We start from the raw sequence: 72,089 nt of genomic DNA on the forward strand, positions 1-72,089 counted from the left end.
GTGTGCTCGATTTCAAGCGGCACTAAAGGAGTCGCATAGCTTAGCTGTGAAGCGAATTCTTCGATATTTGGCTCACACCCCAACTCTAGGATTATGGTATCCAAAGGGCTCAGAGTTTGATCTGGTTGGATTCTCGGATGCTGATTATGCTGGTGACAAAGTTGATCGCAAGTCTACATCAGGCACATGTCACTTTCTGGGACGATCACTTGTATGTTGGTCTTCAAAGAAGCAGAACTGTGTATGTCTCTCCACTGCTGAATCTGAATACATTGCGGCTGGATCTTGCTGCGCTCAGCTTCTGTGGATGAAGTAAACACTCAAGGACTATGGCATTCATCTGAAGCAAGTGCCACTTTACGGCAACAACAAAAGCGCCATCAAGATCGCCAACAACCCAGTTCAGCACTCGAAGACAAAGCACATTGAAATTCGTCATCACTTTCTCAGAGATCATGTTGTGAAGGAAGATATTGATATCATACACGTCAACACTGAAGAGCAATTGGCAGATATCTTCACCAAGAACTTGGATGAGAAGAGATTTTGCAAGTTACAGTGTGAGCTAAATATCCTGGAATCCTCAAATGTCCTGTGATCAGGCACACATCCTAACCCTAATGCATATTGATGACTTAGATGTGCAACACACAAAGTAAAGTATATCTTCAATCAATGAAGACATACATTCTAAGTGTGAATACATTAATATGGAGTTTGACTTCGGAGCGCCACGATAATTGTGCGCCGTGTCTGAGTCTAATACTTCCTATACGGTGGGTAATGCCACCACCAAATGTTCCATTTTGAAGTGTTTCACACATGGTGTTACCTTGAAAGGTCTTCACATTTGGTTTGGCTTCGATCTCAACATATCTTCATGATTATCTTCACTATGTTGATTATATAGATATATATATATATATATATATATATATTAGTGTTCTGTCCTCTACAGCATTCACTTATAGCTATGTCTTCATTGTTGAATCTTTTGAACTAAGTGAATGTGATCGGACCCTAACCTCTCTATGCTTTCTATTTCAAACTCTATCTCTCCAAATCATATGCATTCTATGAAACTGTCGAATGTCTTCTTTGCGTCCTTGTCAGCAGAAGATACAGAGACAACCATTAAGTCCGTTTTCAATGCTCATTCCTCCACATGAAACCCGGAGAAGTAGGAACGACCACCCGACAATCAAGGCGTGCGTGGGACGTGGAACAAACCCCAAAATTCCGCATAATGGCCACGTGTTCCTCAGATGCGAATCGCCAGGGGCACCTGTGTAATAGCGCAGTGCCACCCCTGTACCTATAAATACACACTCACAGCGGTCATTATCTCTTCTTCCACCCTCGCACAAACCCTAGCGCCACCGCTAGCCCTCGACGACGCCGGTGACGAAGCGCTTCGCTGCCGCAACCTCTCCGACGCCGTCTTCACGCCGACCGCGGACATCGTCCTCTCCGCCGTCGCCGTAGGTGTCCTCCGTCGCCAAGTTAGGGCACGGAAGATCGAACTGCTCGGCCTCATCTTCCACTCCGTCTAGCAGTTCTTAGTGTGGTAAATAAAACTTCCTTTTTTACAGCACCGTTGATCCTATGGATTTGTCACTTTCTACCACAAGCAGTTTCTGTTCACACAAGTTAGATCTCTCTCATACTGCATCTCATAACATGCCTAGTATATTCACTTGTGCTTCACAAAGTAGTTAGATTCCTCACTTGTACTGATCTGTGGATTCGTACAAATCTGGAACCAACTTCTTATCTATGAGTGAATGTCTTCGCACGATGAGGTCAATGTCTTCTAAACTGATTTATCTTCAAAATCTTCTGAGAATGCATATGACCTCTTCCCCTTCCCTCGCACCTTAATGTTGTCACAGGTACATGTCAGTGGGAGAATCTTTTGGTTCTCATAGTCTGCATTCATTTGCAGAATTCTTACAGCATCACATAAATTCTCCCGAAGCCAGTTCCTGTTGGCCCAGCAAGAGAAAACCTTTGAAGCCTTTGAACGTGTTGAAGCCTTTCAAGTTAAAGTTTATGGCTTCAGAGAAAGCAGCAAGGAAGGGTGGCAGAAAGCGTCGTGGTGAAACATCCAGAGATCTGCCAGATGAACTCTCAGAAATGTACAAGACAGATCCTGAAGAGGATTACAATCAGCGCAAGACCCGAATCCAATGGATTCAAAGATATTGGGCAGAACAATGGTTCAAATACAGATTTGTAACCCAGGAGTATGCTGAGAAAAACGCCATCAAGAGACCGTGGGGAGACATCCTATACAAGAATCTTCTACCCAGGTCCAGAGATGAAGCCATTGAACAAGGCTTCTATCCCTGCATGGTCCGTGGGCCACAGCCAGCTGATGCAAACCCATCGTCACTACTATGGTGTCGTGACGACAATTTGTTCAAGCGCAAATTCCAGTTTGCCCAGAACTCAGCGAAGCAGAACAAGAAGACTTTTGGGTTAGACTTCAACCCTGGTCCCTCAGCACCAAGGGCAGATGGCACACGAGATGCAGAACCCAATGTCATCGGTCCTTTCTACAACCTTGAAGGCCTCCTCACCCGCATCTTAGTTCAAGGGACTGCAGTGAATGAGCCTGCAGCTGACGCTGAATCTGAAGAAGTGCCTGCAGCGCCAAAGACAAAGAAGCTGAAGAAGCCTAAAGCTTCAAAGCCTGCCCCCTCACCAAAAATCTCATGGGCGAAGCCACTGGCAACTGCACCTCCTGAAGACAGTGTGCAGTCTGAAGACTTATCACGCGTCTCCAAGCCCCAGAAGGCTAAGATGCCTCTGCCACACACAGGCCAAGAGCTAATAGTTGCTGCCATTCTGCGCAATGACGACATTGATCTGTCAAGTGATGAAGATCTTGCAGATGACGCTCTTGAGAAACTTATCAAGAGCAAAGAAGAAGCAGAAATCTTCAATGATCTGCCTCTCTTTGATGTGACCATCATCCACAACTTCATTGACGAGTGGTTTGACACGCCAAACATCAGCTTTGAAGATCTGCAGCTACCAATTGGCCTCAGTGTCGCCTTCCAAAGCGCCATTGCTTCAGAACTCGCTATTGCCCAGCGCATTGTTGAACTGAAGCAAAAGATTGACTATGAAAAGGCTCAGTTCAAGAAGCATATGGCCAAGCTCGGCATGCAGGAAGTGAAGAACTTCAAGAGTATGATGCACGAGCTCAAGAAAGCCTTTGTAAAGAAACATGCAGAAGCTCAGGGTTCGCGTGAGCGCATGAAGACTCTGACTGACAGATGTGTGCAAGCCTACAATGAGGCTGAGAAGCGCAAGGCCCTTGGGCGTCCTGGCATCGACCCTAGGATGGCCGCAAAGAAGAAGAAGAAGCCTGCTACGGCTGAACCTGACGCACCAAGGCAGGAAGCAGTTCCTATTGTCTTCCCAACTAGAGTGACTGGCTCAAAGCCAAAAAGCCGGTCAACCGCTTCAGAGCTTAAGAAGACAAGGACTGCCGAGGCTGAAGCCAGGAAGAGGAAACATTCTGAAGCCTCTCCAACTGCCCCCCCCCCCCCCAAGAAGAAGAGGAAGACTAAGAAAGATCGGGCTGCTCCCACAGAGCCCTTGATAGTTGAACCCATTTCTATGGTCCATCCTGAAGTTGAACGCCATGAACACCAACTGACTATCCATGAGCCTGCTTCCATAGAGGCTCATGAAGCTGAAGACTTTCCAGCAGCTGATCCCATCGCTGCTGAAGACATTGGTCAACATGACAATGTAGAAGATGGTGCAATCCTTCCTCAGAACAGCGAACTCATCAGCATTGGTCGTCCACTGACGCCAATTGCACAGGATGCTTCATGGGTAGATCACCCACAAGAGGAAGAAGACTATGAGGCCCAGCCCACTCCAACTCCACAGGCGTCGCCCGCGTTGCGCAGGCTTCGCAAAGGTCCAAGGCCTCAAGTCTCTGCTGAAGACAATCCGGCTGCATCAGCCGCGAAAGAAGAAGTCCCCCAAGTTCCCACTCCCCTGTCCCACCAAGAGGCAGTTCTCCAGGAGAACGTGCTTGTGACCGACCCTCCAGCTCGTCAAGTGGAGGATGAAAATCTTGAGGCTGCCACAACCACCAATGAAGCTAATGTGGAGCCCTCCCCAACAAAAGCTTCAGAAGACAGCGAAGCCACTGATCCTACAACTTTTGTTCCTGAGTCTGCTGCCGGTCCCCAGTTCGACTATCATGTTGAGCACAGGCCTCAGGTACAGAAGCCAATCCCAAGATTGCCAAGGTTCCCAGGTCCTGCATCAGCACCTGGCTCCTTCAACATCAATGGCTTCAGGGCAGACAACACGTTCTTCGATAGCTCCAGGAACCCCTACTCAAGGGAAAGGATATCATCTGATCGGTTCTGGAGCTATCCTCAGCGAAGCTATTACTCATGCATTCTTTACAACCAAGGTCGCATCTTCCCACACAAGCACCTTGACATTGAAGCCATAGCTGGTCTGCCCTGTCTGGAAGAAGCTTTGGATTGCTTCAAGGAAGTTGGACTGCTGTCGTTCGTTACTGACCAAGAGCATTGGAATGAATAGCTGCTGCTCCAATTCTATGCCACACTTCACATCCGCGGGTACAACAGAGATCCGAAGACTTGGGTCCTGGAGTGGATGACCGGAAACGTTCATCACGAAGCCAATGCATTTGACATCATTGAGCTCACTGGTTTGCCCACTCCTGGCGATCTCTACGAGCATGGCTGTCAGCTGCATAGTGAAGCTATTGAGAGCATCTTTAAGAGGCCGGAACCTGATATGAGTCAGATGCTCAGCATGATGAAGCCATTGCCCCAAGATGTTTCTTATCCAACAGAGTTCTTTGTTGAAGACCTTGAGTATCTGCCAAGAACCATCTATCACATCATCAGGCGAACTCTTTGGCCCATCAAAGGGCACTCTCCAAATGCCAAGCTTGAGGGTGCAATGAAGACTTTGGTCTTCTATATTCTTCATGGCAAATGCTTCAATGCACAGGACTTATTCATCCGCCAACTTGCTGCATCAGGCTCTGATCTCTTTGGCTTGAAATTCTATGCCCCATGGGTAATGCGGCTAATTAAACTTCACTCCGATATCTCATATCAGCCATCTGCTCGCAATCATAGGATTTTTTTGCCTGATGTGGATATCTCTACTGAAGCCATCTATCCTGAGCCTGCAAAGGAACCTCTAAGTCTTCAGAATGCAGAGCATCAGAGTTTCTCATAGAACACTGAAGGAGTTGAAGCAGTCACTCGGGTGTATCCTTTGGCTGGCACTACACGTGCACCACACCCTGCGTCTACTGAAGCCACTGATAGTACAACTGCTCCAAGACCTAAGAAGCGCACTCGTGTTCTCAACGACCGAGAGCTTCTTGTGGCTCTGCATCAGAAACAGGATAGGCATCATGACTGGCTGAAGCGTCAGATGAAAAGCCTCTTGGTGGATGTTAATCGCATTCGCAATCTTGCCACCAAGAATGCTTTCGTTGCCCATGAAACTTGTCGCCGCACATGGAAAGGGCTCACGATGATGTGTTCTGAAGTTGATCTTCAAGAGGATGGCTTCACTGAGCGATTCAAATTTGACTCCACACCTCCTCGAAGGGCTGTGCTGCAAGGAACTCCATCCCTTGAAGACTCTGAGTTCTCTTCCTCTGCTGCAACAGTGACTGCCAAGGTTATCAAGGATGAAGACGATGCTACTTCACCGCCACCTCCTTCAGCACGTGTCAACTCTGCTCCAAGCTCTTCAGCACCGCCAAACACCACCAACGACCCTGCTGCTTCACCTACTCCTCATGGGAACGAGTAGATGCTCTATGTCTTCAAACCTTTTTGGTCCTCGACGACAAAAGGGGGAGAAGCATATGAGGTTGATAGTCTTCAAGCGGGACCATATGGGCGGGTGCTTTATATTTTGCTTCGTTCTTACAACTCTCGTTTTGCTACATTTGGTTCTTTGAGTTGTAACACTTAAACTCGATGGTCGTCTGCCACTTATCTGCCACTTTGCTTTGCGATGATAAATTCCGCATGTGCGATGATAAATTCCGCACTTAGATCATTCTACAGACATCCATTTTCCATTATGCATTGTCATTATCTTCATATACTTTCACATGCATAGTGGATTGTCATCATAAGTTGAAGTGGATCTCCACAAGTACAACCTGCCATGTGCATTTGCATTCCAAAAGCAAATTACTTATATGCACATCTTCAGGGGGGAGCCCTTGCAACTTACGAAGACAATTCCTTATCCTTTACAACTTCACAGATTATATTCCCCGTTGAAAACTTCAACTAGTTTGTCATCAATCACCAAAAAGGGGGATATTGTAAGTGCATCTAGTGCCACCCCTAGTTGGTTTTGGAGTATTGACGACAAACCTAGTTAAGGGACTAATGTGTTTATGAGAATTGTAGGATAACACAGGTAGAAGTCCCTCATTGATTCGGTTTTCCTACCAGAGGTGACCCCTAAAAATGTATGAAGACATTGAAGTCAAAGGTGGTATATGAAGATATTCACATTGAAGACTATGACAAGAGAAGACACCACATGAAGCCTATGGAGCTCGAAGACTTAGATCTTTCATAGTTCTTTTTATTTTGTGTTGAGTCATAGGAACCACCGTACTGTTAAGTGGGGTCCAAGAGAACCAGTCAAAATGACTGAAGTGATGCCTAACCAAAAACCTATATCTTCGAGTGAAGACTTTGAGAGCGAATCTTGTCCAGAGTCGGACAAGTCAGCTTTGCTTGCAGCCCAAGTAAAGTTGTCGTGTGAGTTTGACATCTGACCGTTGGAACACGTGTCAGTTCCTTAGTGACCCAGGGTCATTTCGGACAAATCAGGTCGGGTTGCCAAGTGGCTATAAATAGCCCACCCCCCCCCCCACAACCATAAACGGTCGGCTGCTCGGATTGAGAATACGGCTTTTGTCGTTTGAGAGCAACCCACCTCGAAGCCTTTGAGAGAGAATTCCCTGCGAGGATAAAGCCCTAACCACCCAGAGCCAAAGAGAATTGGGCATCACTTAAGTCTTCTTGTCTGTGTGATCTGAAGACTTATTACACTTGAGGACTGTGCATCCTCCAGCCGATTAGGCGTCGCGTTCTGAGCATCCAAGAGACATTGTGGATTGCCGGTGAACAAAGTCTGTGAAGGTTTAGGAGTCTACCTTGAAGACTTACCAGAGTGATTGGGCGAGGTCTGTGTGACCTTAGCTCAAGGGGAATACGGTGAGGACTGGGTGTCCTGAGCTGCATGTTCAGGACTGGGTGTCCGGGACTGTGTGTCCTAAGGTTTAAATACCTAGCCGCCCTAACCAGACGTACAGTTGTCACAGCAACTGGAACTGGTCCAACAAATCGTTGTCTTCAATGAGTCACTGGTTTCATCTTCCCTTTCCTTTACTTACTGTTACTCCTTGTGAAGTCATTGTATGCATGCACTATCTTTTGTCTTCACTGAGTGACTGCGTGTTCTGTCAGGCTTCATAATATCTTCCTACCTGATCCTTACTACATTGCTGCTATTAGTCATTGAGCTTTCACTCTATTGAATACTTGACTATGGCTTGCCTAGTGTAGTCTACCTTCCGCTGCATGGTAATAGGTTTATTTCTACCGTTTGTCTTCATAACTTCCACGTTTTGAAGACTTTCATAAAAATCGCCTATTCACCCCCCCCCCCCCCCCGTCTAGTCGATATAACGCACTTTCAGCGACGGTGCGATTCATGGAGGCAAGGACAAATTGGATATGGATGATGGGGTTCTGACATGTGCTCCATGAACTCTTGGGCGTAGAGTTGGTTTCATCATTTTTTTTTCATTTTTCATTTTTCAACACTTGTCTACTTTTTTCGCGCATAATGTACATTTTTTATTTCATACGTTTAACATTTTAAAATACATGGTTAACATTATTTTATATAGGTTGTACAGTCTATGTTTTTACTTACACATTATACATTGGTTTGTATATATAAGGAATATTTCTTTATACATGTTTAACATTTTAAAATAAATAATTACATTTTTTGAAATAAATGTTTGGTGTCTACTTTTTTACAACACATGTCTACATTTTGTAATACACATTGTACATACTTTTCTACATGTTTAACATGTTCATAATATATGATTAACATCATTTCATATATATGTTTTGATGTCTAGTTTTTTCTACATATTGTACATCTTTTGCATACATATAAAATATAGATTATACAGGTTATTTTTCTAAAACAATACATGGTTAAAATTTCATGAAATATATATTTTGATGTCCCTTTTTTCATACATATTGTGCAATTTTTATATACATCTGAAACATTTTTATGTATGTTTAACAATATTTAAATACATGATTAACATTTTCTTCAAATACATGTTTTGATCACTATTTTTCATACACACTATACATTTTTATTATACATCAAAAATATTTTTTATACATGTTTAACATTTTTCAAATACATGATTTAATTTTTTTAAATGCGATGAATACTTTACAAACCTAAATAGGAAAAAGGAAGATGAGAAAAAAACATAAGAGAAAAAATAGAAACAGAAATTACAAACAAAAGAATAAAAATATGTGGGACGCCATCCTTTCAAATGGGCCGGCCCACGAAACTGCTGCCTACAGCGAGGCGAGCTACCGTCGGCCTCAATAATAGGTGAACTTCAGCTTCTCCAACAAAGACATTAGCTTAGCCTGATGGTTGTGCATGCGTGATTGTCTCTAGGAGATCGCGGTTCGAGTTTGTCTTTGCACGATTTTGTTTGACTTTTTTCTAAAACAGACGATGACGAAAATAAGTGGAGAAATGCTTCTTCCTTTAATATTAAGTAAAGACTGGTATATCTGTCTATTAACCATGTTCTTATATCAAACTATTGTTTTTGTGTATCTCTCATCAATCACTTATGATGAGACAGTCAGGCCAGTGGACTACTGTGAGAAAAGATCCTCGTTTAAAGATTCCAGCGTCAGCCTCCCCACATGATTCAAGAAGTATTAGTGTTACTAAATAATTATTCACGAATATTAGTGTTACTAAATAATTATTACGGTTTTTTGAATTTTGGTCAAATCTAGTCAAACTATGGTCAAACTACTTTTATTCAAGAAATATTAGTGTTACTACATAATTATTCAAGAATATTAGTGTTACTAAATAATTATTTCAAATTTTTCAATTTTGGTCAAATCTGGTCGAACTATGGTCAAACTACTTATTTAAGAAATATTAGTGTTACTAAATAATTATTGTTTTTTAGAATAATAGTTTCAAACTCAAATAGTGAAACGTGTGACTTCATGCTGAAGTTAAACTCCTGGGGGTTAATAGGATTGACATCTTACTATTGTCAAGAAAACAACAAGTGCAAACTTGGAAACGAGGGGCAATAGAACCCGAAAGTTAAGCGTGCTCAGGCTGGAGTAGTGAGAGGATGGGTGACCGGCTAGGAAGTTAGATGATTTGGAATGATGAGGGGTGATTAGAGATTAGAGGTTAAACAGAGTAGTGATGAGGGGTGATTAGAGATTAAATTGGAAAATAATTCAGAAATTTGAAAATAAAAAAATCAAAAAAGAATTTACGGAAAAATGCATTTAGTCCCGGTTGGTGTTACCAACCGGGACTAAAGGTGGACCTCGAGACAGTGGCCACGTGGATGGACTAAAGAGGGGGGCTTTAGTAACGACCCTTTAGTCCCGGTTCCAGAAACGGGACTAAAGGCCCTCTAGAACCGGGACAAATGACCCTTTTTCTACTAGTGAATGAGGATAATCCTCAGATCACGGATCCAATCCGCATCATTGCTAATAACATCTTTCAACATAGTTTTTCTCTAGGAACATATCAAAAAATAAATGGGGAAATACATCGCGAGCTATTGATCTACAACATAATTTACAAATACTGTGCGAACTAAGTTCATGATAAATTTAAGTTCAATTAATCATATTACTTAAGAACTCTCACTTAGATAGACATCCCTCGAGTCATCTAAATGATCATGTGATCCATATCTACTAAACCATATCCTATCATCACGTGAGATGGAGTAGTTTTCAATGGTGAACATCACTATGTTGATCATATCTACTATATGATTCACGCTGGACCTTTCGGTCTGAGTGTTCCGAGGCCATATCTTCATATGCTAGGCTCGTCAAGTTTAACCCGAGTATTCTGCATGTGCAAAACTAGCTTGCACCTGTTGTATGTGAACGTAGAGCTTATCACACCCGATCATCACGTGGTGTCTCAGCACGAAGAACTGTCGCAACGGTGCATACTCAGGGAGAACACTTATACCTTGAAATTTTAGTAAGGGATCATCTCATAATGCTACTGTCGTACTAAGCAAAATAAGATGCATAAAAGATAAACATCACATGCAATCAAAATAGGTGACATGATATGGCCATCATCATCTTGTGCCTTTGATCTCCATCTCCAAAGTACCGTCATGATCTCCGTCATCACCGGCATGACACCATGATCTCCATCGTCACCGGCATGAGATCATGATCTCCATCATCTTGATATTTATCAACGTGTTGTCACATGGTTGTCTCACCAACTATTGCTTTTGCAACTATTGCTATCGCACGGCGATAAAGTAAAGCAATTATATGGCGCTTGCATCTTATGCAATAAAGAGACAACCATCAGGCTTCTGCCAGTTGCTGATAACTTTAGAAAAACATGATCATCTCATACAACAATTTATATCTCATCACGTCTTGACCATATCACATCACAACATGCCCTGCAAAAACAAGTTAGACGTCCTCTACTCTGTTGTTGCAAGTTTTACGTGGCTGCTATGGGCTTCTAGCAAGAACCGTTCTTAATTACCTACACATTAAAACCACAACATAGTATAGTGATTGATTTTTGATCTTCAGAAAGAACCCTGTTCATTGAAACCAATCCAACTAAAGTTGGAGAAATAGACACCCACTAGCCACCTGTGTGTGAAGCACATCGGTAGAACCAGTCTCGCGTAAGCGTATACGTAATGTCGGTCTGAGCCGCTTCATCCAACAATACCGTCGAATCAAGAATCAACTAGTGACGGCAAGCAATATGTATATACCCACGCCCACAACTCCTTTGTGTTCTACTCGTGCAAATAACATCTACGCATAGACCTGGCTCGGATGCCACTGTTGGGGAACGCAGTATTTCAAAAACTTGCCTACGATCACGCAAGATCTATCTAGGAGATGCATAGCAACGAGAGGGGGAGAGTATGTCTACGTACCCTCGTAGACCGAAAGCGGAAGCGTTATGAAACGCGGTTGATGTAGTCGAACGTCTTCGCAATCCAACCGATCAAGTACCGAATGCACGGCACCTCCACGATCTGCACATGTTCAGCTCGGTGACATCCCTCATACTCTTGATCCAGTTGAGGCCGAGGGAGAGTTTCGTCAGCACGATGGCATGATGACGGTGATGATGAAGAAACTGACACAGGGCTTCGCCTAAGCACTACAACAATATAACCGAGGTGGAATTCTGTGGAGGGGAGCACCGCACATGGCTAAACAATCAACTTGTGTGTCTATGGGGTGCCCCCTCCCCACGTATATAAAGGAGGGAGGGAGGAAGAGGCCGGCCTAGGAGGAGACGTGCGCCAAGGGGGCCAATCCTACTCCAAGTAGGTTTGCCCCCCCCCCCCCCCGTTCCTATTCCTACTAGGAGAAGGAGGAAAGAGGAGGAGGGGAGAAGGAAAGAGGGGGCAGGCCCCCCAAACCCTAAACCATTTCGGTTTGGACCAAGGGGGGGCGCCCCACACCTTGCTTGCTGCCCTCTTTCTCCACTAGGGCCCAATTAGGCCCATAGACTCCCTGGGGGGTTCCGGTAAACTCCCGGTACTCCGAAAAATACCCGATACACTTCGGAACCCTTCCAGTGTCCTAATATAACCTTCCAATATATCAATCTTTATGTCTCGGTCATTTCGAGACTCCTCGTCATGTCCGTGATCACATGCGGAACTCCGAACTACCTTTGGTACATCAAAACACATAAACTCATAATATCGATCGTCATCGAATGTTAAGCGTGCGGACCCTACGGGTTCGAGAACTATGTAGATATGACCGAGACTCATCTCTGGTCAATAACCAATAGTGGAATCTGGATGCTCATATTGGTTCCTACATATTCTATGAAGATCTTTATCGGTCAAACCGCATAACAACATACATTGTTCCCTTTGTCATCGGTATGTTACTTGCCCGAGATTTGATCGTCGGTATATCAGTACCTAGTTCAATCTCGTTACCAGCAAGTCTCTTTACTCGTTCTGTAATGCAACATCCCTTAACTAACTCATTAGTCACATTGCTTGCAAGGCTTATAGTGATGTGCATTACCGAGAGGGCCCAGAGATACCTCTTCGATACACGGAGTGACAAATCCTAATCTCGATCTATGCCAACTCAACGAACACCATCAGAGACACCTGTAGAGCATCTTTATAGTCACCCAGTTACGTTGTGACATTTGATAGCACACTAAGTGTTCCTCTGGTATTCGGGAGTTGCATAATCTCATAGTCATAGGAACATGTATAAGTTATGGAGAAGGCAATAGCAATAAACTAAACAATCAAAGTGCTAAGCTAATGGATGGGTCAAGTCAATCACATCATTCTCTAATGATGCGATCCCATTTATCAAATGACAACTCTTTGTCCATGTCTAGGAAACTTAACCATCTTTGATCAACGAGCTAGTCAGGTAGAGGCATACTAGTGACACTTTGTTTGTCTATGTATTCACACATGTACTAAGTTCCCTGTTAATACAATTCTAGCATGAATAATAAACATTTATCATGAATTAAGGAAATATAAGTAACAACTTTATTATTGCCTCTAGGGCATATTTCCTTCACCACAAGCTTGAGCGATACCTTATCCTTCGCGAGGCCAAAAATTATATATATAATTACGATCACGATGAACCAGATGCATAGGATAAAACTTCTGATGAAATTCCAATTTCAATCGGTTGTAGTTCCATGATCTAATATCATCACATAACCTAAACCATGTCAATGCATTTCCCTTCAAAGATAAAGGGAAGACCTTCTTCTTGATAACATCCTGGGGTATACCTGCAAGCTTAAATAATCCACAAACTTCATCCACATAGATTAGGTGCATATTGGGATGTAATGTTCCATCTCCTATAAAAGGATTAGCTAGCAGTTTCTCTATCATACCCGAAGGAATTTCAAAGTAAACATTTTTAGTAGGTTCAGTAGGTTGAGGAGAAACTCTTTGCTCTACTTTTCGGGGTGAACATACCCCGAATAAGCCCCTCAAAGGATTATTTTCCATAGTAACAAGTGACAGTAAATTTCAACACACTATATAAATTTTTCCTTACCAAATTCCACCTACCAGAGGTGCTTCACTCCCCGGCAACGGCACCAGAAAAGAGTCTTGATGACCCACAAGTATAGGGGATCTATTGTAGTCCTTTTGGTAAGTAAGAGTATCGAACCCAACGAGGAGCAGAAGGAAATGACAAGTAGTTTTCAGTAAGGTATTCTCTGCAAGCACTGAAATTGTTGGTAACAGATAGTTTTGTGATAAGGTACTTCGTAACGGGTAATAAGAAACAAAAGTAAACAAGGTGCAGAAAGGTGGCCCAATCCTTTTTGTAGCAAAGGACAAGCCTGGACAAACTCCTATATAAAGGAAAGCGGTCCCGAGGACACATGGGACTTATCATCAAGCTAGTTTTCATCATGCTCATATGGTTCGCGTTCGTTACTTTGATAATTTGATATGTGGATGGACCGGCGCTTGGGTACTGCCCTTCCTTGGACACGCATCCCACTTATGATTAACCCCCCCCCCCCCAGCAAGCATCTGCAACTACGAAAGAAGAATTAAGGTAAACCTAACCATAGCATGAAACATATGGATCCAAATCAGCCCCTTACGAAGCAAGGAATAAACTAGGGTTTAAGCTTCTGTCACTCTAGAAACCCATCATCTACTTATTACTTCCCAATGCCTTCTCCTAGGCCCAAACAATCGTGAAGTGTCATGTAGTCGATGTTCACATAACACCACTAGAGGAAAGACAACATACATCTCATCAAAATATCAAACGAATACCAAATTCACATGACTACTTATAACAAGACTTCTCCCATGTCCTCGGGAACAAACGTAACTACTCACAAATCATATTCATGTTAATAATCATAGGGGTATTAATGTGCATAAAGGATCTGAACATATAATCTTCCACCGAATAAACCAACTAGCATCAACTACAAGGAGTAATCAACACTACTAGCAACCCACGGGTACCAATCTGAGGTTTTGAGACAAAGATCGGATACAAGAGATGAACTAGGGTTTGAGAGGAGATGGTGCTGGTGAAGATGTTGATGTAGATTGACCCCCTCCCGGTGAGAGGATCGATGGTGATGACGATGGTGACGATTTCCCCCTCCCAGAGGGATGTTTCCCCGGCAGAACAGCTCCGCCAGAGCCCTAGATTGGTTCCGCCAAGGTTCCGCCTCAAGATGGCGGCGCTTTGTCCCGAAAGCTTCCTTCTGATTTTTTTCTAGGGCAAAAGAAACCTTATACCAGAAGATGGGCATCGGGGGGCTTCCAGGTGGCCCATGAGGCAGGGGGCGTGCCCTCCACCCTCGTGGACAGTGGGTGGCCCCCCCTCTGGTGCTTCCTTTGCCCAATATTTTTTATATATTCCAAAACTGACTTTCGTGGAGTTTCAGGACTTTGGGAGTTGTGTAGAATAGGTCTCTAATATTTGCTCCTTTTCCAGCCCAGAATTCCAGCTACCGGCATTCTCCCTCTTCATGTAAACCTTGTAAAATAAGAGAGAAAAGGCATAAGTATTGTAACATAATGTGTAATAACAGCCCATAATTCAATAAATATCGATATAAAAGCATGATGCAAAATGGACGTATCATGGACGGATGTCTGGCGCACCCTCGCCAAGGCCAAGGAGATGTACAAGACGTACGCGCCCGCCTCGGGGGTGGGGGATGAGCGCCTTGATGGCAAGAAAAGAGCCAAGACGGCGAAGGACGCCACACTGGCTGCCAAGCGGCTACAATCATCAATCGAGCAGTAAATCGCTGATGCCAAGAACCACGCCGCCAAGAGAGAGGAGAAATTCGAGGCGTTGTGGTCGTGGTTGATGACGAACAGCGCCATCAAGCTCGACCTACTCCGGACCAACGTCACTGCGAAGAAGAGGAACACCGACCTAGCGTTCTTGATGGGGGCAGACATGTCGACGATGGATGAGCAGGTCAAGGCATGGTACCTGGCAGAGCGCGGCCTCATCTTGAACCAGATGCCTTCGACGACCGTGCCTACGCCAACGCCGACTGATACATCTCCAATGTATCTATAAGTTTTTATTGTTCCATGCTATTATATTATCTGTTTTGGATGTTTAATGGGCTTTAATATACTCTTTAATATTATTTTTGGGACTAACCTATTAACCGGAGGCCCAGTGCTAGTTTCTGTTTTTTGCCTATTTTAGAGTTCCGCGGAAAATGAATACCAAACGGAGTCCCAACGGACTGAAACCTTCGCGATAATCTTTGTTGGACCGAAAGCAATCCAGAAGACTTGGAGTCGAATTCTGGAACTCCATGAGGCGGCCACGAGGCAGGAGGGCGCGCCCAGGGGGTAGCCGCGCCCCCCACCCTCGTGGGCCCCTTGTAACTCCACCTACGTACTTCTTTCTCCTATATATACTCTTATACCCTAGAAACATCGCAGAGAGCCACGAAACCACTTTTCCACCACCGCAACCTTCTGTACCCATGAGATCCCATCTTGGGGCCTTTCCCGGCGATCTACCGGAGGGGGAATCGATCACGGAGGGCTTCTACATCAACACCATGGCCTCTCCGATGAAGCGTGAGTAGTTTACCACAGACCTTCGGGTCCATATTTATTAGCTAGATGGCTTCTTCTCTCTCTTTGATTCTCAATACAAAGTTATGCTCGATGTTCTTAGAGATCTATTCAATGTAATACTCTTTTGCGGTGTGTTTGCCGAGATCCGATGAATTGTGGGTTTATGAATATTATTTGGTTCTTCTCTGAATTCTTATATGCATGATTTGATATCCTTTCAAGTCTCTTTGAATTATCGATTTAGTTTGGCCTACTAGATTGATCTTTCTTGCAATGGGAGAAGTGCTTATCTTTGGGTTCAATCTTGCGGTGTCCTTTCCCAGTGACATCAGGGATAGCAAGGCATGTATTGTATTGTTGCGATCGAGGATAAAAAGATGGGGTTTATATCATATTGCTTGAATTTATCCCTCTACATCATGTCATCTTACTTAATGTGTTACTATGTTCTTATGAACTTAATACTCTAGATGCATGCTGGATAGCGGTCGATGTGTGGAGTAATAGTAGTAGATACAGAATCGTTTCGATCTACTTGACACGGACGTGATGCCTATATTCATGATCATTGCCTCAGATATCTTCATAACTATGTGCTCTTCTATCAATTGCTTGGCAGTAATTTGTTCACCCACCGTAATACATGCTATCTTGAGAGAAGCCACTAGTGAAACCTATGGCCCCCGAGTCTCTTTCTTATTATATTGCATCTCTTTTATTTACATCGCATCTCGTTTGCTATTTTGCAATCTTTACTTTCCAATCTAAAAAACAAAAATACCAAAAATATTTACTTTACTATCTTTATTAGATCTCACTTTTGCGAGTGACCATGAAGGGATTGACAACCCCTTTATCGCGTTGGTTGCAAGGTTCTTGATTGTTTGTGTAGGTACTAGGTGACTTGTGTGTTGTCTCCTACTAGATTGATACCTTCGTTCTCAAAACTGAGGGAAATACTTACGCTACTTTGTTGCATCACCATTTCCTCTTCAAGGAAAAACCAACGCATGCTCAAGAGGTAGCAAGAAGGATTTCTGGCGCCGTTGCCGGGGAGATCTACACCAAGTCAAGACATACCAAGTACCCACCATAAACTCTTCTACCTCGCATTACATTATTTGCCATTCACCTCTTGTTTTCCTCTCCCACACTTCTAAAATGATTTTCAAAAATATTCGCCTTTTCTTCGCCTCTCTTTCGTTCGTCTTTTTCATTTGCCCTTATGTCTTACTTGGATTGTTTGCTCGTTTGCTTGGTATAATTGTGTGTTTATTGCAATTCAGAACCAAAACTTATGGATCCTCATCCACTTGCTAATCTTTTTAAGAGATCCAATTATGTCGAACCAATTGCTAGTGAGTTTAGTGCACTAGATTATCTTTATGAAGTTTTGCTTGAAATCCGTGAATCTGAAAATTGTGATGAAGTGCTTTATGAAGTGATTCACAATAGATCTTTGAATTAAAAGCATGATTGCAATGATGTTATTATAAATTCTATTAATATCAATTGTGCTAACAATATGCAAAACCCTAAGCTTGGGGATGCTAATTTTGCTATGTATACTACTTGTTGCAATGATCATGATTGGGGTGACTCTTCTTATAATCTTAAAAGTTTATTTAAGCCCCATGATGAATATGAGATTGATAATAATGTTTGCAATAATATTGAAAGTGGGTTTGGAAGAGTGTCAACTTTAGATCCCACATATTTGGATAATGTTCAGTGTTATGAAGTTTTTGATAAAAGTGGGTCCGCAGAGGTCATGACTTTATTTTATGATAATCCCACTATTTTGGAAGAGTGTCAACTTTGCATGCATGTGGATCATGAAGAGAAAAAATTTATGTGATAGCTATATTGTTGAATTTGATCATGATCCTACATGTAATTATTATGAGAGAGGATAATATGGTTGTAGAAATTTTCGTGTCACTAAATTACCTCTCGTTATGTTGAGATTGCTATTGTTTCTTTCTCCTTCCTTGCATATGCTAGTTTTTGCTTGTCTTGACAATAGCTTATATAATGCCTATGCATAGGAAGTATGTTAGACTTATATGTGATTTTCATATGCTTCATGGTGCTCCATTCATGTTTCAATTGATATCTTTCATGTGAGCATCATTAAAATTATAGATGCCTAGCTAGGGGCGTTAAACAATAGCGCTTGTTGGGAAGCAACCCAATTTTATTTTTTTATTTTTGCTTCCTGTTTTTGTGTGTTAACACAATTATGCTACTGTTATGATTGTGTTTTTTTATGTTTTAATTAGTGTTTGTGCCAACTAAAGCCTTTAGGATCTTCTTGGGTGATAGTTGTTTGATCTTCCTGTAAAAAACAGAAACTTTTACGCTCATGAAATTAATTTTCATTTTCTACCATAGAGCGATAAAATACCTACTCCACTTGTAGTAGATCAATATACAAATTGCTCAGGCCGTCCTAATTTTTCAGAATTTTTGGAGTTAGAGAAGTATTCGAAAGTTACAGATTGTTCTGTTTTTGACAGATTCTATTTTTCGTGTGTTGTTTTCTTATTTTGCTGAATCTATGAGTAGTATCGAGGGGTATGAACCATAGAGAAGTTGGAATACAATAGGTTTAACACCAATATAAATAAATAATGAGTTCATTACAGTACCTTAAAGTGGTGGTTTATTTTCTTATACTAACGGAGCTCAAGAGATTTTCTGTTGAAGTTTTGTGTTGTGAAGTTTTCAAGTTTTGGGGTAAAGATTTGATGGATTTTGGAATAAGGAGTGTCAAGAGTCTAAGCTTGGGGATGCCCAAGGAACCCCAAGGTAAAATTCAAGGACAACCAAAAGCCTAAGCTTGGGGATGCCCCGAAAGGCATCCCCTATTTCGTCTTCGTCTATCGGTAACTTTACTTGAGGCTATATTTTTATTCACCACATGATATGTGTTTTGCTTGGAGCGTCTTGTATTATTTGAGTCTTGGCATTTTATTTTAACACAATCACCCTTGCTGTACACACCTTTGGGGAGAGACACGCATGAATCAGAATTTATTAGAATACTCTATGTGCTTCACTTATATCTTTTGAGCTAGATAATTTTGCTCTAGTGCTTCACTTATATCTTTTTAGAGCATGGTGGTGGTTTTATTTTATGGAAATTATTGATATCTCATGCTTTACTTATATTATCTTGAGAGTCTTTTATAATAGCATGGTAATTTGCTTTGGCTATAAAATTAGTCCTAATATGATGGGCATCCAAGATGGGTATAATAAAAACTTTCATATAAAGTGCATTGAATACTATGAGAAGTTGGATTCCTTATGATTGTTTTGAGATATGAAGATGGTGATATTAGAGTCATGCTAGTTGAGTAGTTGTGAAATTGAGAGATACTTGTGTTAAAGTTTGTGATTCCCGTAGCATTCACATATGGTGAACCGTTATGTGATGAAGTCGGAGCATGATTTATTTTTTGATTGTCTTCCTTATGAGTGGCGGTCAAGGACGAGCGATGGACTTTTCCTACCAATCTATCCCCCTAGGAGCATGCGCATAGTAATTCATTTCGATAACTAATAGATTTTTCCAATAAGTATGTGAGTTCTTTATGACTAATGTTGAGTCCATGGATTATACGCACTCTCACCCTTCCATCGTTGCTAGCCTCTCTAGTACCGCGCAACTTTCACCGGTACCGTAAACCCACCATTTACCTTCCTCAAAACAGCCACCATACCTACCTATTATGGCATTTCCATAGCCATTCCGAGATATATTGCCATGCAACTTTCCACCGTTCCGTTTATTCTGGCACGCTTCATCATTGTCATATTGCTTTGCATGATCATGTAGTTGACATCGTATTCGTGGAAAATCCACCTTCATAATTCTTTCATACATGTCACTCTTGATTCATTGCACATCCCGGTACACCACCGGAGGCATTCACCTAGAGTCATATTTTGATCTAAGTATCGAGTTGTAATTCTTGAGTTCTAAGTAAATAAAACTATGATGGTCATCATTATTAGAGCATTGTCACATGTGAGGAAAGGATGATGGAGACTATGATTCCCCCACAAGTCGGGATGAGACTCCGGACAAAGAAAAAAAGTGGCCATAAAAAGGCCCAAATAAAAAAATGAGAGAAACAAAGAGAAGAGGCAATGCTACTATCCTTTTTCCACACTTGTGCTTCAAAGTAGCACCATGATCTTCATCATAGAGAGTCTCCTATGTTGTCACTTTCATATACTAGTGGGAATCTTTCATTATAGAACTTGGCTTGTATATTCCAAAGATGGGCTTCCTCAAAATAACCTAGGTCTTCGTGAGCAAGCGATTTGGATGCACACCCACTTAATTTCTTTTTGAACTTCCAGACACTTATAGCTCTAGTGCATCCGTTGCATGGAAATCCCTACTCACTCACATTGATATCTATTGATGGGCATCTCCATAGCCATCGATATGCCTAGTTGATGTGAGACTATCTTCTCCTTTTTGTCTTCTCCACAAGCACCATTCTATTCCACTTATAGTACTATCTCCATGGCTCACGCTCATGTATTGCGTGAAGATTGAAAAAGTTTGAGAACATTAAAAGTATGATACAATTGCTTGGCTTGTCATCGGGGTTGTACATGATTTAAATATTTTGTGTGATGAAGATAGAGCATAGCCAGACTATATGATTTTGTCGGGATAGCTTTCTTTGGCCATGTTATTTTGAGAAAACATGATTGCTTTATTAGTATGCTTGAAGTATTATTATTTTTATGTCAATATTAAACTTTTTTTTTGAATCTTTCGGATCTGAACATTCATACCACAATAAAGAAAATTACATTGATAATTATGATAGGTAGCATTCCACATAAAAAAAATTGTTTTTATCATTTACCTACTCAAGGACGAGCAGGAATTAAGCTTGGGGATGCTTGATACGTCTCCAACGTATCTATAATTTTTTATTGTTTCATGCTATTATATTATCTGTTTTGGATGTTTAATGGGCTTTAATATGTTCTTTTATATTATTTTTGGAACTAACCTATTAACCAGAGGCCCAGTGCCTGTTTCTATTTTTTTGCCTATTTTAGAGTTTCGCAGAAAAGGAATACCAAACTGAGTCCAAATGTAATGAAACTTTCACGATAATTTTTCTTGGACCAAAAGCAATCCAAAAGACTTGGAGTCGAAGTCTGGAACTCCACGAGGCGGCCACGAGGCAGGAGGGCGCGCCCAGGGCGTAGGTGCGCCCCCATCCTCGTGGGCCCCTCGTAGCTCCACCGACGTACTTATTTCGCCTATATGTACTCTTATACCCTAGAAACATCGCAGAGAGCCACGAAACCACTTTTCCATCGCCGCAACCTTCTGTACCCGTGAGATCCTATCTTGCGGCCTTTTCCGGCGATCTGCCGGAGGGGGAATCGTTCACGGAGGGATTCTGCATCAACACCATAGCCTCTCCGATGAAGCGTGAGTAGTTTACCACAGACCTTCGGGTCCATAGTTATTAGATAGATGGCTTCTTCTCTCTCTTTGATTCTCAATACAAAGTTCTCCTCGATGTCCTTGGAGATCTATTCGATGTAATACTCTTTTGCCGTGTGTTTGCCGAGATCCGATGAATTGTGGGTTTATGAACAAGATTATCTATGAATATTATTTGGTTCTTCTCTGAATTCTTATATGCATGATTTGATATCTCTGCAAGTCTCTTCGAATTATCGATTTAGTTTGGCCTACTAGATTGATCTTTCTTGCAATGGGAGAAGTGCTTAGCTTTGGGTTCAATCTTACGGTGTCCTTTTCCATTAACAGTAAGGGTAGTAAGGCACGTATTCTATTGTTGCCATCGAGGATAAAAGATGGGGTTTACATCATATTGCTTGAGTTTATCTCTCTACATCATGTCATCTTGCTTAATGTGGTATTATGTTCTTATGAACTTAATACTCTAGATGCATGCTGGATAGCAGTCGATGTGTGGAGTAATAATAGTAGATGCAGAATCGTTTCGATCTACTTGACACAGACGTGATGCCTATATTCATGATCATTGCCTTAGATATCTTCATAACTATGCGCTCTTCTATCAATTGCTCGACAGTAATTTGTTCATCCACCGTAATACATGCTATCTTGAGAGAAGCCACTAGTGAAACCTATGTCCCCCGGGTCTCTTTCTTATTATATTGCATCTCTTTTATTTACATCGCATCTCGTTTACTATTTTACAATCTTTACTTACCAATCTATGCAACAAAAATACCAAAAATATTTACTTTACTATCTTTATTAGATCTCACTTTTGCGAGTGACAGTGAAGGGATTGGCAACCCCTTTATCGCGTTGGTTGCAAGGTTCTTGATTGTTTGTGCAGGTACTAGGTGACTTGTGTGTTGTCTCCTACTGGATTGATACCTTGGTTCTCAAAACTGGGAGAAATACTTACACTACTTTGTTGCATCACCCTTTCCTCTTCAAAAGAAAACCAACACATGCTCAAGAGGTAGCACCGACCCCAACGCAGCCGCCCAGCCCGAGTGATGATGCCATGACGACGCCCAGCACAGAAGCCACGCCGACGCCGAACAGCCCGAGCACAGAAGTCGCGCCGATGCCGAACACACCTACGCCGGCCAGCCCCATGCCGGAGGAGCCCGTCGTTTGATGCATTCCTTTGTCTATGTGTCCTTCCTTTTGAACGCGGAACTTTCGAGTATGTTTGATCGCCGAACTTTGTGGCAGATCGCCGTTGACTGCCGAACTTGTGGCGTTTTTTTGGCAGCGGGAAAAGACTGTTTTGAATTTATGTGCGTCTTGGGGCCGAAACCTGGGGGCGCAGCTGGGAACTGTATCGCCCCTAGAGCGAAAAAAACCGCCGGCGCATGGGCCCAACCGCAATCGCCGGGTGCGCTGGGGGGCCGAACGAGTGGAGATGCTCTTAGCACGACGACTTTTTAATTGTCTACTACAACAAGTTGTGTCCGACTCCGGCGATGGAGGGGCGATGACAGCGGCGCGCCTTCGACTCGTTGTGCTTGTAATCATCGCTAAGTGGTCTACGAATCTGGATGTAATTTTTATTTTTTCTGATGTTCGTTGTACTACCATGATTGAAGATGAATAGATCGAAAGTTTACGAGAAAAAAATTATTTCCCAAACCAACACACACAAAGGTCCAGCAAGTGGTACAAAGCAACGGGATGCTGCGGGAGATTCGCTCAGTTGCCAATCGGACGCGCGCGAGGCAGAGCGTGCTAATACTTGTATACTTGTCATTTGTCAGGGGTTTGTTAGGCGGGCGTGTTTGGTATGTTGTGTTTGCCAAAGCGCCGGTGATAGATGTATCTGCTCTATATAAGGCGCGCGTCCCTGCTATCGAGACGTGCGCTTCCCAACCATCTTCACATAGCGAGCCGCCGTTTGCCCAAGCACATCGCCGGTGATGGACTCTGCGCCTACGCTGTCGGTGCACGTCCTTGTGTTCCCTTGGCCACGGCAGGGACTCATCAACCCCATGCTCCACCTCGCCACGGCCCTCCTTGACGCCGGCGTCCACGTCACCTTCCTCCACACCGAGCACAACCTCTCCAGGATTGCCAGGGCGCCTCCGCCGCGCCTACGTTTGCTGTCTATCCCCGATGGCCTCCCCGACGACCACCCACGCCACTACATGGAGCTGATGGAGTCCATGTGCACGACCGGCAGCGCCGCGTACCGTGCCCTGCTCTTGTCATCGCTTCTGTCCGCCGACGATGTGCCGCCGGTGACATGCGTTGTCGCCGATGGCACCATGCCGTTCGCCACCGACATCGCCGACGAACTCGGCATCCCGGCGCTTGCCTTCTGCACATTCAGCGCGTGCAGCTCCCTGGCGTTCATGTCCATGCCTAAGGTCTTCGAGCTCGGCGAGAACCCCTTCCCTGCGGACGACCCAGTGTGTGGCGTTTTGGGGATGGAGGGCATTCTCCGGCGACGAGATCTTCCTCGTGGTCCTGGACTCTGTTCCACTGAGCAAGCAGGCGGCGGAGATCCCATGATACTCAAGATTGGCGAGGGCGTCGCTCATAGCTGCAAGGCACGTGCGCTGATAATCAACACCTCCGCGTCCATGGAGCGGCCAGCGCTCGCCCACATCGCGTCGCGCACACGCGACGTCTTCGCGGTAGGTCCACTCCATGCCAGCTCGAGGTCCGCGGCAAGCGCGAGCCTGTGGCGGGAGGACGACGGGTGCATGGCGTGGTTAGACGGCCACGGCGACCGGTCCGTCGTATACGTGAGCCTGGGGAGCATCGCCGTGATCTCGTACGAGCAGTTCACCGAGTTCCTCTCCGGCCTCGCAGCCACCGGGTACGCCTTCCTCTTGGTGCTTCGGCCGGGCATGGTCCAGATGGCTAGCTCAGCGCTACTTCGAGAAGCCGTCGCGGTGGCGCAAGCCGGCAAGGCCAATATAGTGGAGTGGGCTCCTCAGCTGGACGTGCTGCGGCACAGAGCGGTGGGCTGCTTCCTGACACACGCCGGTTGGAACTCCACGCTGGAATGCGCCGTCGAGGGCGTGCCGATGGTGTGCTGGCCCTTCTTCCTCGACCAACAGATGAACAGCCGTCTCGTGGGCGCCGTGTGGAGGACGGGGCTGGACATGAAGGACGTGTGCGACAGGGCTGTCGTCGAGAAGATGGTGAGGGAGGCCATGGTGTCCGGCGAGATCAAGGCAGCGGCCCAAGCCATGGCGGAGCAGTTGAGCCTGGACATCGCCGACGGGGGCTCATCGTCATCCGAGTTAGGGCGGCTCGTCCGCTTCATCAGAGAGCTCAGCATCAAGTCTGGTCCAGAGCCAAGAATTACTTAAGTGAAAATTAGTATGGCTGTTTCCAAGGGGGTGAAATGTGTCAAAAATTTCAAAATGGGGATAACAAGTGACCAAACTTGTACTTTGGGGGTAATCCATGTCAAAAGTGTCATCCTTGAGGGTAAAAAAATGGAATAAACTCTCAGCTTTTTGGTAAAAAAAATATTTCTTTACTATTTTTGTTTGCTCTGTCAAAAAAAAAAGCGGCAAGCTTTTTGGTAAACACTTAACCGTTCGTAATTTGGAAGTGCGCTATGTAATTATGTTGTCTTTATTGTTTTTGTTTATACCATTTCTTGGATATTATCATCATTGCCCAACCTTTTTCCATACAAGTGTTGTTAAAATATGGATTGTTCTAGTGGAAACGGCTAGAAAATCTATGTCTCTTGCGAAGGAAAAATGTGTCCAAGATGAGAACCAATCATGCACTATAAAGCGATACCTTGCATAGTAGGTCTATTTGTTGCGAAAATTTATTATGAGTTATATACTACTATATGATACTATTATCTAGACCACTCGAATATTATGCGACGTATTGCGCTGCCTTCTTTATGCTCGAGATTGCACAGTGAAAGCCTTGTTTGTTTGTTGTCATTAATGAGACCCAATCGTTTTCGTCCTCTACGGTCTCCCTCGCTATAGTCTTTTTTCCTAGACTGTCTTACTGTTGCACATGGCTGGCCAACATGTTTACGTCTCATTAGTGACTTGGCGGGCTAGTCGTATCTTGGAAGAGCAAGTATAATAAGATGACATAAGCGGGCTGTAAGGATCTAAATACTATATCTTTGCTAACTTAGAAAAGAGAGAAAAGAAGAGAGAAGAGAAGCGGGTTGTAGACTTACAGCCGGCTGTAGCACGTGTTTCAAGAACTTATGTGAGAATGTATGGTGGGCCATATGATAAAAAAATAATATTTTCTTGTAGCCCACTATTATACGTGTTGGTTATTATATTGGCTATAGATGACATGGCAAGATGTTATAGCCAGCAACATGCTATATTATTAACCATGCTCGAAGCCACCTTCTCCCTTATTTATTTTGCCTTTTTTCACCTCCCCGTGTACTCGTCCCCTTCCTCCAGTCCCCTTCCCGTTAAAAAAAGCTTGAACTATCTGTCTTTCAATTTATTTAAACAGCTACTGAGCTACACACATTATTTCTAAAGTGGCTACTTTGTGTAGGACATCGGGATACCGATTGCCAGTTCCCAATGTTTCAAACAGGATTAGGGAAGCATGTTGCTGTGAGCTGGAGCTCAGTTCAGAAGGCAAGGGCAGTATTGGAGGAAAGAAAAAATTAAAACAACTGGTACATAAACATACGGGCTTATTGTTTATTTGTCCAAAGTTAGTGCAGAAGATCAGCATTTTTCTTTGTATTCTTTGAGATTCAGGACGTGGAGATACCAGTGATTGTGCCACAACTCTTCCGACTGAAACGCCAACGTATGTTTTGATGAGCAGCAGTTTGACCGTGAGCCGTAGAGGTGTTACTCCGAAGGAAGATAGTGCAATGCAAGGTACTTGATTTTCTCAAGTTGACTATAAAAGAGAGAAGTCCACATTTTAATCCTGAACTAACCAATCAGTTTGATTTACAACCCTCATGTTTAAAACCGGTCGAATTGCACCCTCAACTTGTCACATAGTTCAAAATACAACCCTTGACTCGGTTTTGGTCAGGTCAACCGGTTTTGACTGAGTCAAATATGACTAAGCACGCCAGCTCACAAAAAAAAGGAAGAGCTTCCTTAAGAGGGCATCTGCAGTTCTGGAGCCAATGAATATTGCAAAGGAATTGGAAGGTAAATTGCTCTCTAAACACACATCACGGTTTAGTAACAAGTGTGCTTAAGAATGCTTAAGCACCTTCTCTAGCTATCTATCTTGACTTGTCCAAATTCTTTCTTGCTATATCACAAAAACTTGAACAAGTCTCTTTCGGACCCTCCGGGTGAGGAACCCTTGGAGCCACCGATCCGACTAGCACTAACCTCCAAAACCTTCTAAGTGATTTTTGGACAGACCAATTCATAACCATCCGGTCTCATGGAAACCACTTGGACTGATCTGATTTTCTATCTTGGAGATACCGACTTGAAATTCCCGGCGTCACCGAGTTGTAGTGCTCATAACAGTTACTCATCTCGGTGCCACCGATGTGGTTCGCTCGGTCTCACCGACAGCTCACGGGTATATATGTATCGCGTGGACCGTACGTTGAAATTCCTCAACTGTCACGACTCCCCGCAACCCGTTGCGCCATCGCACGTGGTCCCTGGATCATCTACTGGTCTCCATTGCGCCCTCGCCGCCGTAAAGGATCTCCACCGAGGATTTGATCACGTAGTGCTTCAAACCTCTAATTATATGCACTAGAGTACTTGCGCCCGCAAATTTCCCACGGATTGAAATTTCTATTTCAAGCAAAATTTTGTAGAAGTAGATTTGAGCGGAAAAAATCAGGGTTAGGTTTGCGCAGAGATCATCTCGGACAGACCGAACAGAGAGAATCAGACTCACCGATTTGGCCTCATACCATTGCACACTGTACGTCTCGGTGCCACTGAGTGGTACACATCGGTGGATCCAAGTCTAAGGTTTTTGTAGAACCCTAGCTTGTCGAAGAGACCGAAACACACCTCGGTCTGACAGAGTCTGTGTGGCCAACTCTCTGTTATAGCTTCGGTGCTACCGAAATTATCCACTCGGACTCTCCGAAATCATCTATGTGAAACCTAAAACTGAAATTTTTACTCAAAATTTTGCAAAAATGTTGTGTTTTTGTGATGCTCATTCATTCCACTCTACCCCATCTACTTCAGAGGTGCAGGTTTCAGTATGTCAGCCTCCAGTGACAGCTAGAACAGGTCAAAGGAGCAGGCTGATCTCAATGCAGGCTCTATCCTGAAGGGAGTTACTATGAAGGAGTCAAGAGTTCTCCAAAGCTGCCACCAGGTCCAAGAAGAAGGAAAATTCAGATGATGATTATGAGGACTTTGTTGCTGAAGAAGCAACATCAAAGCCCAAGAAAGTTGTGCTTGCCAAAGAGTATGGTACTGGTACTATCACCAGGGATTTTGAAAGTTGGAGTTTTTGAATCTTTTCATGGGGACTTAAAACACTTGGGTACCCTTGGCTTTCATCCAAGTGCCTCATCTCCCTCTCTAAGCATCATTTTCTCTCTGGTTCACCTCATAATAATATTTGAAATATTTTTCTTTAATGAAAAATATTCATTTCCTTCCCTTAAACCCTAGCTAGATCAATGTCATCCAAAGAAACCTCAATTTTTCGTGCCCACAAAAATATGAGAAAAATCACAAATATTCTTTGAACCCTAGGGCAACTTCCTGAGCAAAAATATTGCACCACTTTTTGGAATATTTTTTCTACAGAAAATATTTTCCTGTTCCGGACAGAAATGGTGGTTTCTACAGCAACTACCATTTTACTTACTCAAATGAGGCTGATTTTTCTTATGCGTCATCACCTTAGTAGATGATTTCTAGCCTCCAAAACCCAGCCCCAAACTCCCAGCCGTTTGACCTCACTGATCAGAAACTTACTTGGCTTGTAAAATCTTTTCTACTGCGTCTGGATCCAAACCAAAGTGTGGTAAACTTTAAAACTACCACGAACAACAAGCCAGACATGAACTTTGGACGTAGGCCGGCCTGAGGGCAAAGTTCACGTGGTGACCACGTGTGTACACGATGCCAGCCAGCGTGTCGACGCGCTCTGGTTGCCGTCGAGCGCTCTGTTTCGCGCGTGCTCGCTTCCCCGAGTGCCAAAGCATGCCAAACCTCGCCACCATCTTCGTCCAAACCCCCTTAACTCTCCCTTGGCACTCGCCGACGCCAGAGCTCGCCGCAGCGAGCACGGGCACGGTCCGGCCAACATAACAGTGCGGTGTGCACCGTGCTCGTCGCCTTCTCCTCGATCATGTACTCGTCCCCGTTCGCCCATAGTCCCCGCGTGAGCTATGTCGCCTTCTCCCCCTCTCACTGACGCTGCTCATCGTCGGGCGCCATGTCCAGGTGTCGACAGCAGAGCCCGATCCCCCCCTCGTTGCTCGCCTATAAATGGAGCCACCCCCAGCCTCCTCGAGCACCGTCCTCCACTCCCACACACCCCGCAACACCGTAGGAAACCGTAGCCCGGCCGGGCAGGCCACGGGCCGCCGTCCCCGAGATCGAGCTCACCGGCGATCCTCTCGGGTCGCCACGGTAGCTCTAGCCCCTCCCAGGCCTGGGCAATCCTTCCAGGGCCTCCGCCACTCTCCGGTGGTGCTGTTCCGCCTGGTTGAAGCCCCTGGAGTCACCGCTGTTCACCATCGTCTTCATATCCGGTGACCTCCGCTCTTTGCCTCCACTTGCGAGGTCGATTCCGACGCCGTCCGACCACCCCTAGCTACGCTACGGGTATGGGCAGGTTCGCCTCCATCCCCTCTCTCTATCCCTCCCTCTCGTTTTGGCCAAGGAGCCCTCATCGCCGGCGTGAGCTCTGGCGAAGCCGTACCCTCCTCTGTTCCCTTCTCCCTCTTCCCCCACCTGACTAGTGGGGCCCGCTAGTCAGCCACTCAGTACGCGCGCAAAGCGGTACGAGTGGTGGCGCCCCGAGGCTTTACGCCTTTGACCTCACCCCCTGTCTGTTTTATTTAAATTCAAATTTCATTTATATCCAGAGAGATTCAAACAGCTATAACTCTTCAACCATACGTCCAACTGAATTGATTCTTTTTGCATTGTGTTCTTTGCAAAGAAATCTAGCAGCTCACCAAAAATGGGATTTTTCCCTGCTGTCTAGATTTTCTAGTGATTTTCATAAGGGTTCTTGATACTTTCTTTTTGTGTTTAAATGTATTTTCAGAGAGTGAAGCTTGTCTTGAGGAACACCAGAGGGCTTGTGAGCCTCATCTGCACTAAGGCAAGCCACAGCAACATTTTCATGATGCCACTTCAATATTTGCGATATTTTTCTACTTGAATGAATGATTTAATCCATGCATTTAAATCATTATCATTAGGTTATTTATATTATGTTAGTGTTTGTTTAATTTTACATGCTTATGTTATCAGAAAGTTTGTAGCTACTAAGTGGTTATAGGAACTAGAATTAATCTTTGCTGTGATAGAAATAATATGGTTATGGATATAAGTAATTTATTAGAACTATTTTCTTGTATGAGAAAAATGGTAAAATTTGTTAGAAAAGATTTTGTTTAATGTGAGTTTAATCCTAACTAGAGATGTATGAGGTGTTGTTGATGTTTATGCTTAGTGTGGATTTAGTTGACTCAGTCATTTCCGTTAATATGTGGTGCATATGTTAGTGATTGCATTTCATGGCATACTATGACACCTGTTATTTTCAATTTAAGTTGAACCTGATAATAATACAACTTAAATTTATTGTTGACCGAGTCATGGTGCCACTGAATCGAGTTTTTCCCAGTGCAACCACATTTGCCTGTATGGGAAGGCCTTTATTCGGTCCGTTGTCATGCCTCTGGTCGGTGCCTCCAACTAGGGAAGGTTATGGGCGTGCGGTACCCTGGCCTGGTAAGCAGACATAACCTTTTGAGCCCATTGTTGAGATTTTTGGTACCGGTCCCCGTGAGGGACGTTGGCCACGACGGTGGTCGTTGTATCTTTGGTAGACACGGGGCCACCCAGGACTAGCCCAGTTGGGGAGTGGGTCGGAGTGGCCGAGAGAGTGTCATGGCAATGGAGGGGTTTTGTCGGAATGTCGTTGGTGCACCGGAATGGGAGTACGAGGCCATGGGTTCCGTGGTGTGGGTACAGTGCGCTACCTCTGCAGAGTGTATTAATCTATCGATAGCCGAGTCCACGGTTACGGACACCTCGAAAGTAGGTCACACCATGGGTCAACATTTAATTAATCTTGCACACTAAGTCATGAACTTTGCACCGTTGAGGATGTCGGGAAGGTCATCCTGTCGATTGAGACCAAGTGTTTGGTCGTGGTTGTGATCGCAGAAGGATCACTATTTGAGACCAAATATTGGTCGTGGCTGTGGTTACCGGAATGATCATGAAGTATCCATAGTTAAGATCATGTGGTTGGTACATTTTTGATCCAGAAGCGATCACCATGGTAAGCTAGTCTGAGGGACTGTGCTCATAAGAGCGCGATCACATCATGTTGGTTACATTGTTGCATTACTAATAATTGGTTGATTATCATGATATTGTTTGTCATTATGTTTATGCTGGTTGTGAGCTTGCAAGTAGATTCAATGTACTGATCTGGCATGTCATGCCAGATTTCAGGAAAGTCCCGTGGAAAGGAGTGCTGCTCGAGTCTAGATCGTGTCCACATCGGTGTCCTTGTGCTATGGAGTCCGCTACGACGTTGTTCCGCTGCCGCGTAGTTGCTATGATCGAGACCCTTTTATGTTCACGAAATAATGTACATATTATTCAGCCACACCGGGTGTGCCGCTTGGCCTCGCTACCTGTTGTAATGTAAACTTTGAGCCGCTAGTATCAATAAAGCGGTTGTTTTCTGTACCAAGATATTGTGTGTTGCTAGAAGACATGGTCTCTGGGCTGGCAATGCAAGGTAAACCGGTCGCTCTGAGCCGGGGTGCCACAAGTAGGCACCAAGAGGAATAGAGGAAGAGGACTGTATATGTTATTGGCAGAAGACCTTCCATGTATGAGGATCCAGATGATCATGAGGAAGAAGAGGAGGAGGAACCAGCTGCTAATCCACCCCCAACTAAGCAGCCCAAGCTTATGGCTAATGCTATGAAGAGTGGAGCCCCCTCCAAGCCTAAACCTAAGGCTCCAACCTCCAAGCCCAAGAAAGCTGCCGCATCCAAGCCAAAGGGCAAGACTACCAGAAACATCTCTACTGCTGAGAAGAATAAGGCCCCAGTGCCTGAGAGAGAGGAAGAAGAAGATGCCCCAGTGCTCATGAAACTTAGACCCAGATTGCGTGAACATAATTATGCTCATCCAGTTGCTGAAAATATGAAGAAGAGGAAAGACAAAGGTCTCAGGAAATGGAGGGAAGCTGATCCATACTCCACCAGAAGGAAGACAGTTGTTGATTATCGCTTCCACAACAAACAACAACAAGATTTCTATGAGACAGTGATGCTTTATAAGAAGCCCATAGTCAGTGACATGAAGTGTGTGGACTGGAAGTACATTAATCCTCATGACACTACTGCAGGTTGTTGCTAACGCGACACTACGATCAGAGGCCCTTCGATGAAACTGTGTGCGATGCCATAATCGCAAACGGTGGTGTAAAATAACCGTAAAAAAGGTCAAAAACATTTGCGATGGAGGATGCATCAAACACGGTTCAAATTTTAGTTGCGTGTGCGATGCAGGGCATACGGTTCATCTCAATTAACTGTTTGCGATGAGGAGGAACAAAAGGAACGGGCAGCCATATGAAGGTGTGTGCAATATACAGCATACGGTTCACTCAGATGAACTGTTTGTGATTAGGCAACACAAAAGAAATGGGCAGCCAGATGAAGGTGTGTGCGATATATGGCATGCGGTTCACTCGGATGAACTGTTTGCGCTGAGACAAGAAAACAGAAACGGTTCAATATAACAAGATGTGTGTGATACGCGGCAAACAGGTTTGTAATCAGAAATGTGTGCGAAGACCGATAATAACACAAACGGTTGCTTCTAATAAGATATATGTGATATGCTCTGTCTACACAACATCTATTGGCCATTGGGGGACGGACAGCTATCCGGATAGGCCATAAGGATGTGAAGAAGCATGCTATCAGCAAGGACTAGCTGTTCCATCAGTAGCTCATGTAAGAGAACTCTCAAGTTAAGTGTGCTCAGGCTGGAGCAGCCATCAGATGGGTGACTGGATGGGAAGTTGTGTTGATGTTAAATTAACTGATAGGATGGGTCATATCTGTCAAATTAAATGACTGATACGACCCATCCCATGAGTTGATTTAACCTCGAGGTCCTTGTTTTTTATTTTTTTTATTTTTTAACACATGTTAAAGAAGGTCTACCGCATTACTTTTTGATAATGTGCGATGCGTTGCATACAGTTGATCCATCCGACCTGTTTGTGATGGAATAGGCCGTGTGTGTTGTGGGTAAACGCTTTCTAGTATTCAACCGTTTGCGATTGATAAATTCATCACCGATGGATTTCCTAGTGTGGTCCGTGTTCATATGATTATCATCTACTTCTTGTGCTAGCTCGATGCTCCTTCTATGCTAAGTTTCCATTAATTGATGGCGTTTTATGAACACGCCACCGTTTCCCGCCATTTCCTCACCCGTTTCTCGCCACCCAGCGATATTGCGCATAGGTGGAGCGCGACGCATGGAGGCGACAAGCACAGCATATAGCACATCCACCTTTTCCAAGCATGCCAACCCACCAAAGCGTCGCCTCTACCATCAACCTCATCAACGAGGAAAACGAGAAGGCGCCACGGCCCGTCGAGGCCGAGGCGCTCCCCGGCAATGTGACAGATGACGCCGTAATGCGCATCATTGCCAGGGTTGAGCAGACCTTTGGTGCATGGAGCTTGAGCGCCGCGGATCAAGATAGGCATGTCAGCGCCAACAGGCTATAGCTCGCCGCACAACATGATCGATGGTGCGCCGCAGAGCAAGCTAGGCGTGTCCGCGCTGATAGGCTGCGGCTCGCCGCACGGCGAGACCGTTGGAGCACCGCAGAGCGAGAGGCATGGCGCACTTCACAGCAAGAGCGGATCCATCGGTGCTTGCCTGCTGTCGACATGACTTCGCAGCTGGGCACACGTCCCGTCAGTACCCCCATTCCTCTCCAGGAGTGGGCAGAGACCCTCAGTGTCGTACTTGCACCAGAGGCCGACCGCGCCGTACTTGCACCGGACGCCCTCCGCGCCGTTCGCATGGGTGCCACCGTTCGCCTTGTCTGTGGCCCGCTGGATGCCAACGCGCTGGTCCGTAGGCTCGACCGCCTCCTTGGCCCAGGTGTCCACTTGGGCGCAGTAGAGGAACATGTCTGTTGCATCCTCGAGCTGGTGATCTCCAATGAAATAGCCAACTTGGAGCTCGAGATCGCGCTCCAGATGTACCTCGAGTTGTCGACCGCTTGGACGAACGCCTGCACGAGTTCAGGCAGAGTCAAGAGTTACCGTAGGCAAGGGCTGTTGGTCATGGTCTCATGGACGCGTTTTATTTTGTTGAGTCATTTCGACGTGGATAGTTATGTATTCACAGGAATCATACTATTGCTCTGTTTTAATGTGTGTACTCTGTTTTCATTCTTATATGTTCTGTTTTAATGTGTGTATACGTTTTCTATTCTATATATGTGGATGATAATAGCTAGATTCAAATTAGTATACAAAAATAGATAGAAAATAGAATTCATAATATACAAATATATACATAAACACTATTGTGATCACGGGATCAGAGTAATATTCTCATGACAACCTGACCTGCCCCGCTAGTAGTACGTTGAACTTCCCTGTGAACTAGGTTGAACTTCCGCCAACATTGCCCAAATGGGGCTTGCGATATACCGTTGGAAAGCTATGGACACCAATATCATGACCCAACTTAAATTTTTGGCAAAATATAAGCGGTTTAAGAGCAGTTTTGAAAACCGTTTTTTCTTTGCACAAAAAATGTGAATCGTATTTTCGATCGCATTTCTAAACCGTTTATCAGAATGAGGCATATAATATGGCGTTGGAAAGCTGCTGCAAAACCGCTCCTTCCACATGTTGGAAGTTTTCTCTAATTCCCTATGGTTAAAGAGTAATTTGAAAAACGTAAAATTTCGTAAACCGAACAACTGAGTTCGTATTTTCTATGTCATTTCCAAACGGCTAATCCAATGGAGGCATATGATATGGCGTTGGAAAGCTTATGAAAATGCGCTACTTTTTCATCTTCAAAGTTCTTTTTCTAATTTTGAATGGTTTAAGAGTAATTTAGAAAATGGTCCAAGTCCTACCGAGTTCGTATTTTCGATCTAATTTTTTAACTGTGCGTCCGAATGCAGCAAATGATATGGCGTTGGAACGCTTGAACAAATGCGAAACTTTTTGGTATGTATTGTTTCTCCTAATTCTTTACGGTTTTAAGTCAGTTTCGAAAATGGCGAAAAACATATTTTCTCCGTAATTTCTACAAACTTTATCGGAATGGGGCAAATAATATACCGCTGAAAAGCTACGGAAAATGCTAAACTTTTTCATGTTGATGGTTTCTCTGATTCCTAGCCGTTTTCAAGTAATTTCGAAAATGGTGAGATCATGTGTTCTGCCTTTATTGCGAAACAGATTCTTCAAAAATGCACCGCATGAAGAACCTGAACTTCTCGGCGTGTGTACCTGAACTTCACTCTGTTTTTCACGTGATTTTTTTGCTCGTAGGTCTCCATCCACTGCTCGTAACTCTCCATCCACTCACCGGAATTGAGCAAGTGATATACCAGTGGAAAGCTGCTGTAAGAACATAACTTTTCCGTGTTGATCGTTTTTTCATACTCGCGACAATTTTAAAAGTTTTTCATCTCAAATTCATTCACTATAGTAGTCGAACTTCCTGTTGTTTTCATGTTGAACTTCCGTGACGTATTTTCGTTTGTAATTTTCTCATCCATTTCGTCAATGTGTACACAAATGTTATTCTTTTTGTACAAATCTCTCTCGGAATAATTTTTTAACTTTCTCCAACAAAGGACTTGAACTTATAATAATAAAACTTTTTGCCTTTGCTTTTTTATTCCTTTTTAATACAAAATGCACACCGTGTATTACATGAACTTCTAGCAGTTATCAACCTGAACTTCTCTCGGTTACATGAAAATATTTGAGTTTTTACGAATTTTTAATCTTATTTTTCTTAATCCTTTTAATTGAATTTTGAAGCACTCTATTTTTAATAGTTGAACTTCTTGTTATTTTATTTTTGAACTTCTTATTTCCATTCTTTAATAACGAGAAAAATCTGAGTTTTCTCGCACTTCTCCATCTTTTTAATATGGACTTCCTGGTTTTATTTCTTAATCTTTTTTTATGAAATTTTGAAGCGTTATATTTTTTAAAAAAGTTGAACTTCTTGTTTTTTATTTTTGAACTTCTTGTTTCCATTCTTTAATAACGAGGAAATCTGAGTTTTCTATAATCATCGAACTTCTCCATATTTTTAATCTGGACTTCCTGGTTTATTTCTTTTAATAACGAAAAAAATCCTACTTTCTGATAGACATCGAGCCGCTCCATTTTCAAATTTGAGCTTCTAGGTTTATTTTAACAGAGAAAATCTTTTTTATAACATTTGTTTTGAGATGCTTTTTAATGACCTTCTTTGGGTTTCTAACAAGCATTGAACTTCTTCATCTTTTTAATTTGAACTTCTTATTTTAGATTTTATTTTTTAACTTTATCATATTGGTTTTGTACTAAAAATTGAACTTCTCGGTTATCTAAATTTGAATGTCTAGGTTTTTATATAACCCCTTTATTATTAAAAAGTTGAATTTCTTTGTATTTTTAATTTGACTTTCTTTGGTTTTGTAATAAACATGTTGATGGTTTAAGAGCAGTTTTGAAAACCGTTTTTTCTTCACACAAAAAACGTGAATCATATTTTCGATTGCATTTCTAAACCATTTATCGGAATGAGGCATATAATATGGCGTTGGAAAGCTGCTGCAAAACTTCTCCTTCCGCATGTTGAAAGTTTTCTCTAATTCCCTATGGTTAAAGAGTAATTTAAAAAAACGTAAAATTTCGTAAACCGAACAGCTGAGTTCGTATTTTCTATGTCATTTCTAAACGGCTAATCCAATTGAGGCATATGATATGGCGTTGGAAAGCTTATGAAAATGCACTACTTTTTCATCTTGAAAGTTTTTTTTCTAATTTTGAATGGTTTAAGAGTAATTTAGAAAATGGTCCAAGTCCTACCGAGTTTGTATTTTTGAGCTAATTTTTTAACCGTGCGTCTGAATGCAGCAAATGATATGGCCTTGGAAAGCTTGAACAAATGCGAAACTTTTTGGTATGTATTGTTTCTCCCAATTTTTTTACGGTTTTAAGTCAGTTTCGAAAATGGCGAAAAACGTATTTTCGCCGTAGTTTCTACAAACTTTAACGGAAAGGCGCAAATAATATCCCGTTGAAAAGCTACGAAAAATGCGAAACTTTTTAATGTTGATGGGTTTCTCTGATTCCTAGCCGTTTTCAAGTAATAGCGAAAATGGCGAGATCATTCATTCTGCCTTTATCGCGAAACAGATTCTTCAAAAATGCACCGCGTGAAGAACCTGAACTTCTCGGCATGTCTTCCTGAAATTCACTCTGTTTTCGACATGCTTTTTTTTGCTCGCAGATCTCCATCCACTACTCGTAGCTCTCCATCAACTCCTCGGAATTCAACGAGTGATATACCGATGGAAAGCTGCTGTGAACACGCAACTTTCCCGTGTTGATCATTTTTTCATACTCGCGGCGGTTTTAAAATATTTTCATCCGAAATTCATCCACCATAGTAGTTGAACTTCCTTCTTTTTTCACGTTGAACTTCTGTGATGTATTTTCGTTTGTAATTTTCTTATCCATTCATGAGTATTATACAAATGATAATCCTTTTGTACAAACCTCTCTCACAATAATTTTTTTAACTTTCTCCAACCGAGGACTTGAACTTATAACAAAAAAAATTGGACCTTGCTTTCTAATTTATTTTTCTCATATTAAACACACACCATGTAGTACATGAACTTTTTTCATTTCTATAATTTGAATTTTTGTTTTTCTTTTTGAAACCAAACTTCTCCCAAATAATAACTGAACTTCTTTGTGGACTGAGAGAATTCTTTTAAAACGCAAAAAAACAATTTATTTTTTGTGTTTTCGAACATCAAAATACAAGGTGAACCTCTCTCGCAATAATTTTTAAACTTTTTCGGACAGAGCACTTGAACTTCTTTCAACAAACCTTTTAAGCTTTTATTTTTTTATACTTTTATTCTCACCTGAAATGCATTCCCTGTAGTACATGAACTTCTCGTTGTTTTCACTATGAACCTCTATCACATTTTTGTGTATATGTCGAATTAAACGCAATTGAAGGTGGGACACCTTTTTTGCCATTTTAAAACACGTAATTGGAGGTCGGACGTCCCGCAATATAAATTCTGAACCGTGCATGGAGGTGCACGTGAACTTGCAAGAAATCTGAGTTTTTATATACTTCGAACTTCTCTGTTACTTTAATTTCAACTTCTTTAGTATTATCCTTATAAAAGTAATATTTTAAAATAAGAATCAAATGTTTTTTAAATTGAACTTCATACTTTTATTTTCCCTAGAAACGGAAAGAATTTGAGTTTTCTTTATATATCAAACTACCCATTTATTTTAATTTGAACTTCTTCATTTTATTCTTTCGTAGCAAGGAAAATTTGTGTTTTTTTATAAATATCGATCTTCTTTATTTTTCTAATTTGGACTTTTTGTTTATTTCTTTTTGTAACAGAAAAACCCTTGTTTTGTAACAAACTTTAAACCAATTTATCTCTTAAATTGAACTTCTACGTTTTCGTAGAAACGAAGAAAAATTGTTTTTTATAAACTTTTTTTCAATGGTTCTGTTTTTTTAATTTGACCTTCTTGTGGTTATTTTAAAACATGAAAGATATGTTTTTTTGTTACAAATATTGAACGACTTTATTATTTTACTGTCAATTTTTGGTGACCTTTTTTCTATAACAGGAAAATCCATGATAATTTTCCTTTTGTACACGCGTAACAATTTCCTCGAACTCTACATTTTATTAAATTTGAACTTCGAGAGTTAACATTTCTACTGAACTTGGCATGTAGCCATAGCAGAAGTATTTCCTGATCATCTGCACTAGCACCAGCGTCTGCACATCTCTAAAGTCATAGTAGAACATCTATGAAGTCTAAACCGAAGATTTTGGAACTGTTCATCATCTAGTGCGAATATCAACATGCTACATTTTATTCAGGAGCATAAGTGAGAGAAACAAAGGAAAAACGATGCAGACCAGGCACACGGCACCTGAAATTTTCAGAACATATACTGAAGAATAGTTCTTTGACAGAATGACAATTGTAACAAACACTTATTCTGCAATATAGCAAGTACCAAAATATACAACTGCGGCTCTTCGCGCAGACTTACATCTATCACAACATCTTTTGTGTTCTTGTCATGAATACCTATTTGTTGACATTTTTCACGGAACCTAAGATAGCAACTGACAAAGTAAAGAAGAAACTAAACCAAAAACAATTTGAACCGTCCAAGAAAGGAAGCCTGGACTTCGTTGGGGCATGGTGGAAGTGGGGATCTGGGCGGTTGCGGTGGTAAGCGTCCTGGTAATTTCAAAAAAGAAAAAAAATCTCTACAACTACCTCATCGGTGCAAGAAACATGTAAATTTTGTTCCAACTCCCTCTGACATTTGCACAAACACCTAGTGGGCAGCAAAGAACCACTTCGTAGATGCTATTTGAAGAACACAGCAAAGAGTGAGAGTGGAAACGGATGACAGAGCTCAGGTGGAGCAGGGCAGGGAGATGGCACCCATTCAAGATGCAAGGTCTGGTCGGGTGCAAACAGTTGAACGAGGACGACAACCGGAGAAGCACGAACAGGGATGCACACATGGTTTGAACTTCTTCCGGGCACGGACGGGGGCAACAGGAGCCAGGTCGCGCTCGGCCTGGTTGCCGGGGGTGGATTCGCGTCGTGGAAGGGTGAGGTACATGGTGCTGCGGTGGTGGAGCCCCACCGGGAGGAGACTGACGGTGGCGGAGCCCCACCGGGACGAGGCAGAAGGCGGGAGGAGGCGGGGGCAGCAAGGAGGAGGTGGAAGGCGGGAGCCTCGCCGTAGGTTGCTGGCGTGCTGGGATGCACGGACTTGGCGGCGACGCGAGGTGGGGATCCGGCCGCAGGTGGAGGACAGCGCTCTGTGGCTGCCGTCATCGTGTACTTGGGGGTTCCTGGGCTGGCGGCAACACGCAGGGATCTAGCGCGGCCGCGGCGCGCGGGTGCGAGGATCCGGCTGCGCGGGGGTCTGGCGGGGCAAGAGGAGCGTCAGGTCGGGGGGAGGGGGTGAAGCGCCGGAGCCAGGTTGCCGGCGGTGGGAGGTGGTCGGCAGGATCGGGCAGAGGTGGGGGATCACGGGAAGGTCAAGGCGTGGGCAATGGGCCGGTCGTAGGGATTTGTTGGACCGTCCTGGTTTTCTCCGAGTTGGGGAACATCCGGTTCAACCTATATAGGGCCGGTCGTGATCAGAATAACTATTCTGATCCCATGTTCAGAATAGTGCTACTATATATATATATATTCTTGGGAGTATGTACTCCCATCTTCAATATACCTCGTATATGCATTGATTATACCCCTTATCATTCTCAATATACTTCATTAAATATTCTAAGATACGTCAATACAAGTTTTGTTGAAAAAAATATCATTTACGACCTACTTTTTGCAATATACCTTTTTCACGTACAAATAAATCAGTATATACGTAAACCTTTGAAAATATGAGGCATACATGATTTTTTTTTTATGAAATCCATTTTAGGGTATCTAGTAATTATTAATGAAGTATGTTAAAAATAATAATAAGCTATAAAAGATTCATCTATGTGGTATATGAGGAGCGAGAGTACGTACTCTCAGAAGTACACAACCATTTTCCTATATATATGGAAAATGCATCGTACTACCGGGTGTAGCTACACCCATTTTATATATACTACCATGTGGTAGTATATACTCTACTTTATTATTTTTATTATGTTCATATACTATATCTAAGATACTCCAAAGTGAGTTATATTAAAAAATTGTAAGTGAGCTCATAGTTTTATTGTATTTGTGAAATACATACATATTTGTACGTGAAATGAAGTACGCACAAAATATGATACACACTATTAAAAAAGTAGTATATATACTATCTAAATATTCTTATATACTACATACTACGCGTACATAATCTCCGATATGATGGATACTATCTAGAACGTATGAAATAATAGTGGAAGTAACTACAACCGGAAAATGGTTGTGTACTCCTGGGAGTACGTACTCCTGCTCCTCATATACCATATAGATGAATCTTTTATACCACTTTATTATTTTTAATATACTTCATTAGTAATTATTAGATACCCCAAAATGAGTTCCATGAAAAAATTCATGTGAGTCTACATATTTTTAATAAACTAATTAGTAATTATTAGATACCTCAAAATAAGTTTCATGAAAAAATTCATGTAAGTCTACATATTTTTAAATGTTTACGTATATACTGATGTGTTTGTACGCGAAAAAGATATATTATAAAAAGTACGTCATAGATAATATTTTTTCAACAAAACACGTATTTGGGTATCTTAGAATATTTAATGAAGTATATTGAGAATAATAAAGAAGTATAATTAATACATATATGAGGTATATATATATAATTACCAACTTCGCACAAGTCCACCATCCCGCCCTGTAGTAACTATTTACATAATTCATTATAGTAAGATCGTACGACAACCAAAGTAATGGATTAAATTCATTACCGGTTGTATGCACTAGACCTCGCCACACCCGGTACTATATATTCACCTAATTCCCATAGTAAAATCCTTTGAAAACATAGTAATGAAACAATAATGGTTACTGGATGCGTGTAAGAGGGGGTACTAGTTACGTGGAACATAGTAAAAGACGGAAAATAATTACCTCTCTCACTACTAGTAAAAGAGCCATCCAAAAAATTGAAAATTGTATGATTATTTTTCTAATGAATACGACATGGTAATTATGTTACGGCATTGGTCTGGGCCAAATACAATAAATTTGAGTATCTAATAAACGTAGCATTTGAGGTAATAAACCTTGTAATATGCAAGTCTGTATTTTTTAAATAAAAGTAATTAATTCTGTAATGCTAATCTATACTTCTATACTACTATTAAACAAACGAACATTTTCTTTCCTAACTCCACCCGCTAAGTGTACCCAGGTTGATTAATACCATTAGATTATCCTACCAAATTAGATCTAACATCCCGGATTAATCTAATCCAACCCAATGGTTAGCATCTACACTTCTACACTACTATTAAACAAGAGAACTTGGTGGACGAAAACTCTGCCGGACCCACGCTCGCGCAAGATCGGAACGGTTCCACAAATTCTGTTCGCGTCCCAACAACAAATGGCTAAACTACATAAAATTAGCCATGCTACCACACCGTGGAATCCATCTGGTATATAATCAGATGTGATGAGATATGTGCGTACGGGTATGGGAAGGACACAGAATACATGGTTGTTTGTGAATTATTTCTTCGAAGGAAAGAGCCACGGAGAGAAAAGAACGGGAACCGTTTGATGCGGAAGGACGTGCGCGGAGCACGGATGGGAGTACGAGGGCGGAGTAGGCAAGCCCCCCGAGTCCTCATGTGATACATGGCAAGAGGCAGCAGCTGATCGATTGGGCGAAGGAAATATCCATTGATACGTCCATTGGAAATAGCAAGGCTGTGGCAAGGCAAAAGCTAGCACCCTGAGTTGAGCCTACTAGCTAGTACACGTGAGGACCAGAATGTTTTTTGGTTGGAACTACTGTATGCGGAGGCTGTTCATGTACTTGGGGTATCGCATGGAAAGTTTGGATAATTTTTCACAGGGTCAGTCATATGAAGAACCATGGCGCCAATGGGTACAAGGTTTGAGGTGGAGAAGTTCACGGAACTGAAAACCTTGGGTTATGGCACACAATGGTGGAAGATTTGTTGGCACAATGATACGTCTTCAATGTATCTATAATTTTTGATTGCTCCATGCTATTATATTATCTATTTTGGATGTTAATGGGCTTTACTTTACACTTTTATATCATTTTTGGGACAAACCTACTAACCGGAGGCCCAACCCAAATTGTTGTTTTTTTTGCCTATTTTAGGGTTTCGAAGAAAAGGAATATCAAACAGAGTCCAAACGGAATGAAACCTTCGGGAACGTGATTTTCTCAATAAACATGATCCAGGAGACTTGGAGTGGTCGTCAAGAAACAAGGGAGGAAGGCACGAGGCAAGGGGCATGCCTACCCCCCTGGGCGCGCCCTCCACCCTCATGGGCCCTCCGTTGTTCCACCGACGTACTTCTTCCTCCTATATATATCCACATACCCCCCAAACATCCAGGACCACCACGAAAACCTAATTCCACCGCCGCAACCTTCTGTACTCGAGAGATCCCATCTCGGGGCCTGACGGTGTCCTGGACTAGGGGGTACTCACCACGTCGTCTCCCGATCTATTAGATTGGACCGAGGACCCCCGTGGCCGTATACTCATGGGCCAGTGCGGACGGCTGCCGCATACAAGGAAGATTCCACAAGACTTGGCGACCAAGATAAGGACTTCTCCCCACCGGCGTATTCGGCTAGGACTCTTGTTATCCTAGGCCTCCGATGCATTATATAAACCGAGGCCAGGCTAGTCGATAGATATACAATATATACAACAATCATACCATAGGCTAGCTTCTAGGGTTTAGCCTCCTTGATCTCGTGGTAGATCTACTATTGTACTACCATATCATCAATATTAATCAAGCAGGACGTAGGGTTTTACCTCCATCAAGAGGGCCCGAACCTGGGTAAAACATCGTGTTCCCTGCCCCCTGTTACCATCCGGCCTAGACGCACAGTTCGGGACCCCCTACCCGAGATCCGCCGGTTTTGACACCGACATTGGTGCTTCCACTGAGAGTTCCGCTGTGTGATCGACAAAAGGATCGATGGCTCGCCTGCAGATCAACTGCGACTTTGGCATCTTCATCACCAGCTCGACTGGTCACCTTGGTTCGACCAAGAATTGCGCCCCGTGTTCGGATCACCATGTCCAGACGAGGGCCTTCATCAAACATCAACTCCGATCTCTATCAAGATCACGGAGGAATCATCTATGGAGCTCGGGGGCTCAACGTCAACATTGCCCTCAAGCGACCATGCTGTTTTTCTAGACAGTGAACTCGTATCTACCACCACCACCTCCTCGAGTATCGCTTTGACGATCGCTTTGATGGAATTGTGCGGAATTGAGTCTACAACAACGCTGGAAAATTTCGTCGAGTTCCGATGGAGGAATCTCTGGCAATCCACGATATACCGGAGCCCTGTCAAATCTGGACGGGAATTTGGATGAGTTTAGGGCGTGGAGTCCAGCTTCTAGCTCGGACGTCCTTTGGAAGATCCAACCGTTGATCGGCTGTGGAATTCCTATATCTACCACCTCTCAAAATTTCAGCTCGATCCGACCGTCCAAACTTCAGGAACCTTCCGATTAGTGCATCACTTTTCGGATCTGTTTTCTGCGCGAAAACGAATTCGACCCGAGTTCATCTTTTTTATGAACAGGATTTCGGACATCCCTTTTGAAGGAAGTTTTGTATGGGGTATTGTGTTTTGTTGCCGAGCACATCCCACTAACTTTAAGATCTTTTGAACATGATCTTCAACTTCATGCTGGTGTCAAACCAGTCCGGCAATATTACTCCACGGCTGTCGACCTGCGCTAGACACGGCGTCACTTTGTTGAGCCGAGCTCAACTTCTTCGAATCATCATCTCGGCAAGCCGAACAAGAGTCCGGCATCGCGAAGGATAAATCATCACCAACATCGCTGCCCCATGGATTACACGGAGCGGGCATACCGGCATCGCCGTATGGTCGCTTCATCAAGCCAGCATCGACCACGTCACGACCTGCATCGACAGGGCCGCACTATTGCTACTTTAAGCTGGTGTCCATCATGCCGACCTACTTCGACTCATCGGCTGACATCGAGGCTTCGACATCTCGGCTGGACCGGGGGCTTCGCCATCTCTTCATCAACCTACTCCGGACACTTCGGCGTCACTAGCCGACCAGCTCCGTCACGTTAGCTGGGCCGAGGGCTTTGCCTCGGCGAGTCAACCTTTACCAGCATTGCCATGCCGTCGTTTTATCGCCCATCAGGCAATGGGTGTGTGGAGCGGGTCCCAATTTTAGGAATCACCTTCCTTCGGATTGCTACAACAAATAAACTAGGTGCTATTAATCCCAGTATTTTTTGCTTGTTTGGATTCATTTTTCCCAAGGAATTATTACTCTGGTTTGTCCGTCATATGTACACAGGTCTATCAAATGGTGGCTGCATTAACGACAGTCGCATGGTGGTTCGGTCAGTTTCCGTACATAGTCCGGCGAACGCCACACTCGGAGCTCGGACCGACCTGCGAATTCAGGCTTTGCCACGCCTTTACCGCATCACGCCGACGCCCTGCATCGACTTGACTTCGGCGCCAGGCCATATTTCTTTTATTACTCACTTTGCATAAATTATTTATTATGCAATGATTTTTTTTAATTATCATTATTACTATTATCTCCGGTTTGCACTATTTTTTGTGCACAGGAAAATGATCCGGGGACTTCGGCGTCACTCTGCCGGTCTGCATTGATCGTGCTATGTCACCACTTCGGCGTGTCAAGCTCTCCGCTCCGCCACCTCGGGACCGGCTTGAGGGATGGAACCTTGCCCCGCATCAAGCTCGGACCGCGTCATCAATACCGAACACATTAACCAGCTAAGTCGCTTTCATGCTCAAAGCTTTAATTTCTAACTTGCGTTCGGTTCGACCAAGCATTATAATTTTTTGGAAAAAAGTTGCTTCTAAAAAATTTCCTTGTCCAAACTTTGTTTGTGACGCATAAATTCAAATACCCCGTTTACTTGGGAGCTTCCTTTATGAAGCTTTTCCTGTTGCATATGATTATACTTGTACGGCTTCGTTCCTTGTTCCTGTATTACACCACAATATGCATCACATTGACTTAAGTGATTTGCAAGCTGGGTTGCCTCGCTCCTGTGTTTACCCCTACGTTCCCGATTGTTCGGCTAGGGAGTAAAGGGAGCACCTCTGCGATTGTCACGATCGGGTCACCCGAGCCGGACCTCAGACTGGGTGAAGCCGAAAGCTAGCGCTCTTATAGTTATTCAATGATGGTCGGCACACAACGGAACACATGAGTACAAAAAATCTATTGCACAAGCCTCATAATAAAAATGAGCGCCGAAGAAAGGTATCGGTGGGGGTACTATTTTCTTCGAAGATGCTTCTTACACTTCACGGTAATATAGCATAAGTTCCCTAAGCGCACTTTGTCTGTTACAGCCTTATGGCCTGATTGCCTGGTTATTGGAAACACTGTCGATATTCTCGACCGATGGAGTACATAACACTTTTCGGTCCTTGACCGACAAGGGAGAAGCTGACGGTCGGTTAAGACGCGTTTAAAGTTCGGTTGAACATAGATATGATATAAGTACTTCGGTACATGCAATCATTCTTCTCCCAAGTCACTTGCAGGCTCTTAACTTTATTTGAGCTGTTTTATAATAAGTGTTCTTCTTCTTAGTCATTGCAAAGTTTTATTATTATTATTTGTCACTCCTTTTTTCGACACGAGTGTGCGGTCACTAGCTGGGGAGCCTAATTTCTCTCTCAAAGCCGCTAGAGTTTAGTTTGCTAAACTGGCCTGATGAGAAGTACTCCGCCCTCGGGATGGGAGGTTGAAGCCATAGGCTGACCCGCTCGAAGTCTTGAGATAGGATGTATCATGTTAAAGCACGACAGAAGCACTTCTTTTTTCTAAGACCAACTTTCGGATTGGCACTGAACACTTGATATTGTTCGGACGTCATGTTTTTACTGACGTTTCTTTGTTTTCCAAGCTTTTTGGAACTTTTAAACTATTTGTGCTTTTCCAGCATTAGTCTCGCAGTGCAACGCCGGACACCTTAGGGATTCGGCAAAAACATTCTCAGATATTGCTATATATGCATCGGTTTCGAATTGTGTCTTCGGTCAATAGTTGGGTTGCCCCGCTCCTGCACTTGCTTCCTACGTTCCGTTTTATTCGGCTAGGCGTGCAAAGGGAGAACCACTGCGATTGTGCTTCCAGCTCACATGGTTAAGCACCTTAGTGGAGAAAGCCGAAAACTGAGTGTCACAATAAGCGTAAACTGGTCAGCGATCCGATGACTATGACGGGCCATTCATAACATTGGCCAAAGTGTTTAAGGCTTGACCTCGACTGTCGCCGAACACTACCGGGGGCTATTAACTGGCCTCCCAAACTAAATCCTCGATATTTTGCTCTTACATTCGAGCTGAGGTTTCATGATCATGCTTAGCATGACAACCCAAAGAAAGGAACCGATAGTGGGACTATTTTCTTTGGAATACATTTCTTCTGTTAAACAGTAATATAACATATCTCTTTGCGTACCTTTGTTTATAAAACCGTGTGGCCAGATTGCCTTGTTTGTCGTAAATCTTTGCCCTCATAAAGGCTTTATAAAGTAGGACAAACACTCCTCGGCTACTGGCCAAGGAGGTGGAAGCCGATGGTTGGTCAACAAAGTTTTGTACAATGCGAATCCAAGCATTAATGACGTAAAGTACTTGGATACATAGAGTCATTACACATAATTTGTGATTTTACTATGGATATTGATCCTTAATTCGGCCACCCGTGCCCGCATTAAGGCTCGGGGGCTACTGGGCTTCGGGCTTATTATTTACAAATATTAAAGGGGCACATCGATCCCCTGATCTGGTGTTGCCACCCGACCAGTGTCTCGGGGGCTACTGCATTGCTTGTCCAATGCAGAAAATTTTATGTGCAATATAGTTTCCGAGGAGATTTTGATCCTTAGGTTAGTCGGCCGCACCCGACCTGAGTCTTGAGGACTGAGCATGCCGCTTTTGTGTCCCGAAGTATTCTGCCGAGCTAGGACTTGATCCTCAGGCCGATTTTGCAAATCAACCTGAGTCTCAGCGGCTACTGGGATCAGCGGTCTTATGTCATCCTTCATGTGCATCTTGGGTTTTAGACCGATACACACCTTGAGGGCTACTGGCTATATATCTCGGCAAAGAATAAATTGTACCAGTAAAAAATATTCACAAAAATCGGCCCACATTCGGGGTGGTGCACCACCTCGGAAGCAGCCCGGCATAAAGCTCAGGCGCTAGTGGCTGGCTCCATAGAGGGCATTTCCGGCATTAAGCTCGGCTAAACTCCTTCAACTTTTTTGAACCAAGGTGATATGACACCTCGGATATAGTCCGACATTGGAGCCTGGACACAGTCCGGCGTTGGAGCTCGGACATATTTCGGCGTTGGAGCTCGGATATACAGTCCGGCGTTGGAGCTCGGATACATAGTCCGGTATTGGAGCTCGGATACATTCTGGCGCTGGAGCTGGGAAGCGGTCCGACGTTGGTGCTCGGCTGCAAAAGATACCTCGAATGCAGTCCGGCGTTGGAGCTCGGACGCAAGAGGACCCTGCCTCCCGGCAACAACTTCAAACCCGAGGTGTGGCATAAAAATAAACAAGGCATTGATAAAGGCCGGAAACTTAAAGGAGCTCCTTGGATACCCGACATGTAAACTCGTCGAATGCATTTCGGCGATCCTCAAGATCGAAGATAAAGAAGATTTGTTGAACCAGTTTTCAAGACCGGCAACCGAAGATGAAGAATAGTTCGGAAGAATCGAGGAGCGTCCCTAACTTGAAGACCGGTTCAGGGGGCTACTGACGGTGTCCTGGACTAGGGGGTACTCACCACGTCGTCTCCCGATCTATTAGATTGGGCCGAGGACCCCCGTGGCCGTATACTCATGGGCCAGTTCGGACGGCTGCCGCATACAAGGAAGATTCCACAAGACTTGGCAATCAAGACAAGGACTTCTCCCCACCGGTGTATTCGGCTAGGACTCTTGTTAACCTAGGCCTCCGGTGCATTATATAAACCGAGGCCAGGCTAGTCGATAGATATACAATATATACAACAATCATACCATAGGCTAGCTTCTAGGGTTTAGCCTCCTTGATCTCGTGGTAGATCTACTCTTGTACTACCCATATCATCAATATTAATCAAGCAGGACGTAGGGTTTTACCTCCATCAAGAGGGCCCGAACCTGGGTAAAACGTCGTGTTCCCTGCCCCCTGTTACCATCCGGCCTAGACGCACAGTTCGGGACCCCCTACCCGAGATCCGCCGGTTTTGACACCGACAGGGCCTTTTCCGGAGCTCCGCCAGAGGGGGCATTGATCATGGAGGGCCTCTACATCAACTCCATGGCCTCTCCGGTGATGTGTGAGTAGTTTACTTCAGACCTACGGGTCCATAGTTATTAGCTAGATGGATTCTTCTCTCTCTTTGGATCTCAATACAAAGTTCTGCTCGATCTTCTTGGAGATCTATTCGATGTAATCTTCTTTTGTGGTGTGTTTGTCGAGATCCGATGAATTGTGGGTTTATGATCCAGATTATCTATGAACAATATTTGATTCTCCTCTGAATTCTTTTATGTATGATTGGTTTATCTTTGCAAGTCTCTTCGAATTATTAGCTTGGTTTGGCCTACTAGATTGATCTTTATTGCAATGGGAGAAGTGCTTAGTTTTGGGTTCAATCTTGCGGTGCTCGATCCCAGTGACAGAAAGGGAACCGACATGTATTGTATTGTTGCCATCAAGGATAAAAGGACGGGGTTTATATCATATTGCATGAGTTTATCCCTCTACATCATGTCATCTTCCTTAAAGCATTACTCTGTTCTTATGAACTTAATACTCTAGATGCATGCTGGATAGCGGTCGATGTGTGGAGTAATAGTAGTAGATGCAGAATCATTTCGGTCTACTTGTCTCGGACGTGATGCCTATATACATGATCATACCTAGATATTCTCATAATTATTCGCTTTTCTATCAATTGCTTGACAGTAATTCGTTTACCCACCGTAATACTTATGCTCTTGAGAGAAGCCACTAGTGAAACCTATGTCCCCCGGGTATATCTATCATCATATTAATCTTCCAGCAATTAGTTATTTCCTTTGATATTTATTTTACTTTGCATCTTTATTTCTCTTTATCGTAAAAATACCAAAAATATTATCTTATCATATCTATCAGATCTCACTCTCGTAAGTGACCGTGAAGGACTTGACAACCCTTTTATTGCGTTGGTTGCGAGGTTCTTACTTGTTTGTGTAGGTGCGTGGGACTTGAGCATGATCTCCTACTGGATTGATACCTTGGTTCTCAAAAACTTAGGGAAATACTTACGCTACTTTGCTGCATCACCCTTTCCTATTCAAGGGAAAACCAACGCAGTGCTCAAGAGGTAGCAAGAAGGATTTTTGGTGCCGTTGTTGGGGAGGCTCACGCATAGTCAAGTTAAAATTTTATCTCCCGTCAACGAGCCATTTCTGGCGCCATTGCCAGGGAGATTCGCGCCAAGTCAAGTCAAGATTTGACTCCCAACAACGAGTCATTTCTGGTGCCATTACCAAGTCAAAATATACCAAGTACCCATCACAAACTCTTATCCCTCGCATTACATTATTTGCCATTTGCCTCTCATTTTCCATGCCCCCACTTCGCCCTAGCCGTTTTATTCGCCATCTCTTTTCCGCTTACCTTTCTTTCGCCATGTCGAATCAAAAATGGTTTGGGGTTCTCTCCCGAGTTTTAGTACTTTTGACAATCCTTCTATCCTCTCTGAACTCATAAAAAATGATGCTATGGAAAAACCTACCGAAGTTATCAATGAGAATCTTAATAATTTTGACGAAGATGATTCCGGAATTTTTCGTTATTTACTCGATGAATCTTTGAAAGATGCTTGGGATAGACTATTAAGGACCCGGGCCAGCTATGTGCCCGAATACCAAATTGAAATTTACTTAAAGAGCTTTTATGTTGCCCTACCTTCTTCGTTTAAGCATGTCCTAGATTCTATTTTTAAGAAGGTTTTCTTGAAGGGGATGCCATAGATACTTATGAACAGATGAAAACCATATTTGGGCACCCAATGAATGAGAAGGTTGAATCAACATCTCTTTTGCTCTCCTACCAAAATGAATCTATCAAAGAGATGAAAGCTAGCTTAGATGCAAATTTCCGTAAAATGCTTAATCTTTCTTCTACCATTAACAACCACGTGCTTTATCAAAATAGAAAGATTAATGCCATAGATAATAAGTTTGCTCTTTTCTTCTCTAAAACCAAAGATGGCAATACCTAGATCTATCTTCTTTTTATGCCTAGCTAGGGGCGTTAAACAATAGCGCTTGTTGGGAGGCAACCCGATTCTATTTTTATTCCTTGCTTTTTGCTCCTGTTTAGTAATAAATAATTTATCTAGCCTCTGTTTTGGTTGTGTTTTTTGTGTTTAATTAGTGTTTGTGCCACGTAGAACCGTTGGGAAGACTTGGGAAAAGTCTTTTTGATCTTGTTGTAAAAAACAGAAACTTTAGCGCTCACGAGAATCTCTGCCATTTTTATTTGGAAGGTGCTATTTAGTTAATTATTTTTGAAGAGGATTAATAGATGAATTCCTCACGTCCAGCAATTTATTTTAGAATTTTTGGGGTTCCATATCTTGCGTTAGCTACAGATTACTACAGACTGTTCTGTTTTTGACAGATTCTGTTTTTCTTGTGTTGTTTTCTTATTTTAATGAGTCTATGGCTAGTAAAAGAGTTTATAAACCATATAGAAGTTGGAATAAAGTAGGTTTTAACACCAATATAAATAAAGAATGAGTTCATTACAGTACCTTGAAGTGGTGTTTTGTTTTCTTTCGCTAACGGAGCTCACGAGATTTTCTATTTTGAGTTTTGTGTTGTGAAGTTTTCAAGTTTTGGGTAAAGATTTGATGGATTATGGAACAAAGAGTGGCAAGAGACCTAAGCTTGGGGATTCCCATGGCACCCCAAGGTAAAATTCAAGGACACCAAAAAGCCTAAGCTTGGGGATGCCCCGGAAGGCATCCCCTCTTTCGTCTTCGTCTATCGGTAACTTTACTTGGAGCTATATTTTTATTCACCACATGATATGTGTTTTGCTTGGAGCGTCTTGTATGATTTGAGTCTTTGATTTTTAGTTTACCACAATCATCCTTTCTGTACAAACCTTTTGAGAGAGACTCACATGATTTGGAAATTTATTAGAATACTCTATGTGCTTCACTTATATCTTTTGAGCTATATAGTTTTTGCTCTAGTGCTTCACTTATATCTTTTAGAGCACGGTGGTGGATTTGTTTTATAGAAACTATTGTTCTCTCATGCTTCACTTATATTATTTTGAGAGTCCTTTAGAACAACATGGCAATAATAAAAACTTCATGCAAGTGCATTGAATACTATGAGAAGTTTGATACTTGATAATTGTTTTGAGATATGGAGATGGTGATATTAGAGTCATGCTAGTTGAGTAGTTGTGAATTGAGAAATACTTGTGTTGAAGTTTGTGATTCCCGTAGCATGCACGTATGGTGAACCGTTATGTGATGAAGTCAGAGCATGATTTATTTATTGATTGTCTTCCTTATGAGTGGCGGTCGGGGATGAACGATGGTCTTTTCCTACCAATCTATCCCCCTAGGAGCATTCGCGTAATACATTGCTTTGATAACTTGTAGATTTTTGCAATAAGTATGTGAGTTCTTTATGACTAATGATGAGTCCATCGATTCTACGCACTTTCACCCTTCCACCATTGCTAGCCTCTCTAGTATCGCCCAACTTTCGCCGGTACCATAAACCCACCATATACCTTCCTCAAAACAGCCACCATACCTACCTATTATGGCATTTCCATAGCCATTCTGATATATATTGCCATGCACCTTTCCACCGTTCCGTTATTATGACACGCTTCATCATTGTCATATTGCTTGCATGATCACGTAGTTGACATCGTATTTGTGGCAAAGCCACCGTTCAAAATTTTCATACATGTCACTCATGCATCCTTGCACATCCCGGTACACCGCCGGAGGCATTCACATAGAGTCATATTTTGTTCTAAATATTGAGTTGTAATTCTTGAGTTGTAAGTAAATAAAGTGTGATGATCGCCATTATTAGAGCATTGTCCCAAGTGAGGAAAGGATGATGGAGACTATGATTCCCCCACAAGTCGGGATGAGACTCCGGACGAAAAATAAAATAAAATAAAAAAGAGAAAGGAGGCCCAAAAGAAAAAAAATGAAAGAAGGCCCAAATAAAAAATGAGAGAAAAAGAGAGAAGGGACAATGCTACTATCCTTTTTCCACACTTGTGCTTGAAAGTAGCACCATGTTCCTCATATAGAGAGTCTCCTATGATATCACTTTCATATACTAGTGGGAATTTTTCATTATAGAACTTGGCTTGTATATTCCAATGATGGGCTTTCTCAAAATGCCCTAGGTCTTCTTGAGCAATCAAGTTGGATGCACACCCACTTAGTTTCTTTTGTTGAGCTTTCATATACTTATAGCTCTAGTGCATCCGTTGCATGGCAATCCCTACTCACTCACATTGATATCTATTGATGGGCATCTCCATAGTCCGTTGATACGCCTAGTTGATGTGAGACTATCTTCCCCTTTTTTGTCTTCTCCACAACCACCATTCTATTCCACCATAGTGCTATATCGATGGCTCATGCTCATATATTGCATGAAGATTGAAAAAGTTTAAGAACATCAACAATTGCTTGGTTTGTCATTGGGGTTGTGCATGATTTAAATATTTTGTGTGGTGAAGATAGAGCATAGCCAGACTATATGATTTCGTAGGGATAACTTTCTTTTGCCATGTTATTTTAAGAAGACACAATTGCTTAGTTAGTATGCTTGAAGTATTATTATTTTTATGTCAATATTAAACTTTTATATTGAATCTTTCAGATCTGAACATTCATGCCACAATAAAGAAAAATTACATTGAGAAATATGTTAGAAAGCATTCCACATCAAAAATTCTTCTTTTATCATTTACCTACTCGAGGACGAGCGGGAATTAAGCTTGGGGATGCTTGATACGTCTCCAACGTATCTATAATTTTTAATTGCCCCATGCTATTATATTATCTATTTTGGATGTTAATGGGATTTATTTTACACTTTTATATCATTTTTGGGACTAACCTACTAACCGGAGGCCCAGCCCAAATTACTGTTTTTTTGCCTATTTTAGGGTTTCGAAGAAAAGGAATATCAAACGGAGTCCAAACGGAATGAAACCTTCGGGAACGTGATTTTCTCAACAAATGTGATCCAGGAGACTTGGAGTGGCCGTCAAGAAACAAGGGAGGAAGGCACGAGGCAGGGGGCGTGCCTACCCCCTGGGTGCGCCCTCCACCCTCGTGGGCCCTCCGTTGCTCCACTGACGTACTTCTTCCTCCTATATATATCCACGTACCCCCCAAACATCCAGGAGCACCACGAAAACCTAATTCCATCATTGCAACCTTCTGTACTCAAGAGATCCCATCTCGGGGCCTTTTCCGGAGCTCCACCAGAGGGGGCATTGATCATGGAGGGCCTCTACATCAACTCCATGGCCTCACCGGTGATGTGTGAGTAGTTTAATTACTTCAGACCTACGGGTCCATAGTTATTAGCTAGATGGCTTCTTCTCTCTCTTTGGATCTCAATACAAAGTTCTGCTCAATCTTCTTGGAGATCTATTCGATGTAATCTTCTTTTGCGGTGTGCTTGTCGAGATCCGATGAATTGTGGGTTTATGATCCAGATTATCTATGAACAATATTTGATTCCCCTCTGAATTATTTTATGTATGATTAGGTTATCTTTGCAAGTCTCTTTGAATTATCAGTTTGGTTTGGCCTACTAGATTGATCTTTCTTGCAATGGGAGAAGTGCTTAGCTTTGTGTTCAATCTTGCGGTGCTCGATCCCAGTGGTAGAAAGGGAACCGACACGTATTGTATTGTTGCCATCGAGGATAAAAAGATGGGGTTTATATCATATTGCATGAGTTTATCCCTCTACATCATGTCATCTTCCTTAAAGCATTACTCTATTCTTATGAACTTAATACTCTAGATGCATGCTGGATAGCGGTCGATGTGTGGAGTAATAGTAGTAGATGTAGAATCGTTTCGTTCTACTTGTCTCGGACATGATGCCTATATACATGATCATACCTAGATATTCTCATAAGTATTCACTTTTCTATCAATTGCTCGACAGTAATTCGTTTACCCACCGTAATAATTATGCTCTTGAGAGAAGCCACTAGTGAAACCTATGGCCCCCGGGTCTATCTATCATCATATTAATCTTCCAGCACTTAGTTATTTCCTTTGCCATTTATTTTACTTTTTATTACGTTGGTTGCGAGGTTCTTATTTGTTTGTGTAGGTGTGTGGGACTTGAGCGTGATCTCCTACTGGATTGATACCTTGGTTCTCAAAAACTGAGGGAAATACTTACGCTACTTTGCTGCATCACCCTTTCCTCTTCAAGGGAAAACCAACGCAGTGCTCAAGAGGTAGCACACAACAGGGATGCTTGAGAGTGTTGCGGGAAGTCATGCCAGCTAAGACGGAATTGTGTGGGGTGGATGGAAATTCACGGAAGATGATTTGGGAGCCTCGAGCATGTCATACAGTCAAACGAGTTCGGTTGGGTCGGAATAGATAGTCTGACGGATCAACCGCGGGTCGATTAGTACAGAAGACGGTGGTGGGATCAGCGGAACAACATAGGAGCGTGATGCTGATGATGACCGACTTCTGGGGCATGGAAACATGTGGCGCAGGCCCAAGGGCTTGTGCGGTTTCGACAGGACTATGACGCGGGGTTGATTCAAGATGGCGTAAGCATGAGAGCTTGATGTTGACGGGGCGCGAGGGTGGACTGATCATCTAACATGGAGTCATGTTGAAGGTGGAGCTAGAGTCTGATGAAGACTTCACTCGATGCTGATTGAGGGGCTATGGTGTAAGGATCCAAAGAATCAAAGCCTATTTCAGCTGGGAAAAAAGCGAGTGACATGTAGTTCGGACTGGAGCCCAGTGGTCTGATGGAAGCGTGAAACTCGTCATTGGTCTGTGATTATCGGTGGTACTCTACTGTGGGGGTGAGTGGTGTGGGTTCGCGACCCTTGAGACTCGATTGGGACAGCAGAGGCTCAACACGGTAATAGCGGCGAGGTGTGCGGTACGCATGGGGCATAGAGACGGGCCATGGCTTTGGTGGTCATACTGTTGGGGAACGTAGTAATTTCAAAAAAATCCTACGCAATCGCAAGATCATGGTAATGCATAGAAACGAGAGGGAAGAGTGTTGTCTACGTACCCTCATAGACCGTAAGCGGAAGCGTTATGACAACGCGGTTGATGTAGTCGTACGTCTTCATGATCGACCGATCCTAGCACGGAAGGTACGACACCTCCACGATCTGCACACGTTCTGCTTGGTGACGTCCCATGAACTCACAATCCAGTAGAGTGTCGAGGGAGAGCTTCATCAGCACGATGGTGTGATGACGGTGATGATGATGCTACCGGAACAGGGCTTCGCCTAAGCACCGCTACGATATGACCGAGGTGGATTATGGTGGAGGGGGCACCACACACGGCTAAGAGATCAATGATCAACTTGTGTGTCTATGGGGTGCCCCCTCCCCCGTATATAAAGGAGTGGAGGAGGGGGAGGGGGCTAACCTCCTAAGCGCGCCCCAAGGGGAGTCCTACTCCCACCGGGAGTAGGATTCCCCCCCCCCTTCCCTAGTTGGATTAGGAGAGAAGGAAGGGGGAGGAAGGAGGAAGGAAAGGGGGGCCGGCCCCCTTCCCAATTCGGATTGGGCTTGGGGGGGCGCCCCCTCCATTTCTCCTTTCTCGTCTCTCCCACTATGGCCCAATAAGGCCCATGTACCTCCCAGGGGGTTCCGGTAACCTCCTAGTACATCGGTAAATGCCCGATCTCACCCGGAACCATTCCGATGTCTAAATATAGTCATCCAATATATCGATCTTTATGTCTCGACCATTCCGAGACTCCTCGCCATGTCCGTGATCATATCCGGGACTCCGAACTACCTTCTATACATCAAAACACATAAACTCATAATATGATCGTCACTGAACGTTAAGCGTGCGGACCCTACGGGTTCGAGAACTATGTAGACATGACCGGGACACGTCTCCAGTCAATAACCAATAGTGGAACCTGTATGCTCATATTGGTTCCTACATATTCTACGAAGATCTTTATCGGTCAAACCGCATAACGATATACATTGTTCCCTTTTTCATCGGTATGTTACTTGCCCAAGATTTGATCGTCGGTATCTCAATACCTAGTTCAATCTCGTTACTGGCAAGTCTCTTTACTCGTTCCGTAATGCTACATCCCGTAACTAACTCATTAGCTACATTGCTTGCAAGGCTTATAGTGATGTACATTACCGAGAGGGCTCAGAGATACCTCTCCGACAATCGGAGTGACAGATCCTAATCTCGATCTATGCCAACTCAACAAACACCATCGGAGACACATATAGAGCACCTTTATAATCACCCAGTTACGTTGTGATGTATGGTAGCACACAAAGTGTTCCTCCGGTATTCGGGAGCTGCATGATCTCATAGTCATAGGAACATGTATAAGTTATGGAGAAAGCAATAGCAACAAACTAAACGATCATCGTGCTAAGCTAACGGACGGGTCAAGTCAATCACATCATTCTCTAATGATGTGACCCCGTTAATCAAATAACAACTCATGTCTATGGTTAGGAAACATAACCATCATTGATTCAACGAGCTAGTCAAGTAGAGGAAAACTAGTGACACTCTGTTTGTCTATGTATTCACACATGTAATAAGTTTCCGGTTAATACAATTCTAGCATGAATAATAAACATTTATCATGATATGGAAAAATAAATAACAACTTTATTATTGCCTCTAGGGCATATTTCCTTCAGTCTCCCACTTGCTCTAGAGTCAATAATCTACATTACATTGTAATGATTCTAACACCCATGGAGTCTTGGTGCTGATCATGTTTTGCTCGTGAGAGAGGCTTAGTCAACGGGTCTGCAACATTCAGATCTGTATGTATCTTGCAAATCTCTATGTCTCCCTCCTTGACTTGATCGCGGATGAAATTGAAGCGTCTCTTGATGTGCTTGGTTCGCTTGTGAAATCTGGATTCCTTTGCCAAGGCAATTGCACCAGTATTGTCACAAAAGATTTTCATTGGACCCGATGCACTAGGTATGACACCTAGATCGGATATGAACTCCTTCATCCAGACTCCTTCATTTGCTGCTTCTGAAGCAGCTATGTTTTCCGCTTTACATGTAGATTATAACACCCCGATATTTAAGCTACAGTAAACCCCTTTTAATGATGCTAGGTAATCATAATTAAAATTTTGCTAAACCTCACTTGTTTCAAACTTAGTTCAAATACAAATTCAAATAACAAGTCAAATTATAGTTTCTTAAAACAATGAATTAAAAATGTTCAAAAGGTTAAAAATATTCACTATCTAGTTAACAAACATCATCCAACATTTAATAAAATGTTTAATGGCCCTAAAACAATTACAACAGTGACCAAAACAGCCCCGTTAGTCCAATTTCATTTATGCAAAATTCAAATGAATTCAAATATCTCTCAAACTTTTTGTGGCACTGCCAATAGTTGCAGTATAAATATGTGGACAATTTCCATATTCTACAAAAGTCATTCAATTGCCTAACTAAATGAAAATAGCAGCATAAAAAGGAAAAATAGAAAATAATAAAAGAGAAAAAGGGAAAAGGCCTAAGTGCACTGTGCACTTAGGCCTGCTCGCTACAGGAGCCGGCCCAGCCCACCCCAACGCCTCCTTCCACCTCTGTTCACATAGGACGCGTTGGCCGTGCGCGCTGCGTCTGTGGCCGCGGATGGCCATGCGCCGTCCATCCGTTGGCTCCCCACGTGGATAAGATCCCCCTAGTGCTCCCTGCCGATCCCTAGCTCCCTCACTTCCCCTCTTCCTCGCGCCACCTCTCTCTCTCCTGCAACCGTCGGGACGATGACGTTGCCGCCGCTCGCCATTTGTTGCGGCCACCGGTGAACCCTGCGCAGCCCCGACTGGTCCAGGAGCACCGCCAACACCGACCACTTCTCCTGCGGGCTTCAGAACGGGCTGGGAAGCCGTCGAGCTACCGGGTCGGGACGTCCCCTTCTTCGGTAGTCACGGCAACGCCGTTTCGATCCCCGCTGCCCCGAGCTCCTCCAGCTTCACCGAGATGTCCGCAAGCCCCCCTTGTGAGCTCCTCCCCCGCATTCCCTTCTTCCGGCCTCGAATAGGACGCTGTAGGCACCTCCCCGTGAACACCAGACGACATGGCCGCCGATGATGGCCCGTGCATGCTCGCCTTCCCTGGCCGTGCACCTCTTCCTTATCTGCCTCGGCCAGCTGGCGCACCGTCGTTGTCACCGTACGCGCTCCTGCCGCATTCCCTGGCCGCGCCCGTCTGCTCACCGTCGCAATCACCGCTCGCCCCCGCTCCGGCCTGCGCTCGCCTCCCGCGCCGCCGCGCCCCCGCTCGCTTACTGTCGGCTGCTTCTCGCTGCACCGCGCCACATCCCCTCCCCGGCACCCGTTGTCGCTGCCCCTGCTAGCGCCACTAGCTGCTGCCGTGCGCGTTTGCCGAGCCGGCCGCCACATCCGCCGCTACTGCTGCTCTGCATGTTGCGCCGCCGCCGCCTCTGCTGTGGCTCCGCTGCCACCAGCCCCGAGCCGGCCTCTTCGGCTTCGGCTCCGTCACGCGCGCCCGCCCTAGGCCTCTACGTCGCCTCCCCTGCTCGCTCACCGGTGGCCCAGCTGGCCAGAGCCACCGCCGAGTCGGGCCAACCCCTGATTAGCTTAGGGCCTAATCCCCCTTCCCCACTAATCTGCTGCTGACCACCGGGACCCACCACTACTAAAACTAATTAAATCCAACTATTAAAATAAAAGTGTCCAAATGACAGTTAGACCCCACCTCTAAATATCTTTTTAAAGAAGTGTTAAAAACTGTAGGTATGACACCTGGGCCCCACCGGCCCTCTTTGACCAGTCAACTGGGACTGTTGATTGCTGAGTCAGCAGTCAACAGGTCCCACCTGTCATGGACATGCACACACTACTGGGTACACTTCTGTGTACCCATAGCAGTTCTGTATTTAATATTTTCGAGTTAAAAGAATTCTAGAAATTACATAATATTAATAAAACTTTGAAAATTAATATAAAATAAACCGTAATCCAGATGAAAATACTTTTTACATGATAGTTGCTCAGAACGACGAGACGAATCCGAATATGTAGTCCGTTCGTCCGCCACACGTCCCTAGCATAGAGAACATGCAACTTTCCCCCTCTGGTCCGTTTGTTCGAAAACGCGAAACACCGGAAATACTTTCCTGGATATTTCCCTCCTTCACCGGTATCACCTAGTACTACTCTAGGTCACTCCTAGCACCGCGTATTGCCTTGTTGTGTTTTGCGATGCTTCGATTGCTCTGTTATTTATTGTGTTCCCCCTCTGTTACTTATTTCCGGTAGACCCCGAGACCGTGGTTGAACCAGTGATCGACTACTTCACCTTAGAGGATCCGTTTCCGTCTGCAGAGCAACCAGGCAAGCCCCCCCTTCTTCAACCCGATATCGCCTATTCTTCTCTCTACTGCTTGCATTAGAGTAGTGTAGCATGTTACTGCTTTCCAATAATCCTATTCTGTTGCATAGCCTGTCATTGTTGCTACTGCTACCTCTTGAGCTTGCATTGGATTTCCCCGAAGAGGAAAGGATGATGTAGCAGAGTAGCGTAAGTATTTCCCTCAGTTTTTGAGAACCAAGGTATCAATCCAGTAGGAGGCCACGCTCAAGTCCCTCGTACCCGCACAAAACGATAGCTACTCGCAACCAACGCGATTAGGGGTTGTCAATCCCTTCACGGTCACTTACGAGAGTGAAATCTGATAGATATAATATTTTTGGTATTTTTGGTATAGAGATGCAAAGTGAAAAGTAAAATGCAAAGTAAAAAAGCAAAGCAAGATTAAAGTGATGGAGATTGATATGATGAGAATAGACCCGGGGGCCATAGGTTTCACTAGTGGCTTCTCTCAAGAGCATAAGTATTCTACGGTGGGTGAACAAATTACTATTGAGCAATTGACAGAACTAAGCATAGTTAAGAGAATATCTAGGCATGATCATGTATATAGGCATCATGTCCGTGACAAGTAGACCAAAATGATTCTGCATCTACTACTATTACTCCACCCATCGACCGCTATCTAGCATGCATCTAGAGTATTAAGTTAAAAACAGAGTAACGCTTTAAGCAAGATGACATGATGTAGAGAGATAAATTCATGCAATATGAAATAAACCCCATCTTGTTATCCTCGATGGCAACGATGCAATATGTGCCTTGCTGCCCCTTCTGTCACTGGGAAAGGACACCGCAAGATCGAACCCAAAGCTAAGCACTTCTCCCATGGCAAGAACTACCAATCTAGTTGGCCAAACCAAACGGATAATTCGAAGAGACTTGCAAAGATAACTAATCATACATAAAAGAATTCAGAGAATATTCAAATATTATTCATAGATAGACTTGATCATAAACCCACAATTCATCGGTCTCAAGAAACACACTGCAAAAAGAAGAACATTACATCGAATAGATCTCCACGAGAGAGGGGAGAACTTTGTATTGAGATCCAAAAAGAGAGAAGAAGCCATATAGTTAATAACTATGGACCCGAAGGACTGAGGTAAACTACTCACACTTCATCAGAGAGGCTATGATGATGTAGAAGCCCTCCATGATGACGGCCCTCTCCGGCGGAGCTCCGAAACAGGCCCCAAGATGGGATCTCGTGGATACAGAAAGTTGCGGCGGTGGAATTAGGTTTTTGGCTCCGTATCTGTTCGTTTGGGGGTACGTAGGTATATATAGGAGGAAGAAGTACGTCGGTGGAGCTTCGGTGGGCCCACGAGGGTGGGGGCGCACCTGGGGGTATAGGGCGTGCCCCCCTACCTTGTGCCCACCTCGAAGCTTCCTTGGCGTAGGGTCCAAGTCTCCTGGGTCATATTCGGGAAGAAAATCACGTTCCATAAAGGTTTATTCTGTTTGGACTCCGTTTGATATTCTATTTCTTCGAAACACTGAAATAGGCAAAAAACAGCAATTCTCGGCTAGGCCTCCGGTTAATAGGTTAGTCCCAAAAAATAATCTAAAAGTGGAAAATAAAGCCCAATATAGTCCAAAACAGTAGATAATATAGCATGGAGCAATCAAAAATTATAGATACGTTGGAGACGTATCAGGCATCCCCAAACTTAATTCCTGCTCGTCCTCGAGTAGGTATATGATAAAAAGAGAATTGTTGATGCGGAGTGCTACTTGGCATAATTTCAATGCAAATCTTCTTAATTGTGATATGAATATTCAGAATCGAAAGATTCAAGACAAAAGTTTATATTGACATAAAAATAATAATACTTCAAGCATACTAACAAAGCAATTATGTCTTCTCAAAATAACATGGCCAAAGAAAGTTATCCCTACAAAATCATATAGTCTGGCTATGCTCTATCTTCACCACACAAAGTATTTAAATCATGCACAACCCCGATGACAAGCCAAGCAATTGTTTCATACTCTAACTTTTTCAAAACTTTTTCAATCTTCATGCAAGAGATGAGCGTGTGCCATGGATATAGCACTATAGGTGGAATAGAATGGTGGTTGTGGAAAAGACAAAAAGAGGGGAAGATAGTCTCACATCAACTAGGCGTATCAATGGGCTATGGAGATGCCCATCAATAGATATCAATGTGTGTGAGTAGGGATTGCCATGCAACGGATGCACTAGAGCTATAAGTATATGAAAGCTCATCAAAAGAAACTAAGTGGGTGTGCATCCAACTTGCTTGCACACGAAGACCTATGGCATTTTGAGGAAGCCCATCGTTGGAATATACAAGCCAAGTTCTATAATGTAAAACTCCCACTAGTATATGAAAGTGACAAAACGAGAGACTCTCTATCATGAAGATCATGGTGCTACTTTGAAGCACAAGTGTGGTAAAAGGATAGTATCATTGTCCCTTCTCTCTTTTTCTCTCATTTTTATTTGTTTTTAATTTTTTTATTTGGGCCTTTTCTCTTTTTTTATGTCCTCTTTTTTTCTCTTTTTTCGGGCTTCTTTGGCCTCTTTTATTTTTCGGCCGGAGTCTCATCCCGACTTGTGGGGGAATCATAGTCTCCATCATTCTTTCCTCACTTGGGACAATGCTCTAAAAATGATGATCATCACACTTTTATTTTTCTTACAACTCAACAATTACAACTCGATACTTAGAACAAAATATGACTCTATATGAATGCCTCCGGCGGTGTACCGGGATATGCAATATGACAATGATGGAGTGTGTCATAATAAATAGAACGGTGGAGAGTTGCATGGCAATATATCTCGGAATGGCTATGGAAATGCCATAATAGGTAGGTATGGTGGCTGTTTTGAGGAAGGTATATGGTGGTGTATGATACCAACGAAAGGTGTGCGGTATTAGAGAGGCTAGCAAAGGTGAAAGGGTGAGAGAAAAAGTGCATATAATCCATCGGACTCAACATGAGTCATAAAGAACTCATATACTTATTGAAAAAATCTAGAAGTTATCAAAGCAAAGTATTACGCGCATGCTCCTAGGGGGATAGATTGGTAGGAAAATACCATCGCTCGTCCTCGACCGCCACTCATAAGGAAGACAATCAATAAATAAATCATGCTCCGACTTCATCACATAACGGTTCACCATACGTGCATGCTACGCGAATCACAAACTTTAACACAAGTACTCTTTAAATTCACAACTACTCAACTAGCATGACTCTAATATTATCACCTCCATATCTCAAAACAATTATCATGCTTCAATCTTTTCTTATTATTCAATGCACTCAAAAGAAAGTTTCACAAATCTTGAATACCAAGCATGTTATTATTAAGAAAATTACCATGCTATTAAGAGACTCCCAAAATAATTTAAGTGAAGCATGAGAGATCAATAGTTTCTTTAAAACAAATCCACCACCGTGCTCTAAAAGATCTAAGTGAAGCACATAGAGCAAAATTATAACGCTCAAAAGATATAAGTGAAGCACATAGAGCAAAACTACATAGCTCAAAAAATATAAGTGAAGCACATAGAGAAAAATTATAACGCTCAAAATATATAAGTGAAGCACATAGAGCAGAACTACTTAGCTCAAAAAGATATAAGTGAAGCACACATAGAGCAAAACTACTTAGCTCAAAAAGATATAAGTGAAGCACATAGAGTATTCTATCAAATTCTAATTCATGTATGGCTCTCTCAAAAGGTGTGTACAGCAAGGATGAATGTGGCATACTAAAACACAAAGACACAAATAATACAAGATGCTCCAAGCAAAACACATATCATGTTGGTGAATAAAAATATAGCTCCAAGTAAATTACCGATGGAAGTGGACGAAAGAGGGGATGCCTTCCGGGGCATCCCCAAGCTTCGACTTTTTGGTGTCCTTGGATTATCTTGGGGGTGCCATGGGCATCCCCAAGTTTAGTCTCTTGCCACTCCTTGTTCCATAATCCATCAAAAGAATTCACCCAAAACTTGAAAACTTCACAACACAAAACTCAATAGAAATCTCGTGAGCTCCGTTAGAGAAAGAAAACAAAATACCACTTCAAGGTACTGTAATGAACTCATTCTTTATTTATATTGGTGTTAAACCTACTGTATTCCAACTTCTCTATGAATTATAAACTATTTTATTAGCCATATATTCATCAAAATAAGCAAACAACACAGGAAAAACAGAATCTGTCAAAAACAGAACAGTCTGTAGTAATCTGTAACTAACGCAAACTTCTGGAACCCTAAAAATTCTAAAATAAATTTCTGGATGTGAGGAATTTATCTATTAATCATCTGCAAAAATAATTAACTAAATATCACTTTCCAAATAAAAATTACAGGAGTTCTCGTGAGCGCTAAAAGTTTCTGTTTTTTACAGCAAGTTCAACAAGACTTTCCCCAAGTCTTCCCAATGGTTCTACTTGGCACAAACACTAACTAAACACAAAAAACATAACAAAAACAGAGGTTAAATAAATTATTTATTGAATAACAGCAAGGAAAAATATTGGGTTGTCTCCCAACAAGCGCTTTTCTTTAAAGCCTTATAGCTAGGCATTGGTAATTTTAATGATGCTCACAAGAAAGACAAGAATTGAAGCACAAAAGGAGCATCATAAAGCATGTGACAAACACATCTAAGTCTAAGATACTTCCTATGTATAGGCATCTTAAAGGCAAACATATTATCATAGCAAGCAAAAACTAGCATATGCAAGGAAGCGGAAAGAAATAATAGCAATCTCAACATAACGAGAGGTAATTTAGTAACATGAAAATTTCTACCACCATATTTTCCTCTCTCGTAATAATTATATGTAGGATCATAAGCAAATTCAACAAAATAGCTATCACATAAAATATTTTCAACACGATCCACATGCATGCAAAGTTGACACTCTTTCAAAATAGTGGGATTAACATTAACTAAAGTCATGACCTTTCCAGACCCACTTTTATCAAAAATTTCATAAGATTGATCATTCTCCAAATTTGTGGGATCTAAAGTTGATACTCTTCCAAACCCACTTTCAGTAATATTGCAAACACTATTATCAATCTCATATTCATCATGGGGCTTAAATAAATTTTCAATATCATAAGAAGAATCACCCCAATCATGATCATTGCAACAAGTAGAGGACATAGCAAAACTAGCATCCCCAAGCTTAGGGTTTTGCATATTGTTAACACAATTGACATCAAGAGAGTTTATAGTAAAATCATTGCAATCATTCTTTTTATTCAAAGATCTATCATGAATCGCTTCATAAAGTAATTCATCACACTTTTCAGATTCATGAATTTCAAGCAAAACCTCATAAAGATAATCTAGTGCACAAAACTTACTAGAAACTGGTTCATCATAATTAGATCTCTTAAAAAGATTAGCAAGCGGATGAGGATCCATAGATCTTAGGTTCTCTGTTTAGTAATAAATAAACAACTATTCCAACCATACGAGCAAACAAGAAACGGGCAAAAGAGGCAAATAGAGAGGGAGGATAGAGAGAGGGCGAATAAAAAGGCAAGGGTGAAGTGGGGGAGAGGAAAACGAGAGGCAAATGGCAAATAATGTAATGCGAGAGATAGGGATTGTGATGGGTACTTGGTATGTTGACGTTTTGCGTAGACTACCCGGCAACAGTGCCAGAAATTCTTCTTGCTACCTCTTGAGCTTGCGTTGGATTTCCCCGAAGAGGAAAGGATGATGCAGCAGAGTAGCGTAAGTATTTCCCTCAGTTTTTGAGAACCAAGGTATCAATCCAGTAGGAGGCCACGCTCAAGTCCCTCGTACCTGCACAAAACGATAGCTACTCGCAACTAACGCGATTAGGGGTTGTCAATCCCTTCACAGTCACTTACGAGAGTGAGATCTGATAGATATAATATTTTTGGTATTTTTGGTATAGAGATGCAAAGTGAAAAGTAAAAGGCAAAGTAAAAAAGCAAAACAAGATTAAAGTAATGGAGATTGATATGATGAGAATAGACCCGGGGGCCATAGGTTTCACTAGTGGCTTCTCTCAAGAGCATAAGTATTCTACGGTGGGTGAACAAATTACTATTGAGCAATTGACAGAACTGAGCATAGTTATGAGAATATCTAGGCATGATCATGTATATAGGCATCACGTCTGTGACAAGTAGACCGAAACGATTCTGCATCTACTACTATTACTCCACTCATCGACCGCTATCCAGCATGCATCTAGAGTATTAAGTTAAAAACAGAGTAACACTTTAAGCAAGATGACATGATGTAGAGAGATAAATTCATGCAATATGAAATAAACCCCATCTTGTTATCCTCGATGGCAACGATGCAATACGTGCCTTGATGCCCCTTCTGTCACTGGGAAAGGACACCGCAAGATCGAACCCAAAGCTAAGCACTTCTCCATGGCAAGAACTACCAATCTAGTAGGACAAACCAAACGGATAATTCGAAGAGACTTGCAAAGATAACTAATCATACATAAAAGAATTCAGAGAAGATTCAAATAATATTCATAGATAGACTTGATCATAAACCCACAATTCATCGGTCTCAACAAACACACCACAAAAATAAGAAGATTACATTGAATAGATCTCCACGAGAGAGGGGGAGAACTTTGTATTGAGATCCAAAAAGAGAGAAGAAGCCATCTAGCTAATAACTATGGACCCGAAGGTCTGAGGTAAACTACTCACACTTCATCTGAGATGCTACGATGATGTAGAAGCCCTCCGTGATGACGGCCCTCTCCGGCGGAGCTCCGGAATAGGCCCCAAGATGGGATCTCATGGATACAGAAAGTTGCGGCGGTGGAATTAGGTTTTTGGCTCCGTATCTATTCATTTGGGGGTACGTAGGTATATATAGGAGGAAGAAGTATGTCGGTGGAGCTTCGGTGGGCCCACGAGGGTGGGGGCGTGCCTGGGGGTATAGGGCGCCCCCCTACCTCGTGCCCACCTTGAAGCTTCCTTGGCGTAGGGTCCAAGTCTCCTAGGTCATATTCGGGAAGAAAATCATGTTCCAGAAAGGTTTATTCTGTTTGGACTCCGTTTGATATTCCGTTTCTTCGAAACACTGAAATAGGCAAAAAAAAATAGCAATTCTGGGCTGGGCCTCCGGTTAATAGGTTAGTCCCAAAAATAATATAAAAGTGGAAAATAAAGCTCAATATAGTCCAAAACAGTAGATAATATAGCATGGAGCAATCAAAAATTATAGATACGTTGGAGACGTATCACTACTGTTGTTACCTTTACCTGCAATCCTAAATGCTTAGTATAGGATGCTAGTTTTCTATTAGTGGCCCTTCATTCTTGTCCGTCTGCCATGATATACTATCAGGTCGTGATCACTTGGGAGGTGCTCACGGGTATATATACTATACATATTACACATGATACATGTTGTGACTAAAGTCGGGTCGACTCGTAGAGTACCCGCAAGTGATTTTCATGTGGGGGCTGAAAGGACAGGTGGTTCCATCCCGGTAGTGGTGGGCCTGGGTTCTTGACGGCCCCCGACTGTTACTTTGTGGCGAAGCGACAGGGCAGGTTGAGACCACCTAGGAGAGAGGTGGGCCTGGCCCTGGTCGGCGTCCGTGGTTACTTCAAAATAACACGCTTAATGAGATCTTAGTATTTGATCTGAGTCTGGCCACTGGCCTATACACACTAACCAACTAAGCGGGAACAGTTATGGGCACTCGACGTCGTGGTATCAGCCGAAGCCTTCATGACGTCAGCGACTGAGCGGCGCGCGCCGGGTTGGACCGCGTAACGCAACTTCATTTGTAATGGAGGTTGCTAGGTCTACTCACCGGCCATGTACGCAACGTGCAGCTGTGCAATGGGCGATGGGCCCAGACCCCTGCGCGCATAGGGTTTAGACCAGCGTGCTAACCTCTCTGTTGTGCCTAGGTGGGGCTGCAACGTGTTGATCCTTCGAGGCCGGGTATGACTCAGGAAAGTGTGTCCGGCCAAAGGGGATCGAGCGTGTTGGGAAATGTGGTGCACCCCTGTAGGGAAGTTTATCTATTCGAATAGTCGTGTCCCTCGGTAAAAGGACGACCCGGAGTTGTACCTTGACCTTATGACAACTAGAACCGGATACTTAATAAAACACACCCTTCCAAGTGCCAGATACAACCCGGTGATCGCTCTCTCATAGGGCGACAAGGAGAGGATCGTCGGGTAGGATTATGCTATGCGATGATACTTGGTTAACTTACCATCTACTCTCTTCCACTGCTTCAAGATGGAGGCTGCTAGAAGCGTAGTCCTCGATAGGACTAGCTATCCCCCTCTTATTCTGGCATTCTGCAGTTCAGTCCACAGATACTACCCATTTCATTGATACCAATGCAAATGTAGTGTAGATCCTTGCTTGCGAGTGCTTTGGATGAGTACTCATGGTTGCTTTGCTTCTTCTTTTTCCCCCTTTCCTGGTTATTGCGATCATATGATGGAGTCCATGTGCTAGAGGATCCGAGGATGATTCTACATGGAGTTCGGCTTCGAGGAGTAGTTAGGAGGTCCCAAGCAGGAGGTCTTGCCTTTTCGATCGTTGTTACTTTTGTGCTAGCCTTCTTAAGGAAAACTTGTTTAACTTATGTTTGTACTCAGATATTGTTGCTTCCGCTGACTCTTGTGTCTTCGAGCATTTGTATTCGAGCCTTCGATGCCCCTGGCTTGTAATATAAAGCTTGTATTATTTTATTTGTGTTTAGAGTTGTGTTGTGATATCTTCCCATGAGTTCCCGATCTTGATCGTACACGTTTGCGTGTATGATTGGTGTACGATTGAATCGGGGGCTTCACATAGATCCCGCCACGACACTCTTCTTGGAACTGCACCAACTGTCAACTCAACCATTTAATAAAAACACGTATCCGGTTTGTGACTTAGAGTCATCCGGATCAGTGTCAAAGCTTGCATCGACATAACCGTTTACGACGAGCTCTTTGTCACCTCCATATACGAGAAACATATCCTTAGTCCTTTTCAGGTATTTCAGGATATTCTTGACCACTGTCCAGTGATCCATTCCTAGATTTCTTTGGTACCTCCCTGCTAAACTGATAGCAAGGCACACATCAGGTCTGGTACATAGCATTACATACATGACAGAGCCTATGGCTGAAGCATAGGGAACACCTTTCATTTTCTCTCTATCTTCTCATGTGGTCGGGCATTGAGTCTGACTCAACTTCACACCTTGTAATACAGGCAAGAACCCTTTCTTTGCCTGATCCATTTTGAACTTCATCAAAACTTTATCAAGGTATGTGCTTTGTGAAAGTCCAATTAAGCGTCTCGATCTATCTCTATAGATCTTGATGCCCAATATACAAGCAGCTTCACCGAGGTCTTTCATTGAAAAATTCTTATTCAAGTATCCTTTTATGCTATTCAGAAATTCAGTATCATTTCCAATCAATAATATGTCATCTACATATAATATCAAAAATGCTATGGAGCTCCCACTCACTTTCTTGTAAATACATGCTTCTCCAAAAGTCTGTATAAAACCATATACTTTGATCACTCTATCAAAGCTTATATGCCAACTACGAGAGGCTTGCACCAGTCCATAAATGGATCGCTGGAGCTTGCACACTTTGGTAGCACCTTTTGGATCGACAAAACCTTCGGGTTGCATCATATACAACTCTTCTTTAAGATATCCATTAAGGAATGCAGTTTTGACATCCATTTGCCAAATTTCATAATCATAAAATGCGGCAATTGCTAACATGATTCAGACGGACTTAAGCATTCCTATGGGTTAGAAGGTCTCATCGTAGTCAACTCCTTGAACTTGTCGAAAACCTTTTGCAACAAGTCAAGCTTGGTAGACAGTAATATTACCGTCAGCGTTAGTCTTCTTCTTGAAGATCCATTTATTTTCTATGGCCTGCCGATCATCGGGCAAGTCAACCAAAGTCCATACTTTGTTCTCATACATGGATCCCATCTCAGATTTCATGGCCGCAAGCCATTTTGCGGAATCTGGGCTCATCATCGCTTCCTCATAGTTCGTAGGTTCGTCATGGTCAAGTAACATGACTTCCAGAACAGGATTACCATACCACTCTGGTGCGGATCTTACTCTGCTTGACCTACGAGGTTTGGCAGTAACTTGATCAGAAGTTTCATGATCATCATCATTAGCTTCCTCACTTACTAGTGTAGGAATCACCGGAACTGATTTCAGTGATGAACTACTTTCCAATAGGGGAGAAGGTACAATTACCTCATCAAGTTCTACTTTCCTCCCACTCACTTCTTTTGAGAGAAACTCCTTCTCTAGAAAGGATCCATTCTTAGCAATGAATATCTTGCCTTCGGATCTGTGATAGAAGGTGTACCCAACAGTCTCCTTTGGGTATCCTATGAAGACACATTTCTCCGATTTGGGTTCGAGATTATCAGGTTGAAGCTTTTTCACATAAGCATCGCAGCCCCAAACTTTAAGAAACGACAACTTGGGTTTCTTGCCAAACCACAGTGCATAAGGTGTCATCTCAACGGATTTAGATGGTGCCCTATTTAACGTGAATGCAGCTGTCTCTAAAGCATAACCCCAAAACGATAGCGGTAAATCAGTGAGAGACATCATAGATCGCACCATATCTAATAAAGTGCGGTTACGACGTTCGAAGACACCATTACGTTGTGGTGTTCCATGTGGTGTGAGTTGCGAAACTATTCCGCATTGTTTCAAATGAAGTCCAAACTCATAACTCAAATATTCACCTCCATGATCAGATCGTAGAAACTTGATTTTCTTGTTACGATGATTTTCCCACTTCACTCTGAAATTCTTTGAACTTTTCAAATGTTTCAGACTTATGTTTCATTAAGTAGATATACCCGTATCTTCTCAAATCATCTGTGAAGGTGAGAAAATAACAATATCCACCGCGAGCTTCAATGTTCATTGGACCACATACATCAGTATGTATGATTTCCAATAACTCTGTTGCTCGCTCCATTGTTCCGGAGAACGGAGTTTTAGTCAGGTTGCCCATGACGCATGGTTCGCAAGTACAAAGTGATTCATAATCAAGTGATTCCAGAAGTCCATCAGAATGGAGTTTCTTCATGCGCTTTACACCAATATGACTTAAACGGCAGTGCCACAAATAAGTTGCACTATCATTATCAACTCTGCATCTTTTGGCTTCAATACTATGAACATGTGTATCGCTACTATCAAGATTTAGTAAAACCAGACCACTCATCAAGGGTGCATGACCATAAAAGATATTACTCATATAAATAGAACAACAATTATTCTCTGATTTAAATGAATAACTGTCTCGCATCAAACAAGATCCAGATATAATGTTCATGCTCAACGCTGGCACCAAATAACAATTATTTAGGTCTAAAACTAATCCCGAAGGTAGATGTAGAGGTAGCGTGCCCACGGCGATCACATCGACTTTGAAACCATTTCCCACGTGCATTGCCACCTCGTCGGCGATCACATCAACTTAGGTTTCTTCACTTGAGAAGCAACTGGCTTGCTGTTCTTCTTGAAGTTCCCCTTCTTCCCTTTACCCTTTTTCTTGAA

General features: G+C 43.1%; 1 protein-coding gene across 1 annotated transcript; it reads left to right on the plus strand.

Annotated features, from left to right (window-relative positions):
• The first annotated feature begins 23,452 nt into the window (after positions 1 to 23,452).
• LOC123186106 (myricetin 3-O-rhamnoside 1,2-glucosyltransferase UGT709G2-like) lies at positions 23,453 to 24,881 on the plus strand. The gene has a single exon (XM_044597900.1). The coding sequence runs from the start codon at positions 23,453 to 23,455 to the stop codon at positions 24,854 to 24,856; it is 1,404 nt and encodes a 467-aa protein (XP_044453835.1). The 3' UTR covers positions 24,857 to 24,881.
• Positions 24,882 to 72,089: the final 47,208 nt, after the last annotated feature.

This window comes from Triticum aestivum, chromosome 2A (assembly GCF_018294505.1).
Source record: "Triticum aestivum cultivar Chinese Spring chromosome 2A, IWGSC CS RefSeq v2.1, whole genome shotgun sequence".
NCBI lineage: Eukaryota > Viridiplantae > Streptophyta > Magnoliopsida > Poales > Poaceae > Triticum > Triticum aestivum.

Coding starts and splice junctions, on each gene's coding strand:
- LOC123186106 (XM_044597900.1), top strand. CDS start 23,453: ATGGACTCTGCGCCTACGCTGTCGGTGCACGTCCTTGTGTTCCCTTGG.